The 72,089-nt window shown below is 36.6% G+C and overlaps 1 protein-coding gene across 4 annotated transcripts; it reads right to left on the reverse strand.

Annotated features, from left to right (window-relative positions):
• Positions 1 to 37,258: 37,258 nt before the first annotated feature.
• Positions 37,259 to 40,786, reverse strand: LOC131627436 (AT-rich interactive domain-containing protein 1-like). Of its 4 annotated transcripts, none has more exons than XM_058898294.1 (4): positions 40,608 to 40,786; positions 40,090 to 40,128; positions 39,216 to 39,962; positions 37,259 to 38,464 (listed from the first exon to the last, which is right to left on the reverse strand). In XM_058898294.1, exons 3-4 carry the CDS (start codon positions 39,747 to 39,749, stop codon positions 37,655 to 37,657), a joined length of 1,344 nt encoding a protein of 447 aa, XP_058754277.1. In that variant the 5' UTR covers positions 39,750 to 39,962; positions 40,090 to 40,128; positions 40,608 to 40,786; the 3' UTR covers positions 37,259 to 37,654. The 4 variants fall into 4 exon arrangements, with proteins under 4 accessions (XP_058754277.1, XP_058754278.1, XP_058754275.1 ...); XM_058898295.1 differs by lacking the exon at positions 40,608 to 40,786 and adding an exon at positions 40,301 to 40,600; XM_058898292.1 differs by having other exon boundaries at positions 39,216 to 40,128.
• Between the last annotated feature and the right edge of the window lie 31,303 nt (positions 40,787 to 72,089).

A 72,089-nucleotide genomic window follows, 5' to 3' on the forward strand; every position in this document is an offset into this window, starting at 1 on the left:
TTTTCAAATTTTTTAGGAAATAATCTCTCACTTTTATGATCATCAAAGCATTGTTCTTTCCATCATTTCCCACTCTTCTCCTCTATATAAAGGCAACCTCATCACACACACAAGAAAAAGGAGAGAAAAAGAAAAACATACGATTTCACAGCCTCAAGAACACGTTCCAAAACTTTCAAAAAAAAACTTCAAAAACTAGGGCGTACGGATTTGTGCACTACAGCCACCTTCAATCCAAGTCAATCACCCCAAACTCTTCCTGAGACATCAAAGATGTCACATTTAATGGAACTGTGTGGTTTTGTTTTTTTTTGTTTGGTGTTATTTGTAGGTGCAACGAGGAAAGGGCCGTCGGAGAAGAAGAAGATGACCGCTGTGGGCGGTGGTTTGACAAATGCAGATGGTGGTCATTATTTGCGTGGCGCGTTAGAGCTTCCAAATGCAAATAGTTTGTTTGTTTTGTCTCCAAATTATCATTAACTAAAATTAAAATAACAAAATAGTTAACCAGTAAATCATTTCATAAGATAATAATGAATAATAGTGTTAGAGTTAGTTTTTATTTCACTTAATCTAAACTTTGTCTTAATTAAAAAAAAACTAATTTGGTTTGTATATAACCTTTGTTTATTTCTAATTGATAAAAATCTCACAAAATCAAATAAAAATCAATTTAGGATTAATTTAATTTTCTTTTTAAATTAATGTTTTTTTTATATAATTAATTTGCTATTAGTATCAAAATTGTAAATATTCTTGTATTTAATTTCTTTAATTTTTGTTTCGTTAAAATAATAACTCATAAAAAACAATTTTACATTAGTTATTTTAATTTAAATCTAATTTACTTTATTAATTTGTTGATAACTAAATTAATTTTGTAAAAAGTTTTAAATTAAAAGTATATAACTATTAGTTTATTTTTAGGATTTTATTTGTTTAAATATTGGGTTTAATTTTGTTCCTTTTAAATAACTTAGGATATAATTAGTTTAATTCTAAAATACATTCTAAAAAATATAAACATCAAAACTTTCTTCCAAATGTTATCTTCTGTCGTTATTTAATTTTCTTAGAACAATTGTATAGGCGCTCATATTTTGTAATAGTTTCAATTATGTTCTTTTATTTTTTAGCACTTCCCCCAATTTTTATTGTAAACCCCTAACCCCGAGGCCTTGTAATAGTTAGGATTTATTCTCTGCTTTTTACTTTCTGCACTATATACTTGTTAGATGTATGTTTAGGATTGTATGGTAAGATTTAAAAATAACCGATAGATCATTTTCAAATCAAAGATAAATAAAAAATAACTGAATTTAACACACGTGATTGCTGCACACACTCACCTCTAGGGTACGCCCCTCTTGGTTGCCTTATGGATAATTATAAAGGTCGTGTCCCTCGGAATGTAGAGGTACTCATTAGCAAAGGTCCCTTGATATAAAATCGTCACTAAGTCCCTCGATGACCCTCCATTGTTGCCTACGAAAAAGTGACGATCGTCCCTTCGAAATTGCTAAGGGTACCTCTACTTGTTGCCTTCAACGACCTCGATGACCCTTCGATGGCCCACACGTCCAATAAACAAGGATTTCCTACTTCTATATAGTATGGAAAATCCTAGGAATTTTAAAAGGTATAGAAAAAGACCAACTATTTAGGGTAGTGCTCTTAATATGCCTAGCTCAATAAAAAACATCTTTTCAAAACTCTTTCGAAATACTAAGGCTACACATTTACGCTAAAGTCCTTATGTCCCTTTTCAATTCAAAACAAACAAACAAACATGAGCTAAGCAAGTTAAGAGCCCGTAGATAACTACGGATGAAAAGGGTGCTTACACCTTCCCTTTTCATAACTTACCCCCCGAGCCCGTTTCTTTTTCAAAAGGTCTTTTTCTGTACTTTTTACCTTTCCTAAAATCAGACAAAATAAAAGTCGGTGGCGACTCATGCTCACCGCAACATTGTTGCTTATTAAAATAAAAGTCAGTTCACCGTGTTACAGAACTGGCGACTCTGCTGGGGAGTCTTTAAGAGGGGTTTACCTTAGGGCTTAGTTCATTATAAATGTTTTTAATTGTTTGTTTGTATGCTTTATTTTTAAGGGAATTGTTTGGGTTTGTTATTGTGTGAAAGGTCCTACACCCGGATCTAGTGTACCTTAAGTATGTGGCATGAGACCAGGGAAACTGTACGACATGTATCGTTATGGTTGAACTGGTGGCCACCGTTAGTGCGACGCTTTGGTTTGTCCTGATGGCCCTTGAATCTGATCGAGGAGACATTTGGCTACCGCGTGGTGTCATGAGCACTAATTCGCCCTTAGAACCTTAGTTGAACTTGACTTTGGCTTATAAGAAGTAGCGAGATGGCTGGCTTTGGATTCCTGACTGAAGCCGGTTGATACTCGATGCTACACTCATTGAGATTGGACTCAAGGGATGCTTTTGGCTGGCCGATTGAGTGCTATGTTGAGACAAAGCCCACGAGAAAGATCAGGGATATGAGCACCATAGAACCCGGTTACTTTTTTTAAGACAGGTTGAACCAACTAAACTCAAGAAGGGAGGGTATGCACCTATGGACTTCATGCTGGCCTTTAAACCTAAGGCTACTTGTGTGACTTGTTTGTATTTATTATCTAACCGTTTGGTTTCCTGGCAAGGTTTGTTTATACCCTAACCGTTTGGTTTCCTTGCAGGATTTGTGTGTACCCTAACAAATTAATCTCCTTGCAGGATTTGTTATACCCTAACAACTTGATCTTCTTGCAGGATTTTTTTCATACCCTAACGATTTGATTTCCTTGCAGGTTTTATGTGTAGGACTCCCTTGTCCATATTACCTTATGCTTTTACCAAACATGTTTACTAACCTTTTTCAAGGATCTTAGGAATTCATGGCGCATACTTTCCAGGTACTATGGAAAGACTATCAAGAGCCTAAACTTCTGACAAGGGGCAAGAGGATTTATTTTCCTCTAGCCAGATGCCTTCAAACTCAAGGGTACAATTCCTATCAAGGGGCAAGAGGATTTATTTTCCTCTAGCCAGATGCCTTCAAACTCCAGGGTACAGTTCCTATCAAGGGGCAAGAGGATTTATTTTCCTTTAGCCACATGCTTTTAAGCTCAAAAGTACCATACCCCGAATCAGAGGCTATGACCCACTGGATATGGTGAGCCTGATTCTTAAAGAAGGACGTTCAAAGATGGAAGTCGTAGTTCTTCAACAAAGCTGCAACTACATTTCAATGTTGCAAATTGGGTTCCAGAAAGATCTTTGAAAACATTGCATATGCATTTGCATACATATCATTGCATAACAGGTTTCCAGACAACGAGCTTATCATTTTCTGCCTCAAATCCCTAAAGCTTGATACTTACAACTCCTTTGTGGCTTCGTCAGAATCTTCTTCTTAGAAGTAATCTGTAGTTCAGATACGAACACTTGGTTTGATTTCCTCTCTGGGGCACTTGGTCAGTCGATCGATAATTGCCAACTAGTCCGAGATAAGGTACAAGACCTGATTGATGCAAAGGCTATCATATTCACACCTGCAGGCCAGATTTGAAGTTCTCCTTCGACTCAATGGACCTTCTGAAGCAATAAGTCCATACGGAGAAAATCTCCTCAATGTTGGCAATTCGTAATTTCTCATGCATTTTCACGCGTAATCTTTCTTGTTCTTGTTCAATACTGTCTATATGCAATACTTGTTTGTTTTTGAACTATAATAATGATGCATTGGATATGTTTGTCTTGAAAAAATTCATTCGTTCTCGCTCTAATATGTTTTTATTTGCTTGTGATACCAAACTCTCAGTGATAAAGCATGATGACTCTGAAGGGAGAATGACGAACGCATAATACCAATAATCTCAAATGGTGTGCTTTCGAGTAAAACCCTGTTGATGATGTACAGGCATTGTTTCAAATTCCCAAACACTGGAGATATAAGGAAGTTAATCCCTTGTCAACCCCTTTGAGCCTTTGTTGAAAGTATTTGTGGGTAAATATTTTCTGTAATATATCGTATCCACAGGGATTGGTTAATATCACTGCCGTTCTATAGTTGTTTATTTTGAGTTAGGAAATTTGGTTTGGTTTGTTTTATACTTCTAATAATATCAAAAGCAAATAATAAAATAAAAGTAAGTAAAGGACTTTGTGTTAACAAATAAAGAAAGATGTTGAGCCTTTAGGGTTCATCAACCTAATCCTATACAATTATCAATTAATTCCCAATAGAACAATCCTTTGAATCACTATCTTCACTTATCCTCAAATAAGATTCCATGTCTGCAAATCAAATTAGATAAACTTTTACCGGTATGAGATTCGATCTCTCCAAATATCAATATCGATAATAGTGATTAAGAACGATAATTATGAAAACCCAATTCCAATTCCATCTCTGCAAATTGCAATTGAATCAATATAGTAACCTAGGGCAAAGGTTAAATCCTTTCTTTCGATCAAAGATTCAACGATAATTTAAGAATAAAAACAAGGTTTCTTATTGATAATGAATTCAAACAATTGTTCACAGGAATTAATCAATGGTAATGTATATTCATAGGTTAACTACTACCTTAGACTCAACAAGAGGGATTTAGCTCTCCATAGACATGAAGAACACACAAGAATTAATAGAAGGATTCATCTTCATCAATGGAATGTCTTCGATTGGTAAAGAATTGGCCTTCAATTGTTATTCTTGGCTGCAATCTCAGAATGCTCTCCTAATTTCGCTCTTCACAAAGTTCTCTAACCACCCTTTCTCTCTTGGAAGCTAGGGCTTTTAAACAGAATATTTGGGCTTTTAACGCCGAGGCCGCGGCGCGGCAACGGGCTGGCGCGGCGCGCTTCAAAACAGAGATGTTTCCGCGGCGCGCTCTAGGACTCTCGCGGCGCGCTCTTTGCAATTTCCAACTTTTTCCTTTGCCTTTGAGACTTCAAGCTCTCTATCCTCCTCATGTTCTTCTTAAGTTCCAATTTAGCTCAAAACCTGCAACAATAACACCCACAAGTGATTCGATTTGCTTTATACATGAACTAAACTTATTCAGTTCAATTCTTCATAAAAACCTATGGATTCATCACATTTTGCATTGGTTTGGAGACTAAATCACTTCTATTAACACCTGAATTTACCATTAATTTACTCCTAACAAACTCTCCCCAACTTAGAGTTTTGTTTGTCCCTAAACAAAATTACTTACCTCCAGCAAAGTTTACCGACAATCAAGCAACAAGTTTTTCAAAAAGTTTTTCTCAAGTGGTTCAATCCAGTAACCAAGTCAAATACTCTTCTTCTACCTGCAAACTCAGAACATCCACATGAAACAAACGTTGAAAGCAAATTACCTCCAGAAGTTCAAAACACTACACAATTGTAATTGAATCAGCACTAATCACTCTCATCAAAAAGTATGATGAATAAAAGAGGGGTTAAACACTCATCCAAACAATTAAATCAACAAAGATCCATATCATACGTTCACCAAATTGCTCGCATCAAGTCTTGTGGAATCTGAGAATCAGAAGGTCTTTCTATGGTTGTAATGTGGTTTAGATTCAAAGAAAAGAAGATAATCAAGGGTTGTTCCTAATATAGGGAAGCATCCAATTCATAACTTATTTCTTTTTCTCTAAAACTCTACTTCCTTTACCTGTCCATCTTTTTTCATTCATTCGTAGCTTGATTCTTCTTTTTCACTTTTTTTTTTCAACAATCTTTATATTCAAACGTTGTTACTTCTCTTTTTTTTTCAAGCTACGACTTCTTTTATCTTTCACCGATTACCATAAGTACTTACTCTTCTTTTAAATGTGACTCTCCCCAACTTGGAGATCAACCTGTATTCAGATTATATGAATGCTCCCCTACTTTCTAAAATAGGTCAAAGAGAAAACACATCACCAAATTTTATGGTTGATGGTCCAAAACAAAACTTTTTATTGAGATCAAAACTCACCAGGTATTTTCCTTGGTGCATATTATGATACTTACCTTGACCTCAGGCTCAAAGAATGGTTAGCAAAGGATCACACTCTCACAGAAGAAAATAATTTTTACGGTGGAGTCGGCTCAAAGAACTCTCAAATTCAAACAATTGCCTAAATCACTTCCACAGATTTCCACAGACGATGCAACAACCGGTTTAGCATGATACGAACAAGTCAAAATAATTGATGGTCTCCTGCATATAGTAAACAATGGAAAGCTTTCCTCACAATGGTTAAGGCTAAGCTGATCCAATAAACAATGTACCATAAAGAACTTCTGACAGTATTTACTAACAACCTAAATTCCATGCACACATTAGGAGTTTGAGTTCAAAAATCCATACCTGCTTTGTTACTTTATTGAAAAAGTAGGCGAACTAAAAAAAAATTTCAAAAATTTTCACTTCACTCACTACCACTTTCATACATGTTGCTTCATTGTTGGTGCTTTGCTTGAGATTTTCATTATGCTGTGGGACTACTTATTCTAAACTGGGGATAAAACAAACAAATAATAAACAAAAAATTGAAAAATGCAAAAGAGTAAATCCACCCCCAAACTTGAACTAAACATTGACCTCAATGTTTCAGAACAAGCCCGGGAGGGTTGACTCACAAAGGGTATTGCCATATCAATTGCTTCTTCCTAGCTTTCACCAGAAAGGTCCCCTTATTATTTCCTGAAATAAAAATAAACAAAACAAAATAAAACATTAGAAGCGTGGTTTGCCTCCCACGAAGCGCTTCGTTTAACGTCGCATGGCTCGACGGTTCATGGTTGAATCATCAACCATTGTCTCGTTTTCTTGGCACCTTTCTTACCAATGTGAAGCCCCAAAAGTATTTCATGTTTGCTTGTTTGGTTTCTTCATCCTTAATTCGTACCACTTCAACTCGCGATCTCTCTTCCTTCATTCGTTTTGTCCTCTCCTCAAGATAGATAACCTCCTTATCTGTTAATTTCTTCGTCGGTGAGAACCTATCCTTGATAACTTTGACAAATTTTGGCTTTATCTCTAAACCTTCTAAAGATGGGATGGTGATTTGCAAACGGCTAAACATTTCCATTGGTCGAAAGCAATGACTCTCCTTCCCTTCTTTATTAGGAACTTGTGGAGGAAGTAATTCCAATGAGAGTTTATGCTTATTTGCATTACTACTCTTCTTCAACTCTAAGTCCACCATCTTCTCTTTTGAAAAAGTTTCAACTTTTGAAGTTTCTAACTCATTCACAACTTCTTTAATTATATCCTCCTTTTTTGGTCCTTCAACTAACATATCATCCACTTTTTTAGGAGGTCTTGGATAAGGTAGCTTCATTGAGAGTTCATACTCAACTTCTATATTTTTCTTTATGTTTACATACTCTATGTTATCCTTTTCAACAACATCTTCCTTGTCATCAACTTCCTCCTCCACTCTCTTCTTTCCAACATCCTTGTTTTCAACTTCCTCATCAATCACTTTTACACTCTTTATAGAAGTAGCATTGCAAGTTTCTACATAAGTCATAGGGTTTTGAAAAGTTGAAACTTGACTTACGTTTTGCTCAGTGAAGAATTTGGTAAGTTGAACATCTTGCGTTTCCCGGTTTTGTTGAATGGCTAAAGAGAATTGCATGAATTGATTCATGGTTTCCTCTAACTCAGAGGGTCCACTTTGATAACCTTGATTATAGTGTGAAGGCCCTTGTTGTTGATTTGTCATTGACATTTGTATGAACTGATTCATGGTCTCTTCCAACTTAGATTGTCCTCCTTGTTGTTGTGGCGACGGTTGAGTGTAAGGTTGAAAGGCTTGTTGTTGATATTCATGGTTAGCCATATGATACTCTATCGTATCTTCCGGTGTGCCCCATCTGCTATCATAAAACTCACTAACTTGAGGTGTGAACTGTGACACACTTTGAAGGAGATACTCCATTTGTTGAAATAGGATCTCGTTTTGAGCATGAATCGCAGCATTTATATTTGGGTCGAACATGTCGACAAAGAAAATTCTACAAAACTAGCAAACAAGTGAAATAACAGGATAAAAAATAATAATAATAAAAATAAAATTAAAAGAGATAAAAATTAAAATTAAAAGATTATTGAAATAACAAAATCTAAAATAAACTAACTAACTAAAATTCTAAAATAAAGGAACTAAACTAAAAATCTAAAATAAAGGAATTAAACTAAAATCCTAAAATAAAGGGACTAAACTAAAATTCTAAAATTAAGTAACTAAACAAACAAAATCTAAAATTAAGTAAATAAACAAAAAAATCTAAAATTAAGTAAATAACTCAAAATAATACGACTATTGCAATGCGTGCAATATTGACACCAATCCCCGGCAACGGCGCCAATTTGTTGAAAGTATTTGTGGGTAAATATTTTCTGTAATATATCGTATCCACAGGGATTGGTTAATATCACTGCCGTTCTATAGTTGTTTATTTTGAGTTAGGAAATTTGGTTTGGTTTGTTTTATACTTCTAATAATATCAAAAGCAAATAATAAAATAAAAGTAAGTAAAGGACTTTGTGTTAACAAATAAAGAAAGATGTTGAGCCTTTAGGGTTCATCAACCTAATCCTATACAATTATCAATTAATTCCCAATAGAACAATCCTTTGAATCACTATCTTCACTTATCCTCAAATAAGATTCCATGTCTGCAAATCAAATTAGATAAACTTTTACCGGTATGAGATTCGATCTCTCCAAATATCAATATCGATAATAGTGATTAAGAACGATAATTATGAAAACCCAATTCCAATTCCATCTCTGCAAATTGCAATTGAATCAATATAGTAACCTAGGGCAAAGGTTAAATCCTTTCTTTCGATCAAAGATTCAACGATAATTTAAGAATAAAAACAAGGTTTCTTATTGATAATGAATTCAAACAATTGTTCACAGGAATTAATCAATGGTAATGTATATTCATAGGTTAACTACTACCTTAGACTCAACAAGAGGGATTTAGCTCTCCATAGACATGAAGAACACACAAGAATTAATAGAAGGATTCATCTTCATCAATGGAATGTCTTCGATTGGTAAAGAATTGGCCTTCAATTGTTATTCTTGGCTGCAATCTCAGAATGCTCTCCTAATTTCGCTCTTCACAAAGTTCTCTAACCACCCTTTCTCTCTTGGAAGCTAGGGCTTTTAAACAGAATATTTGGGCTTTTAACGCCGAGGCCGCGGCGCGGCAACGGGCTGGCGCGGCGCGCTTCAAAACAGAGATGTTTCTGCGGCGCGCTCTAGGACTCTCGCGGCGCGCTCTTTGCAATTTCCAACTTTTTCCTTTGCCTTTGAGACTTCAAGCTCTCTATCCTCCTCATGTTCTTCTTAAGTTCCAATTTAGCTCAAAACCTGCAACAATAACACCCACAAGTGATTCGATTTGCTTTATACATGAACTAAACTTATTCAGTTCAATTCTTCATAAAAACCTATGGATTCATCACATTTTGCATTGGTTTGGAGACTAAATCACTTCTATTAACACCTGAATTTACCATTAATTTACTCCTAACAGCCTTGAAGTAGGAGTTTCTTTTCTATACGAAAAAACCCTCACATTTAACCTAGGGGCAGGGTAGTGTTCGGTTAAACTGATTGAGTATTCAACATTCATAAGGAGCACGCATCCAAGGATACAACAATGGCTATCTTTCAAAATATTGAGGAAAAGTAAATACCACAATGGTCATCCCTCGTCAATCAAAAAATGAGGCAGTCACAATATTTCCAATCAATCGAAGACGTCTCAGGGTCACACGATTTGTGCAAAAAAAAAAAAAGAGAAAAGAATGAAAAAAAAAGAAAAGAAAAGAAAGTTTGCTGAGTCAACAACTCGAAACAAGTGACTTAGGCAAAAGTTAGGGCATCCCGCTGGACTTCAAACCCGGAATTCAAAAGAATTTGTCCAGGCAAAAGTTAGGGAAACAAAAAAGATCCTCAACAAAAGGGAAAAGTCGTGTGACTATAAATTCAAGATCATGTGATCAGAAACCAAGAACAAGATGTAAAGTGATTTCCATGTCCAAACACCTCATTGATTCCTCAATCATCTCAAACTCCTCTTGAAGAATGAACGCTCACATCGAGTTAACTGAGCTTAGGTTGGAGAACATCACGAAGGGGGTGGGCACCAATAAATTTGAGCCTAAAAATCCTTTTTTCTAAAACCGTGAACCTGGTGTTGTACCCCAAAATTTGCCCACCTATTTATTGCTAACTGGCTTAAACCTTCATTTCATCTGCATACTTTCATTAGGTCATCTAACATAGATCATGCATTCATTAATCAATAAAAGGCATGGGATCGAGGCTCTTGATAATTAGGGTTTATTTCCCTACCCAAAACAAAAGGATTATAGTTTCTCATTCATCGTGATTGGGCTTGTTGACATTTATCTACTGAGGGTCTCATGTCATCTGAGACTTATGGGGTGAGTTGTAAACAAATGAGTCATGGTACCATATTATGAGCTCAAGGATAGCATTGTGTTCGAGGCACCGCTATATGTTCAATTGGCTGGTGGTTTGGTTTGAATTAAGGAATTGAACTCGGATTAAGGTTACAATGATTTGAGGATGAATTTGATTTGATGATCTAGGTACTCTTAGTATTCAAATTTCGTCCAAAAACATTTTGTTCATCAAGAATTTAATTCAAGTTAAGATCCAAGAGTGTTATTCAAAGTTCATCCAAGGTTGTCATCGGTTCAAAATGCCATGGTTCATTGTTAGTGCGATTTCAAGTTCAGATCTCATTCTTCATAGGATATGTCTGAAGGGTTATCAATTGAAGAAAATTATGTGAAAGCAAGGTGTGAGCCATAGCATGGGAAAGGAACTCGTGGGCACATTAGGATCAATGTAATTTGATTCCCATCCTTATCATCTATTATTTGTTATGGCAGATTGAGGTGGATTTAGAAAATTTAATGGGGTCAAGAGCGTGAAGTGTTCGTTCAAATATCGTCATCATCTTTTCATTCAAGTATACTCCATTCAAGATTCAGAAAAAACCAAAAGTCCATCAAATTTATACAAATCAATTCCAATCTACAAATATCATCACACCATGAAATATATTACAAAATTCATCATAAGTTACAGGAAAAACGAAACTAATTCGGGCTCTTGATCCATCTTTACCAAACCACTTCAAACAACTTGCAGCAAGAAGAGAGCTACACCTTGCCCATAAACAAAAAACCGACCCTGCAATTGAATCAAAGAAAAACCGAACCGCATCAAAATCGGTTCACAGTAGAACAAAAGAACATCTGAATATCTGTAATCAGCATAGCAAAGAAAAAAGGTTATAGCAGATTGATAACAGAAAATAGGGAGGAAAATTGATAACAGAAAATCGTAACAGAAAGTTCAGCAAAGTTCAAGCAAAATAAAGAAAACCGCAGCACAAAACCAATTTCGAATCAAGACCGAACCGCTGCTTGCATAACAAAACCGGTTCATAGAGAGGATTCATCAGTATGGAGTTGCAACATAAGAAAGAGAGGATAACACAAATTAGAAGAAAAAACACATAACAGAAGCTAACAGAATCGACCTCACCAATAACTGAAATTGCAACAGAAAATCAGAAGAAAAACTAACCTGAGAATTCCATAAATGAGAACACTGCTCCATTCTTCAGCTTCTTCACGATTTTTCCTTCTCTTCTTCACCATTTTCATCAACCCTCTGAATCTTCACTATTTCTCCACAAACCACAACCATTCTCACTCTCCCTTCAATCTTCTTCACTCTTCATCAACCAGAACCGAATTCAACTTCTTCTATCACCATCATCATCATTCATTCTTCAATCACACGTACACACTCCCTTCATTTCTCATCATTATCACCACTTCTAACCACTCTCCATTCTCTACTTCATCAAATCACCAACAGAAACTCAGAAAGATGGAAGAAAATTTCAGAAAAAGAAAAGGCATAACAGAAACGTAACAACCTGAAAAAAAAGGGCTTCTTCAAGATTCAGCAACTTCATCCTTTCTTCGCACAACCTTCATCTTCACATATTCAATCCTTCACATATCTGCATCGCATCTCCAAAAACCACGTCATCAATCTTCATCTTCCATTCTGCAGAGGAGCGACTCACGATTCTTAAGCAACTCCATTCTTCCATCAACGTTTGACTCAACGCATTGCAACAACAACAACAAACCTAAAGAAGAACACCACTGAATGGGATTCACGAAGAAGGAGAAATCAGTGAAGTAAAGAAAGAATCACAGCGAGAAAAGGAGAGAATGAAATACCTGGAAACCGAAGTCAACTCGTTCGTCCTTCATCTTCATCGAACTAGAACCGGATTTGTTTTCGGAGATTCGAGGACATTGAGAGTGAAACGCGAGAGGATCAAACGGTGAGGCAGAAGAGAAAGATGAGAGAGGTGGCTTCCGTTCGTCGTGCGGCCATTAGATATCGGCGCCACCATGTTTTCGTCGGAGAGGTTGAGTCTCGGCCGCCGTTCACGAGTGAGAGGAAGAAGACGCAAGATGAACGGTCATAATTTCTTAACCTAGCCCCTTTCTCAATTTCTTTTTTTGAGTTAATATGCTTTAATTGACATAAGATTTTTGTGTAGTATAAAGTCTGTATTAATCTAGGTTTAATGTTAATAATTAGTGTATAAAAGTCTCAGTATTAATTGTAATTAAGTAGTGATTAAGCCATTAATGAAATCTGATGGAAAAATCTGGATAAGTGTTTCAATTGATGTTGGGAAAAGATGTGGATTAATGCAGTTCCCTTGGGCCATCCCCGAAATTCGGTGTTCACATCCCTTGGCCCATGTTGATTCTTTTGGCTAGCTGAATACTATGATAAAAAAACTCTGCTGGGCCAGCATCTCTCTGGGCCCAGCGCGTTGCTAAAGCCAACCCAACATTCTACTTTAACACCCCCCTGATTCACACTTAATTGATAGATTTTAGGTCTTCTTACTTAGTTTTTTACTATACTTTTTAGATAACAATAAAACATGTAAAATCATAATTTTTTTTTATTAGATTTTTAGGTAATAACAATAGTTAGAATCATAATTTTTGTTTGATTTTTAGGTAATAAAAATGACATATAAAACAATAAAATTGTTAGTTTTAGGGTCAATAGATTTTTAACATAGTTAAGCTTGAATTAGATTTCCTTATAAAAAAACTAAATAGTAGTATTTTTTTAGTTTAATTTTGCACTAATGCTTGAATTGTTTTTGTATCATTTTCATGCTATTTTTGTATAATTGTTGTGTAATCTTGTTACTTAGCTTTTGGCCATATTTTGGGCCTATTTTGTTAATATCACTTGTTTGCTCCTTTTAGAATATATCTCATTAGTATGTTAACGTTAGATTTAGCTTTCCCTTAAGATTTTAGTTTAGATTTCAAATAGGAATTAGAATGACAATTAGATTAGAGAATAGGTTAGTCTCCTTTGTTCATTTCTTTTTCTTTTTCAACCCTAAAATACTTAATAAAAAAACCTGACAAAGATCATACTGTGACTTTTCTGATGTGTAGTGAGAAAGAAATGATTGGGGCGTAGGCCCCGATGTACGTTCTTTCTCACATAGTAAAAAAGAAATGATTGGGGTGTAGGCCCCGATGTACGTTCTTTTCTACTAAACGGAAAAGAAATGATTGGAATGTAGATTTCGATGTATTTCTTATCCGTTATTTAGAGAATCGATTGTGGTGTAGACCTCGATGTGCATTCTCTAAATAGTCAAAAACAAAACTCTTTTTCTTGGTGTGATCTAAGTCGCAAAGTAAATCTCCCTTAAAAAATACTCAACCAGAAAACATTCAAAATGATTAATAAAGGCTTTGACTTAAAACAGAGTAAGGAAGCGATGCGAAGCCCTGTAGAGGGTCTTCGTCATCGTGGAATTACAATAAAAGACACAAACCAAACTTTTGCTTTTCTTTTGCCTTGTTAGGCGCTTAAGAACAAGTTAAGTCCTTTCCAAAAGTAGGCGTATAAGTCTCCAAAGGTCGAGCATCGTGGATTGTGACCTTAACCGCTGTTCAACTAAAAAACACAAAACAAATGGAAACTATGGAGCCGAACTACGGTCGCTCTGATTCCTTGTAAGGGATACGTAGGCATTGGGTCGCGGGGCCTAAGCGAGCACACTTGTAAATAATTCCTTCTTTTCCCCGTGTTTCTTTTGCATGCATTCGCATTTAGGTTTAGACATAGATACACCCTTTAGATAGAAACAAACATAGGTGGATACCATCGAGTACGATGGGCGTGAGGGGTGCTAGCACCTTCCCCTTGCGTAACCGACTCCCGTACCCTGTTTCTCTGGTCGAAAGACCTTGTTCTTGTTCGAGTTAGGTTTCCTGATATTCCTGTCCCTTATGGGATAAATATATTAGTGGCGACTCTGATTCCATTTTTCGCGGGGGTAGCGACAGCTGGCGACTCTGCTGGGGATGTTGATAGACCTGTTGCTGGTCCATCCTTAGTGAGTCGATCCTAGCCTGCGCTTGTTTGTTTATTTACTGGGTGTTTATTTGTTTTTATGTCTATACCTTGTATATATGTTTACATGTTTACTTTTCTGCTTGCATATCATGTTTATTTCTGTTTGCACATCATGCATATGGATTATATTCTGTGTTCCTTGGGGTCTTCTGTTCTGTTTTGCAGGTTGGGTGGGTTGTTCTATGAGGTAAAAGGCCCAATACCCAGGCCAGAGTTAACACATAGGATACCTAGGATAGAGTGGATAGTCATGACGCCAACAGAATGTCAGGTTCTGTTGATTGCGATCATGAGACCCACGCCCAGTCGAGGTTCAAATAGATGCAACAATGGTGGTATCTCAGGAGAGCTGATAACGCTGGTTGCCTTTTGACCTACCCTGACCTAGATTCACCTGTGAGTGGGGAGGGATATACATGACAGGTACCGTTGGTGACTCAGGTTCCGTTGGTGACTATTGGTTCTCTTGGTATTCAAAAAGGTGTCGGACCTTTGATCTCATGACATCTGACCTATATCAGTTATTCAGAAGATCGTACGATGGTTATTCAGATTATGTGGACCCTTGATCCCATGCTTTTGCATTGCATAACATCATTGTTGTATCCACTTCATTTGTGGGGGATCCTAAAGTATATTTCCAAAAAAAAAGAGGAAACAGAAAAAGTAGAAAAAAACAAAAAAGATGGAAAAAGAAAAGAAAAGATACTATATAAAAAAAAGAGAGAAATAAAATTTGTGAAAAGACTTTAGGATTCTCCATAAATGAAACATGCATTCATATTATCATGCATTTCATAGTTCTCTCAGAAGCCTATGGGGGCCCTTTCCATTCAAATTCTGACTTCAATAACAAAATCTGACTTCTCACCGCTATGTGCTCGAAAGTTGGTATTGGAATAACTCTGTGAGGTTTTGAATGAGATGGGAACATAAATGGGGGCTAATGTGAATCAGTGTATAGAGGCTATTCATGAATTCTCTCTTAGACAAGAAGAGTTGAGGCAGGTTCTTCAGAGGCTCAATGCAAATGTTAATCTCACCCATGAGAAGGTCTTATGAATCAGAATGTTTGAAATAATGCTGAGATTCCTATTCTTGGTAAGGAGAATTCACATCATGGAAGCCTTCAGGTTCCTGATTATTGAATCTGACAAAAGGTTCCACCTCTTGGAGAAAAGTTTGGAAGCCATAAAAAGGGTTGTGACTCCGCTGATTTAGACATTGTTGGATCGTGCCTAAGGCTTGATGTCAAGAGCTTCAAAGTTCATTTATTCTCTCTGGATAGTTTGGACGTGTAAGTCAAAGTGATCTTTTGTACATATGTGGAAGTTGCTTGGGGCTCCCGACCGAGGGATAAGCAAGACGTATTCTTATCTTGAGCATCGCATCATGCATTGCTCGAATCCCTAAAGCAATACAAATTTTTGTGCAACTCAGTCAGAATCTTTTGTCATGCGATAATCAAGAGTATTCTACGAAGACATTTCTCATTCTCAGGCTGTTGCTTCATATCATGTGTCACCTCTTCCTGGAATTTTCTTCTCGATGACCTTTGCCCGTCAATAGAGAAAGAAAGATTATGAGAAATAAATTGATGTAATTCTAATGCCTTGTGCCCAATTACTTCCCTGTTGGTTAGAATCTCAGTTGGTTAAGATTTGTGATGTGGGTCTTCCTCACCAAATATAGCTCTCTCGAGTTCGATGATAATGCTATATTCTTTCAGTCATGGTGGTGATTACTGTTCTAGCATCTATATTTGGGGCTCCCGACCGAGGGATAAGCAAGACATTGTCTATCTTGAGTATTGCATCATTTGCATTGCTCGAATCCCTAAAGTAAGGCAAAAATGCACCACTCTTGCACGCCTTTGTTGGAATATTTTTCTGGGAAGTAGTCTAAAGTGCGTGGAAGGAACATATGATAATGCTAAGTGGCTACCATGCTAGGGCACCTAGCCATTCAACTGAAGGTGGTAGGACATTCAAAGGCAAAATTCAGGTCCTCGCTTACTTCAGAACAACCACATCCACTCCAAGAGGTTTTATGCACAAATCGAAGTCTCAATGGGGTATTAAAACTGCAAAAGGTATTCGAGAGCAATAAGTCCATACGGAGTCAAGTCTCCTCTACAAGGGTATTCATTTAGTTCTTTATTTCCTTTTCATTTGTAGCATTCCATTGTTTGTTTAAGCATTGCTAGCATGTAAAAAATTGTTAATTTCTGAATGAAAATCATAATACATTGTTTATGTTTGTCTTGAAGTAATCCATTTCGTTTTCACTAAAAAATAAAAAATAAAAGTTTTTGGCATTACGTTACCAACTTTACTAATCTCTTGCTTAGGCAACGAGCGGAGGGAGAATGATGATGATATAAAAATGCAAAATCCCTAATTGTATGTTTTTGAATAAAACCCTACTGATGATGTACAGGCATTGTTTCAAATCCCCAAACACCGGAGATATAAGGGAGATAGACCCTCGTTAACCCCTTTGAGCCTTGAAGTAGGAGTTTCTTTTCTGATCAGAAAAAAACCTTATTTTTAACCCCGGGGAAGGGTAGTGTTCATTTAACTTGATCAAGTGTTCAAAACTCACAAAATGATATACATTTAAGGATACAACAATGGTTATCCTTCAAAAGGTTGAGGAAAGTCAAAACCGTGATGGTTATCCTTCACCTACGAAGAGGACAAAAGATGACGATATCACAATGGTAATCCTTCATCAATCATGGGATGAGGCAGTCGCAATCACTTCCAACAAATCAACGACAATGCGAGGTCACACGACTTGTTAAAAAAAAAGAAGAATGGCAAAAAAAAATGAAAAGAAAAAAAGGATGATAGAAAAATATAGCAATAAAAAGAAAAAGGATGGTGAAAATAAAGCAAGAACAAAGTCGTGTGATAATGAATCGAAAGAATAAAAGGTGAGCGACTGCCATGTCCGAAAAAACCTCATTGATTCCTCAACCATCTTAAAATTCCTTGTGAGGGATGAGCACTTATGTTGAGTTAATTGAACTTAGGAGTGGAGAACATCATGAAGGGGGTGGGCACCAAATAATTTTGAGCCTAAAAATCCTTTGTTTCTGAAAACCTTGAACCATGCCAAGTTACAACCCTTAAAAGTCCTAATTGAAGTAGGGTTTATTTCGAAAATACACTTCCATGAAATAGCATTTAACTGACTCTCAATGAAGCGTAACACATATCTATGTTGGTATCGTATGCTCGCTTTATCTTTCATTCACAAGAGGTGGCCACCTCATTTTCATAAAAAAGTTTTTTTTTAAAACTTCAAGACAAGCATAGGCTTTGCATTAGAATTGTCATTCTTAGAATTAATATTCTTTTGCATACCAAACATTTTCTTAAACATCAAGGAAGTTTCTATGATGAGAATCCACGAAGAGCTTTATCATGTCAAAGTAAAAGAGACTTGAGAACTCCTTAGAGTAAAAAGAAATCATTCCAGAGACTAATATATCAAGGGGCATGTTGCCTGAAGACTCCATTGAGCATAATCAGTGGGTACTCTCTTTGATTGATTACCCTGAAGGTTTTGAATACTCTTTTGAGTGTGGTAAAGTTACTTCCACGATTTGTGGGATCTTAAGGGAAGTAAAACTTGAGGATTCTGATAAGATGTACATAATCAGGGGCAGTCACGACGAGGAATCTCTCTCGTGAGTTCAGCCTATCTGGGGCAAGCAAATCAAGGTTTGACATCTCAAATTCGACCAATCAGGGTTAATCAAGTCGAGGAAACTCTCTCTTGATTTCAATCAATTCGGAGTAGTGACGTCGAGGAATCTCTCAAGCTCACTCAATCTAGGGCAATTACGTCGAGATTCGACAAATCTCTTCAAGGATCCGTGGATCAAGAGAAAGAATATTTCAAATGTATGAATATGCTGGGGCAGATTTTCTCAAGTAATGGTGGTGTAAGGATCCTTTCGAGGCGAATGTCTTCGATAAATCAGATATCTTTGCAAGTCAGGCGGCCTGGGGCATACTCCTTTGGTTTGTATTGAAGAAACCGTCATTCACTTGTAAAGTGTAGTTGGCCATCATAGAGTGGAGAAGTATCACAATGATTTTCCCCAGCAAGTCACTCCCTCCCCAGGCATAGGAGTTTATTTCTCCTGAGAATTCATTCTCTCCCCAAGTATAGGAGTTTATTTCTCCTCGAAGTTGTTCCACTCATCCCATAAAGAGTTCCTCATCAAGGTTTCTCATCCCTAACATGGTAAATTGAGGGAATATCCTCAAGCTAAAAATTCTCCGAGCTATGGCACATGGTGAGAAGTCAGAAGTCATTCTTCAAGTCAACAATCAGAAGTATAGCCTGCAAGTTAAAGTCCAATGTCTATTGGCACCCCCACAGAGCTCTTAACACTAAGGGGAATCTCCCTGGTGTTTACCTCTCCCGAGGTCAGAAACGAAGCTCGATCAACAAGTCAGTGAAATATTCTCTAAAGGGCCCTCATTATCTCTACATATAGTAATCATTGCATTCACATTGCATCTACAAAAACGCGTAGCATTTCCATGAATATGGAACATTACGCCATGGAAAAATTCAAACATGCATCAATGCATAAGCCAAGTTTGTGCGTGCTCCAAAGGCACAAAGTAATATATCCCTAGAAGAAGTCTCATTTTCTCTCTCGAGTGTGGATTGAATACAAAGTCCTTCTTCGCCAAGATCATTTTATCTATGGTTTATTTCCCGTTTGCTGAGCTCAATCGTTTGTATAACCCATACTTTGTGTGTGGCAATTCGAATGGTTGTCACTCTTGTAGAATTACGCCCCGCCTTTTGGCCTGAGGGAACCATGTAGTTCTTATGTTCTGTAAGTAACAATATCTTCTTCAAAGTCCAGTGTTTACTGGCATCATCTAATAGAGTCTGGTCGTCACTAGTCCTTTCTTTGTATTCACTTTTTGTGAGTCCCCTTACTGCCTTTTGCATAAGGGATACCTCTTGCTTCTTGCAAGTCTTATTTTGGTTATTTTCCCATATGCTGCGTGCAGATTAGAGTGTGAATGAGGGTGGGCATTCAACCCATCTCATTTTTCAATCATTTGGGTAATCATACTTGGTGTGTGGCAACTCGAATGAATGCCACTCTTGAAGAGTACACCCCGCCTTTTGGCCTGAGGGACCCATGTAACTTTTATGCTTCGCAAGCATCAACATCTCCGTGAATGTTCAGTGGTTACCGTCATCCGCATGTCGAGTCTAGTCGTTACTAGTCTTGTTTTGGTTATTTTCCCGCATGCCGCGTGCATAATAGAGTGCGAATGAGGATGGGTATTCAACCCATCTCATTTTTCAATCATTTGAAATCCATACTATGTGTGTGGCAATTTGAATGATTGCCACTCTTGCAGAATTGCACCCCACCTTTGGCCTGAGGGATCCATGTAATTCTTATGCTTCGCAAGCATCAATACCGTCTTGGAAGCCCAGTATTTATTGACATCCCCTGATTGATTCTAGTTGTCACTAGCCTTTCTTTCAGTCAAGCCCAATGGTTATTGGCATCGCCTTCAAATTCAGTGTCCATAAACATCCCCAATAAGAGTCTAGTCATTGCTAGTCTTCTTCAGTCAAGTCCAATGATTATTGGCATCTCTTTCCTTAAAGACCCATGGTTATGGGCATCCTTCAAAGTCTGGTTGTTACCAGCAAAAGTCCTGTTGTTACAGGCACCTTTGGTCAGTTCTAGTTGTTACTAGTCTGTTCCTTTAAAATCCCATGGTTATGGGCATCCTTCAAAGTCTGGTTGTTACCAGTAAAAGTCCTGTTGTTACAGGCACCTTTGGTCAGTTCTAGTTGTTACTAGTCTGTTCCTTTAAAATCCCATGGTTATGGGCATCCTTCAAAGTCTGGTTGTTACCAGTAAAAGTCCTGTTGTTACAGGCACCTTTGGTCAGTTCTAGTTGTTACTAGTCTGTTCCTTTAAAATCCCATGGTTATGGGCATCCTTCAAAGTCTGGTTGTTACCAGCAAAAGTCCTGTTGTCACAGTCATCTTTGGTCAGTTCTAGTTGTTACTAGTCTGTTCCTTTAAAGTCCTGTTGTTACAGGCATCCCTTGGTCGAGTCTAGTGGTTACTAGCCTTTTCCTCAAAGTCCTGTGGTTACAGGCATCCTTCGGTTAGGTCTGATTGTTATTGGTCCTTTCCTTCAAATTCTGGTTGTTACTGGTAAAAGTCCTGTTGTTACAGGCATCCTCAGGTCAGTTCTAGTTGTTACTAGTCTGTTCCTTTAAAGTCCTGTTGTTACAGGCATCCTTTGGTCAGTTCTAGTTGTTACTAGTCTGTTCCTTTAAAGTCCTGTTGTTACAGGCATCTTTCGGTCAGGTCTGATTGTTATTGGTCCTTTCCCTCAAAGTCTGGTTGTTACCAGCAAAAGTCTAGTGGTTACTAGCCTTTTCCTTAAAGTCCTGTGGTTACAGGCATCCTTCGGTTAGGTCTGATTGTTATTGGTTCTTTCCTTCAAATTCTGGTTGTTACTGGTAAAAGTCCTGTTGTTACAGGCATCCTCAGGTCAGTTCTAGTTGTTACTAGTCTGTTCCTTTAAAGTCCTGTTGTTACAGGCATCCTTTGGTCAGTTCTAGTTGTTACTAGTCTGTTCCTTTAAAGTCCTGTTGTTACAGGCATCTTTCGGTCAGGTCTGATTGTTATTGGTCCTTTCCCTCAAAGTCTGGTTGTTACCAGCAAAAGTCTAGTGGTTACTAGCCTTTTCCTTAAAGTCCTGTGGTTACGGGCATCCTTCGGTCAGGTCTGATTGGTATTAGTCCTTTCCTTTCAAGTCTGATTGTCATCGGCAAGTCCAATGATTATTGGCATACCCTTTCAAATCCAGAGTCACCCTTCGGCTGTGTCTCTTTTTGAAGTCTAACTAAGGTTAGCAAAATAGGATCGGTTTCCCCTTCGGCTGGTTACATCCTTTATCGAGTCACCCTTCGGCTGTGTCTCTTTTTGGAGTCTAACTAAGGTTAGCAAAATCAGGATCGGTTTCCCCTTCGGCTGGTTACATCCTTTATCGAGTCACCCTTCGGCTGTGTCTCTTTTTGAAGTCTAACTGAGGTTAGCAAATTAGGATCGGATTCCCCTTCGGCTGGTTTCATCCTTTATCGAGTCACCCTTCGGCTGTGTCTCTTTTTGAAGTCTAACTGAGGTTAGCAAATTAGGATCGGATTCCCCTTCGGCTGGTCTCATCCTTTATCGAGTCACCCTTCGGCTGTGTCTCTTTTTGAAGTCTAACTGAGGTTAGCAAATTAGGATCGGATTCCCCTTCGGCTGGTTTCATCCTTTGTGGAGTCACGCTACGGTTGTGTCTTCTTCTTCAAAGTCTAACTAAGGTTAGCAATCTATTTAAGATCCACCTTCAGCTGGTATCTCTTGATAACATGCAACACTCTTTGCCATACCACATAATGCAAATTTTGATGGTACTTTTAGGTATTCAATCCACATACACCTCTCATGTCCAGAACTTGTGTCGTTCATACATTCAGGTTCAAGAAGATTGAATAGGGGCAGCTGTTGTACCCCAAAATTTGCCCACCTATTTATTGCTAACTGGCTTAAACCTTCATTTCATCTGCATACTTTCATTAGGTCATCTAACATAGATCATGCATTCATTAATCAATAAAAGGCATGGGATCGAGGCTCTTGATAATTAGGGTTTATTTCCCTACCCAAAACAAAAGGATTATAGTTTCTCATTCATCGTGATTGGGCTTGTTGACATTTATCTACTGAGGGTCTCATGTCATCTGAGACTTATGGGGTGAGTTGTAAACAAATGAGTCATGGTACCAGATTATGAGCTCAAGGATAGCATTGTGTTCGAGGCACCGCTATATGTTCAATTGGCTGGTGGTTTGGTTTGAATTAAGGAATTGAACTCGGATTAAGGTTACAATGATTTGAGGATGAATTTGATTTGATGATCTAGGTACTCTTAGTATTCAAATTTCGTCCAAAAACATTTTGTTCATCAAGAATTTAATTCAAGTTAAGATCCAAGAGTGTTATTCAAAGTTCATCCAAGGTTGTCATCGGTTCAAAATGCCATGGTTCATTGTTAGTGCGATTTCAAGTTCATATCTCATTCTTCATAGGATATGTCTGAAGGGTTATCAATTGAAGAAAATTATGTGAAAGCAAGGTGTGAGCCATAGCATGGGAAAGGAACTCGTGGGCACATTAGGATCAATGTAATTTGATTCCCATCCTTATCATCTATTATTTGTTATGGCAGATTGAGGTGGATTTAGAAAATTTAATGGGGTCAAGAGCGTGAAGTGTTCGTTCAAATATCGTCATCATCTTTTCATTCAAGTATACTCCATTCAAGATTCAGAAAAAACCAAAAGTCCATCAAATTTATACAAATCAATTCCAATCTACAAATATCATCACACCATGAAATATATTACAAAATTCATCATAAGTTACAGGAAAAACGAAACTAATTCGGGCTCTTGATCCATCTTTACCAAACCACTTCAAACAACTTGCAGCAAGAAGAGAGCTACACCTTGCCCATAAACAAAAAACCGACCCTGCAATTGAATCAAAGAAAAACCGAACCGCATCAAAATCGGTTCACAGTAGAACAAAAGAACATCTGAATATCTGTAATCAGCATAGCAAAGAAAAAAGGTTCTAGCAGATTGATAACAGAAAATAGGGAGGAAAATTGATAACAGAAAATCGTAACAGAAAGTTCAGCAAAGTTCAAGCAAAATAAAGAAAACCGCAGCACAAAACCAATTTCGAATCAAGACCGAACCGCTGCTTGCATAACAAAACCGGTTCACAGAGAGGATTCATCAGTATGGAGTTGCAGCATAAGAAAGAGAGGATAACACAAATTAGAAGAAAAAACACATAACAGAAGCTAACAGAATCGACCTCACCAATAACTGAAATTGCAACAGAAAATCAGAAGAAAAACTAACCTGAGAATTCCATAAATGAGAACACTGCTCCATTCTTCAGCTTCTTCACGATTTTTCCTTCTCTTCTTCACCATTTTCATCAACCCTCTGAATCTTCACTATTTCTCCACAAACCACAACCATTCTCACTCTCCCTTCAATCTTCTTCACTCTTCATCAACCAGAACCGAATTCAACTTCTTCTATCACCATCATCATCATTCATTCTTCAATCACACGTACACACTCCCTTCATTTCTCATCATTATCACCACTTCTAACCACTCTCCATTCTCAACTTCATCAAATCACCAACAGAAACTCAGAAAGATGGAAGAAAATTTCAGAAAAAGAAAAGGCATAACAGAAACGTAACAACCTGAAAAAAAAGGGCTTCTTCAAGATTCAGCAACTTCATCCTTTCTTCGCACAACCTTCATCTTCACATATTCAATCCTTCACATATCTGCATCACATCTCCAAAAACCACGTCATCAATCTTCATCTTCCATTCTGCAGAGGAGCGACTCACGATTCTTAAGCAACTCCATTCTTCCATCAACGTTTGACTCAACGCATTGCAACAACAACAACAAACCTAAAGAAGAACACCACTGAATGGGATTCACGAAGAAGGAGAAATCAGTGAAGTAAAGAAAGAATCACAGCGAGAAAAGGAGAGAATGAAATACCTGGAAACCGAAGTCAACTCGTTCGTCCTTCATCTTCATCGAACTAGAACCGGATTTGTTTTCGGAGATTCGAGGACATTGAGAGTGAAACGCGAGAGGATCAAACGGTGAGGCAGAAGAGAAAGATGAGAGAGGTGGCTTCCGTTCGTCGTGCGGCCATTAGATATCGGCGCCACCATGTTTTCGTCGGAGAGGTTGAGTCTCGGCCGCCGTTCACGAGTGAGAGGAAGAAGACGCAAGATGAACGGTCATAATTTCTTAACCTAGCCCCTTTCTCAATTTCTTTTTTTGAGTTAATATGCTTTAATTGACATAAGATTTTTGTGTAGTATAAAGTCTGTATTAATCTAGGTTTAATGTTAATAATTAGTGTATAAAAGTCTCAGTATTAATTGTAATTAAGTAGTGATTAAGCCATTAATGAAATCTGATGGAAAAATCTGGATAAGTGTTTCAATTGATGTTGGGAAAAGATGTGGATTAATGCAGTTCCCTTGGGCCATCCCCGAAATTCGGTGTTCACATCCCTTGGCCCATGTTGATTCTTTTGGCTAGCTGAATACTATGATAAAAAAAACTCTGCTGGGCCAGCATCTCTCTGGGCCCAGCGCGTTGCTAAAGCCAACCCAACATTCTACTTTAACACCCCCCTGATTCACACTTAATTGATAGATTTTAGGTCTTCTTACTTAGTTTTTTACTATACTTTTTAGATAACAATAAAACATGTAAAATCATAATTTTTTTTTATTAGATTTTTAGGTAATAACAATAGTTAGAATCATAATTTTTGTTTGATTTTTAGGTAATAAAAATGACATATAAAACAATAAAATTGTTAGTTTTAGGGTCAATAGATTTTTAACATAGTTAAGCTTGAATTATATTTCCTTATAAAAAAACTAAATAGTAGTATTTTTTAGTTTAATTTTGCACTAATGCTTGAATTGTTTTTGTATCATTTTCATGCTATTTTTGTATAATTGTTGTGTAATCTTGTTACTTAGCTTTTGGCCATATTTTGGGCCTATTTTGTTAATATCACTTGTTTGCTCCTTTTAGAATATATCTCATTAGTATGTTAACGTTAGATTTAGCTTTCCCTTAAGATTTTAGTTTAGATTTCAAATAGGAATTAGAATGACAATTATATTAGAGAATAGGTTAGTCTCCTTTGTTCATTTCTTTTTCTTTTTCAACCCTAAAATACTTAATAAAAAAACCTGACAAAGATCATACTGTGACTTTTCTGATGTGTAGTGAGAAAGAAATGATTGGGGTGTAGGCCCCGATGTACGTTCTTTCTCACATAGTAAAAAAGAAATGATTGGGGTGTAGGCCCCGATGTACGTTCTTTTCTACTAAACGGAAAAGAAATGATTGGAATGTAGATTTCGATGTATTTCTTATCCGTTATTTAGAGAATCGATTGTGGTGTAGACCTCGATGTGCATTCTCTAAATAGTCAAAAACAAAACTCTTTTTCTTGGTGTGATCTAAGTCGCAAAGTAAATCTCCCTTAAAAAATACTCAACCAGAAAACATTCAAAATGATTAATAAAGGCTTTGACTTAAAACAGAGTAAGGAAGCGATGCGAAGCCCTGTAGAGGGTCTTCGTCATCGTGGAATTACAATAAAAGACACAAACCAAACTTTTGCTTTTCTTTTGCCTTGTTAGGCGCTTAAGAACAAGTTAAGTCCTTTCCAAAAGTAGGCGTATAAGTCTCCAAAGGTCGAGCATCGTGGATTGTGACCTTAACCGCTGTTCAACTAAAAAACACAAAACAAATGGAAACTATGGAGCCGAACTACGGTCGCTCTGATTCCTTGTAAGGGATACGTAGGCATTGGGTCGCGGGGCCTAAGCGAGCACACTTGTAAATAATTCCTTCTTTTCCCCGTGTTTCTTTTGCATGCATTCGCATTTAGGTTTAGACATAGATACACCCTTTAGATAGAAACAAACATAGGTGGATACCATCGAGTACGATGGGCGTGAGGGGTGCTAGCACCTTCCCCTTGCGTAACCGACTCCCGTACCCTGTTTCTCTGGTCGAAAGACCTTGTTCTTGTTCGAGTTAGGTTTCCTGATATTCCTGTCCCTTATGGGATAAATATATTAGTGGCGACTCTGATTCCATTTTTCGCGGTAGCGACACCTGGCCACGTTACAACCCTCAAAAGTCCTAATTGAAGCAGGGTTAATTCGAAAGCATACTGTAACGAGAATACGGTAAACCGACTCCTAGGAGTTTTGCTAAAACGTTTGAGTTGGTATCACGCCATCTTTCACAAAAATCAATGTTTTGACATCCTCTCAAAAAAATTATTTTTTAAGACAAACATGAACTTTGCATTAGATTTATATTTCTCATACTAAACATTCTTTGCATATGAACAAGTACTTGACACCAGGAAAACTTCCATCATGAGCTGCAGATGAAAAGTTTAACCCTCTCAAGGGACAGGTTGTCTTCGGAACTCCGTTGAGTTCGAGCATGAACATCTCAAATTATAATCACCCTCAGGGTCACAAAAACGGTTGAAAAACCCCATGGACTAAGCGTTCAGATATTCGGGGCAATCAAGCCAAGATTCAAAGGATCTCTCAAAACTACTGAAATTACCCGGAGCCTTCACCCAAGCACAACTAGAATTACCTCCAACCCTGATCAACCAGAGGCATGATTCCTAAGTTCATGATACAGGGGCATGTTGCTTATGATAGCACGAATATCAGAAAGTCCCCCGATAGATAAAGCTGCAGAGACATCTCGTACGCCCGACTCAGTCAGTCAAAAGCTTGTATATACAAGGGTCTCATTCATCAGGGGCAATCAAGTCAAGATTCCGAGAATCTCTCAAAGATGCAAAAAACAATCAGGGGCATGTATCCAAGTAAATTTTAGTCTATTTCCAATCAACATGGGGCATTGTCCTGGGCCAATGATTGCGAGGGGCATGACGCCCATAATGCACATCTCATAAAGTCCTCGCGAGGCGAATCTTTCCGAAGTCCCTACTAACTGGGGCAAATCTATGCAAGTCCAGTTTGACAGCTTGATCAATACTCAGTAGGGTGTCCTAAATCGAATGGTAGTTACTACAATACTGGGGGCAATTTTCAAGACACCCATGTCTCCCCACAGAGCCGGGTTCACAAGATCATATCCCCACAGAGTAATCCTCAAAGAAGATATCTTTGAACATACTCGTCCCGACAAAGACATGGCTCCCCACTAGAGTTTACATCTTCAACACCACCGGTTCTCCGACACGTTGCTCTTCTCCAACATGGCCTACTAATATCTTTATCTCCAGTCAGGGTACATCAAGTTACTGGTTATCCCCAAGCAAGAATCATAAATTCCCAGCTGAGCATCTTCAAAACAAGATCAGACATCAAAACCACAAAGGCATAGAGATTTATTTTCTCAATAAAGACAACATAAATCATATTCACATATCATATGGCATAAACATATTCATACATTGCATACATTACCTTATAATGAATTCATCCATAACATACAAAGTTTCTCTTTTATTCTGAGGGACTCATTACATAATACATGCATCATGACATTGCATAACTATACCTATTGCAGGATGCAGGCACAGACAAATGAACGAAATCTCCAACTTTCCAAGATCTAATTCAGCTACTACGAATAGTACTGACACGGTCAACGCTCGATCTAATTCATTTACCACGAACGGTAATGACACGGTCATTTTTAAAGATCTAATTCGGTTACTACGAACGGTGCCGACACGGTCAACTCCCAGAGATCTAATTCTATCATCACGAACGGTGTAGACACGATCACTGACCTTCCCAGTCTAATTCAGTTACTACGAACGGTGCTGACACGACAGGAGAATCTAATTCTATCATCACGAACGACGTAGACACGATTATCTCCCCAAGATCTAATTCAGTTGTCACGAACGGTGCTGACACGATCGACCTTTAAAGAGATCTAATTCAGTTACTACAAACGGTACTGACACGGTCAACTCCCAGAGATCTAATTCTATCATCACGAACGGTGTAGACACGATCACTGACCTTCCCAGTCTAATTCAGTTACTACGAACGGTACTGACACGACAAGAGAATCTAATTCTATCATCACGAACGATGTAGACACGATTATCTCTCTAAGATCCAATTCAGTTACTACGAACGGTACTGACACGGTCAACGCTCGAAGATCTAATTCATTTACCACGAACGGTAATGACACGATCACTTTCAAAGATCTAATTCAGTTACTACAAACGGTACTGACACGGTCAACGCTCAAAGATCTAATTCATTTACCACGAACGGTAATGACACGACCAACTCTCAAAGATCTAATTCATCTACTACGAACGGTAATGACACGATCAACATTCAAATGCTCCTCAACACAGGGGATCAGTCTAACGCACGACTTATCCTCCAACCTAACGCACAACTCATTTCTTCAACCTAACGCACGGTTTTCCAGACATCTGCTGATGCAAGCTAGACCCAGTCTAACGTACGACTCAACCTAGGTCTTTTCCTCAGAAACAGTCTAACGTACGACACGTTCTGACTCTTAAGTACATCAAGTCAGATGGCATCTTCAAGCCCATCTCCATCATACATCTTCTCGACACACCTGGATGGCATCTTTAAGCCCATCTCAGACAATTTTCTGTCAACATCCGGATGGCATCTTTAAGCCCATCTCCTACAAAAAACCCTATCTCAGCAAGGGCAAATTTATGGGCATTCTAGTGTTCAATCCTCTTCCACCTTCAGATTCCGATAGGCGAACACGCCAATCTACATCTTCAGGTTTAAGAAGATTGAACAGGGGCAGCTGTCATACCCCAAAATCTGCCCACGCTTTTCAAAAAAAAAATTCAAAGTTATTTCAAAATTGAATTTTTATAAAATCTTGGATTCATTTACATTGACATCCTGGATTTTATAAATATTCGATTTAAAGTCTATTTTAAAATATAATAATTTACTCTTAAATTATTTATATTTTAATAAATAGCAAAATGTTGGCCGGTGCTTCATGCACTTTCAATTGGCTTTTTAATTCAAATAAATAATATAGCACAATTGGTAAGGAAGTAAGTTTGCAAGTATAAGTTCCTGGGTTTGAATCCCACTTCTAACACTTTTTCTTTTTATTTGTTTCTAACTATAGATTTAATTTAATTTTTCATTTATATTAAAATAATAAAATCACAAAAAAAAATAAGTTTTTCTTTTTAATCATTTAATTCTAGTTTTTTAATATTCATTTTTTTACTTATAAAAAAAAAAACCTTTTTTTAATATTTAAATATTATTTTCGTAATTATTATTTATTAAAAAAATAAAAAAATATTTTTTTTCTTTATTCATATTTTATTCACAAAAAATCCTAAAAAATCATAAAATATTTTAAAAATCCAAATCTCTTTTTATTTATTTTATTTTTACTCAGAGTATATTTTTGTTTTTTCTATTACTTTCTTTTATTTTTTTATTTAGTGTTAATATTATTATTACTACTATTATAATTATTAAAATCAAAACAAATAAAGAGTAGCGCCTATTTTTTAGGATTCTAGAAACAAAATCAAACTTATTCATTAGCCTTAAACCTCCTTCAAAGACCATGTCTCTCATGTTTTAGAAAGTTTTCAAATTTTTTAGGAAATAATCTCTCACTTTTATGATCATCAAAGCATTGTTCTTTCCATCATTTCCCACTCTTCTCCTCTATATAAAGGCAACCTCATCACACACACAAGAAAAAGGAGAGAAAAAGAAAAACATACGATTTCACAGCCTCAAGAACACGTTCCAAAACTTTCAAAAAAAAACTTCAAAAACTAGGGCGTACGGATTTGTGCACTACAGCCACCTTCAATCCAAGTCAATCACCCCAAACTCTTCCTGAGACATCAAAGATGTCACATTTAATGGAACTGTGTGGTTTTGTTTTTTTTGTTTGGTGTTATTTGTAGGTGCTACGAGGAAAGGGCCGTCGGAGAAGAAGAAGATGACCGCTGTGGGCGGTGGTTTGACAAATGCAGGTGGTGGTCATTATTTGCGTGGCGCGTTAGAGCTTCCAAATGCAAATAGTTTGTTTGTTTTGTCTCCAAATTATCATTAACTAAAATTAAAATAACAAAATAGTTAACCAGTAAATCATTTCATAAGATAATAATGAATAATAGTGTTAGAGTTAGTTTTTATTTCACTTAATCTAAACTTTGTCTTAATTAAAAAAAAAACTAATTTGGTTTGTATATAACCTTTGTTTATTTCTAATTGATAAAAATCTCACAAAATCAAATAAAAATCAATTTAGGATTAATTTAATTTTCTTTTTAAATTAATGTTTTTTTTTATATAATTAATTTGCTATTAGTATCAAAATTGTAAATATTCTTGTATTTAATTTCTTTAATTTTTGTTTCGTTAAAATAATAACTCATAAAAAACAATTTTACATTAGTTATTTTAATTTAAATCTAATTTACTTTATTAATTTGTTGATAACTAAATTAATTTTGTAAAAAGTTTTAAATTAAAAGTATATAATTATTAGTTTATTTTTAGGATTTTATTTGTTTAAATATTGGGTTTAATTTTGTTCCTTTTAAATAACTTAGGATATAATTAGTTTAATTCTAAAATACATTCTAAAAAATATAAACATCAAAACTTTCTTCCAAATGTTATCTTCTATCGTTATTTAATTTTCTTAGAACAATTGTATAGGCGCTCATATTTTGTAATAGTTTCAATTATGTTCTTTTATTTTTTAGCACTTCCCCCAATTTTTATTGTAAACCCCTAACCCCGAGGCCTTGTAATAGTTAGGATTTATTCTCTGCTTTTTACTTTCTGCACTATATACTTGTTAGATGTATGTTTAGGATTGTATGGTAAGATTTAAAAATAACCGATAGATCATTTTCAAATCAAAGATAAATAAAAAATAACTGAATTTAACACACGTGATTGCTGCACACACTCACCTCTAGGGTACGCCTCTCTTGGTTGCCTTATGGATAATTATAAAGGTCGTGTCCCTCGGAATGTAGAGGTACTCATTAGCAAAGGTCCCTCGATATAAAATCGTCACTAAGTCCCTCGATGACCCTCGATTGTTGCCTACGAAAAAGTGACGATCGTCCCTTCGAAATTGCTAAGGGTACCTCTACTTGTTGCCTTCAACGACCTCGATGACCCTTCGATGACCCACACGTCCAATAAACAAGGATTTCCTACTTCTATATAGTATGGAAAATCCTAGGAATTTTAAAAGGTATAGAAAAAGACCAACTATTTAGGGTAGTGCTCTTAATATGCCTAGCTCAATAAAAAACATCTTTTCAAAACTCTTTCGAAATACTAAGGCTACGCATTTACGCTAAAGTCCTTATGTCCCTTTTCAATTCAAAACAAACAAACAAACATGAGCTAAGCAAGTTAAGAGCCCGTAGATAACTACGGATGAAAAGGGTGCTTACACCTTCCCTTTTCATAACTTACCCCCCGAGCCCGTTTCTTTTTCAAAAGGTCTTTTTCTGTACTTTTTACCTTTCCTAAAATCGGACAAAATAAAAGTCGGTGGCGACTCATGCTCACCGCAACATTGTTGCTTATTAAAATAAAAGTCAGTTCACCGTGTTACAGAACTGGCGACTCTGCTGGGGAGTCTTTAAGAGGGGTTTATATTTTATCGATCATTATTTGATTTTTAGGCATCTGCTCGGGAGTCACAACAAGTGACACAGGTCGTTCGTAGCGTACCGCCTAAGGGTCCTCCGAAGCAAGCGGCAAAAAAGGGTGGTTCTTTTTTTCCTCGATATCGGACGACGCTCGGAACACTTGTTGATATGTCCGATTTGAAGGAAGGTGCTCTCCGTCAAATCAATATGGAGGAAGGTATCTTTGGTGTTAAATTCATTTCACATATTGCAATAGATGACTTGGAAGAGATTTTTACACAAGAACAACTAGGCGTCGCTAATATGCACTCGTACATCCGGTAATATTCACTCATCCGATATATTATTTAATTAGTCGAACAATTTATTTACACATTATGTTTATTATGTTTTTCACTCATCCGCTAATATGTTTATAATGTTTTTATTTAAGGTTGTTGCATGACAGAGTGTTGCGCGGGACTGCATTGTCAAACAGATTCCGTTTCGTGTCTTCCGCCCATTGCAGCGGAATGACAATTGATTCGGAACCGGAATCAGTTAGACAGCGCTTAGTCGATAGATTCATGTCATCCGGCAATACAGAAAGTCTGATTCTTTGGGCGTATAATACCCGACCAGTAGGGTTAGTTTCTCATTCTTGGTTCATTTAATCTTTGTTTCTTTTGCGTAGCAAATTTTTTATATAACCTATTATTTTAATTTATAGAGCACACTGGTTGTTGCTTGCTATCAACCCGATAAGAGAAGTTGTATATTTTCTGAATTCGGTAGATGGTGAGTGGAGCAATTATCCGGCTATGAAGGAAATTATTGATTTGTAAGTGGGATCGTTCTAAATATTCTTGTATATTTATATATTTAATTATTTGTGAGATTGATCTAAATATATGCTTTTATATTTTTGTTAGATCAATACAAGTGTTCCGAAGTCAACGAGACGCACAGGTATCCCGGACTAAATCAAACAACATTACTTGGATCAAAGTGCAGGTACATTATTTTTTACAATTTTGCTTATAATATTTATGCTACTTGATAAAACAAGACAACTATAATTTCTTATTTGTTTTTCTATGTAGTGTCCGATGCAGCGGAACAGTTTAGACTGCGGATACTTTGTTTTGAGGTTTATGAAAGAAATCCTTCAAATGAATCAATTAGAGATTCCAATCACGGCATGGATTTATAACTTAATTAGATAACTTATAATTTATTGCATTTAACTAAATCATTCATATTATGTTTTTATTCTGTAGTACTTTGACGAATTCCGTGCTGCTTCTTGCCCGAAACTTAAGTTGGAAGAAATCAAAGAGGAATTGTGTCAATTTTATATTCATCAGCTATTCATGTAGTAGGATTTGTGTCGATTTGAAGAGAATATTACAGTACTCCAGAATATATGGTTACTAACTTTGTTCATATTGTTGCCAATTAATATTTGAAGTATAATATTGTTGATGTTAGAGATTTAGTTTGATTGACATAATGATGTATATATATAATTTTGGATATTATAATGGTATTATATTAGTATATATATAGTCCTACCTATGGTTGAAAATATATCGTCGAAAATATATTACTGGTCGAAAATATTACAGGTTGAAAATATATTACAGGTTGAAAATATATTACAGGTCGAAAATATTACAGGTCGATCTGGGAGGCTGAAATTATAGGCTGCACTTTAAAATATCTCATTTAGCAACGACAGCGCTTTTAAAAAGCGCTCTTAAAGGTCCACATACGAAAGCGCTTTGTTACAAAAAGCGCTGCCAAAGATAAAAAAAAAAAGAAAAAAAAAAAACACAACCTACCAAAGCGCTTTTGGAAAAGCGCTCTAGTAGGGGGGGCTACCAGAGCGCTTTTTCCAGCAAAAGCGCTCTTATAGGGGGTCTACCAGAGCGCTTTTTCCAGAAAAAGCGCTCTTATAGGGGGGTCTACCAGAGCGCTTTTTCTGTAAAAAGCGCTCTTATAGGGGGGTCTACCAGAGCGCTTTTAAAAGCGCTTTCGTTACATACGCCTGCGCTGGCTATGAGAGCGCTTTAAAGCGCTGTTAAAGGCCAAAAAAAGCGCTTTAGAAGCCCTTCCGTGTTGATTTTAAAATACAATATGGCACATGTTATACAAAGGTGCGTATACAAAAAGACTAAGATCTATATCAATATCACATGATCCCAAAATGTATATCTACACAGCAGAAGATCTCAACAAAAGATCAAACTCTAAATGACATCATGCAAGCTTATCCCTGTCTTCCACCTGTAAAGAACCACCTAAAAACAACAACAATAATAATGGGTGAGATAATAATCTCAGTGTGTTCCCTATCTTATGGATCCATTTGGCTCTACATGGTTCCTAATCTATTCCGAACTTAAGTCATGTAAATAAAATGAATACTTAAGCATCTGGGGGGATTTTCGCATTGTACAGAAACATGTAACTTAAGTTCACATAACTCGATAAATCACTAATCGAAAGCACGAAGCATCGTTCCCCGACCGGACCTACGTCTAGGGCAAGGCTCGGTTTACGCATGTTCGTATGATTCGACTTTCTTGTAGATTCGGGTTCTCCATGGGACTCGAACCTACTTCAGGAACCATCACTCGTATGAGACTCAAACCCACTTAGGTGTCCACCTTTCCTCCATGGACTCAATCCATAGTTGGGACTCAAACCCATTGTGAGACACGAATCATTGGTGTCACATCCCCATTTCTAATTTACATAAGCATCTCAATTGGGATGTGCACAATCAATGATAATCTCTGAATACATGATTGGGTTCCAACATTCAACATGATTGTACCCATCAATCATTAGGTGTACAATAAGCAATCACATAACAATATCTCATGTTTCATACAAAGCATATTGAAGTACTTTCGCATTCAAGTATTACCATCAGTAAATTTTATGAATTCCTTAACCTAGTTATGCTCTTAAGGTTTCCTCACCCATCATCATAAGGTTTTAATCATATCATTACATACACACAAGCAAACAAGTTGTAGTATAATTCATAGCATACTTCTCATAAGATTATACATGAAGTACACCTAATGATTCATCTTAACCTAATCATGATTCTAGGGTAAAACACATTATTTCTTATGAAATATGGTTGATCAATGATAATTCCATGGCTGCATATCATATTATAGGTTACAAGACTCATAAGATGCATTAGAATCCTTAAACAAGTGGATTTTTGCAGGATTAGGATCCTCTGCTGCCAATTGCCTCTAGCTTCCATTCTGCCCCTAATCTCAGCCCTCCATTTATCCTTTTCTCTTGCTTCAAAACTACCTTCACTTGTTTATTTGTTTTTCATGATTTTTTTGACCATTAGATATCAACATGAGAGATGGCTGAATGAAAAAAGCAGGAGAAGATCCATTTTCATTTTCGCAAGTTAATGGTAAACCAATCGATTGTCGTGGACTCACGGTAAGATTCTTTTCAACAAAAGGGAGGAACCAACGATTGGTTGAGGGGAACAACCGATAGATGTGAGCTTTCTGTTTACAATTTTTCACAATATTGGCTGAACCAAACGATTGGTTGAAGATGTCAATTGATTGACATCTGGAAAATTTAGTTTTTCTTCACAAAATCTTGAACCAATCGATTGTTTATGCACTATACTTCCAACCAATAGATTGTTTACCGCAACTTCTTCAAAAATCCCTCTTCTAAATACATCTTATTCCAACTTCAATCATTCCAATTCATGTCAAGACTTATACCATCACAAGTTCATGTAATTAGCTAGTGACCATAACTTCAAGAATCAACAACATAACCCACATAACCATAGTATCAACAACATGAAATGTCACAAACAACATGTAACAACAATTAAAACATATATTACTATCAATTTTTCATGATCATGGCAACAACACAAAAACCCTAGCTTTCTATTTCATGGAAAAATCTTTCTCTAACAATGGAACTAACTAGAACCCACCTCTAGGAGATGATTGATGATGAGAAGGATTTGGTCTTTGGCTTTGGCTTAGTGCATAAGAGATTGACTCTTTCATTCTCTGCAGAGATTTGGATGACAACTTGCATGGAAGAATGACAAGCATGGAGCAGCTCATGGATGTAACATTGTTTTCATGCTTGTTGATCTTCATGCATGTGGCCATTTTTCCATTCTTCAAAGAGAACTTCATTAATAATAATAATAAGTGAGGTGTCAATGCAAAGGCTTCAAATGCATTGAATATGAGTTTCCCAATATTGAGGTTGTATTCTCCCATAAGGTGAGTTAAAATCTCTCCTCCTAGGTATCAGTTCTTTGTTGATTTTGTCCGAGATAGAAAGTTGTGTTTTGTTTCTCTTTCTCCTATGTGCCACCTTGGGAATATATTTCACTTCCTGATTATGAATTGGTGAGTTGAGTTGTTTAATCTCTTAGGCCTGTTGATCTACACCATTACAGTATCCATGTTGGATTACATAAATAGTTTTAAAATCAATAAATTTATATAATTGTAAAAAAAAAATCATTATAGCGTAATCAGAGGTCATAGGTTCGAACTGAACACTGAGCATGCACTAGTGTTAAATCTTTTGAGGGAGAATTTTGTCATTTATTGAGGTCCTTCCCGACTCAAGAGATTAGTCTCTGCAGTTGCGCGCAAAAGATACTCAATTTCTACCGAAAAAAAATATCATTGACTTTTTCTTAATAGAAGTTTCTTGTGGCTCACTAGAGTTGTCATGTATTTAAATAACACAAGACAAATTAACAAACTTCCAAGTAGAAAGAATTTAAGATTAATGATTGAAATTGTTTTATGTAACTGCAAAAATATTGTGTTAGGTGCAAATTAATACTATATCTTCTGTATTTGGTGTCAGTGAATTTTGCACTGCACTAATTTAAAACTCAAAAACTCTTAAATGCAACTAATGCAAAACATGTTCAACAAACCACAATTCCAAGCATAGATACTCACCCTATATATGAGATTCTCTAATGAACTGTCTTCAATAAATAGCCATTTAAATCTAAATACCCTTTATTAATTTAACTAATATTGAATTAAACTCTATCCTTCCTAGTCTACACTTCATGACATGTTCTACTATTTTGAATGAGAATATGACATAATTTTTGTTGCATAAATCAAATATCATCTGCACGCAACTGCAACCGGTGAGATTGATCCATCATACCTGTTATCATCTACACGAAACTTGAACCATTTCATCCAACAGCTAATAGAGACAATTTATATACCACATTCAAAGCAAGATAAGAAACATCAAAAATTGAACTCACATCAAATGAGAAATTTCAATTTGAATTGCATTGTGATGTATTTGTTCGTGACACTACAATAAAATGTCATTGTATTCCTAAAAGGCTTCTGTTAACCTTTTTGCAGTCAAAACCAAGTGATGAAAAAATGAAAGTAAATGGCAATCTATGGCCGCTATGTCTCAATGTAGACAGACAAAATTACACCTCAAAATCTGAGGCGTACTAGACTAAAAAAATCCAACACCAAAGCTGTTCACAGCACCAACTCTCCCGAATCGACCAATAAACAAATAAACCTTTCAAATGACGTATAGTGTAAAGAGAGCAAAATTCAATGATAAAATTGCATGTTCAGAAGCACGAATTAGCCGAAATTTGAATTCTCGACAAATTTCCTGTATGCTGACAAATACTCACTTTCTATCTTCTCTTTCTGTGCCGCTTCTTGGGGGTCAGAAAGACAGAGTCACGTGATTTCTGATGGCCGAAAACACTCTTCAACTTATTTGTTGATTCTTCATCATCGCTGTTAATGTCATCAGCTGTATGCCTGCTGTGGTATGCTCTGCGTTGCAAAAGATAGACATTGAAGTAGTAGCTGACTAAAGCCGCACTGCTCTTATTAGGAAATGAGCGGAAAATATGATCCCAGAAATGTCTTGCAGATGACGGAGGGTTTGACTGTATCACTTCCGTGAATTTTCTCTCATCTTCATCCGACCACAAGTGCCGAACATCTTCACCGATCTTATCAAATTGCCATTGGTAATAAGCCGCGCCTAACTCCAGCTTCATTTTAGCCTTTCTCTCAGAAACGTGAAATCTGACACAGTCAATAGAACCCGACACAGCACAGCCACACGATTCTTGTCTTCCTTTTCCTATAGGATCCCTTTCGATAAGGAACCGAGAATCAACTGCTTCCAACGATGGCCATACTTGGGTCCCAAACCACTTAGGATCACTTTCATAAGCCTTACTACCAGTACACTCTGGCAGCCGAGCTTGATAACTTTCCCCCACACAGATGCATGCATCAGCCCATATCTCATAACTCGAAGGGGTACTTGCGGAATCACGCAAACGTTCGTCAGAGGATGAATTTGATGAGCTTTGTGAAGCTGATCTTGGTTTTTCAACTAACAGTTTCTTGTCTTGTTTCAGCCTCTCCCTTAGATTGTAGGCGGTCGCAGCCGCATCATCGTACAAGCAAGGATGCATCTTCTGGTTCTGCAAAATTATACAATGATTTGGTGTTAATGCAATATCACAAGGAAATTTAAAATTTTGCTTAAACCTTTATTACCAAAAAACATGCAATTATTTCTATCATGCAATTCAATGTAGATTCTTACTAGATCATAAATGCATAAGTTAACAATGCTTTGAATAAAAAGGGCCCATAATGGTGACAAATGACAATGTTTTAATATAAATCTAATAATAATAACAATATAACATACTTTAATAGTAAAGAAACTGAAAAATTCACACAAAACATTAACTAACTAAAAACAAAATATTAATAGCTTCAGATACTGTTCATTAACTGATAAAGAAGAATCACAAAATCAAATCATAAATAACAGTTTGAAGTAGCTAACTGCCAAAAAGAAAGATTCTACAACATGATTGCTTCAGAAGAAAACAAATGATAAGTGGCCCCACACCAAATTTGTTTTCCCCTCAGCAAACCAAATGAAACAGTAACAGTTGGCATGAAAACTTGTGAATAAAAATGAAACAGAAGTCCACAGTAACGCATTAAAGCACAAAAATACCTTAAGAAACTGAATAATTACATGTAATGTAAGTGAACAAAAAATATTAATTGCACAGAACAAAAACAGAATGAAATGTATCGTATAAATCTTATACTTTTGAATCGACTAAATTTCAAGCATGCATCAACAGCCAGTGCATTTATTAAAGGAATTTATGTTCGGCGAACTCGGCTTAATAGTATTGTTTATAAGATTACCTGCCAATTCAGCTTTTCAATGCTTGCCGGTTTCTTGTGAAACACAGCCTCCCGAAACAACAAAACCTGCTTCCAAGCCTCCTGATTATCGTAAGAATTCCACTTCGACTTTTCAGGCATGTAATCAATTTCAGGATCACACGGGTTATTCGCGACACGAGTAATCCAACTCATCATATCAGACAAAGAGTCTCTCTTCCTCTTTAACCCAGAACGTTTTCCAGTATCGCCAGATAAATCTGAATCAATGATAATAGTATCATTGAGACCACCATCACGACCCCCGCCATTCAACAATCCAGTCTCATCACTATTCACCACATTAGTCGCGTCCACTGCTGCTTTCCCTCCATCAACCTCTTCCATTACTTCCTTCGCATCACCATTACCCTCGCTCATCTTTCCAACATCAGTTTCATTAATCATTCCACCGTCCGTCATTTCAGATTCAACTCCACCCTTAACCTCGTCTCCAGCCCCCACATTCTCTGTCTGATCAGACAACAACGCTTTCACCTCAGCCAACGATTCCATCAATACACTCTCATACGATACCTTACCCGAACAAAGTTTCTCAAGACACCCCTCCAAAACACTCTTGTACTCAGTATAAACCCTCTTCACAGACAAACCATCATTCACACCCAACCCACATTCTTCCCCAACCAAATCCCACAACTCTCGATCGCAAACAACCTCGTACCCACCGTTACCCTTCACCGCATTAAACAGCTTGAATAAATCAACCTTCCGTCCGTCGTCAAGCATTGGTAAAAAAAACAAAAACAACAATCAAAGCAATCTTTAGCAAAAAATCTCCTTCAAAAAACACAACAATGAAAACCTCCAAACACCAAACACCAAACACCACTACCTTCAACAAGAACAGCACCTTCGTAAAACAGCCACCACCCTGTCAAGAAAACCGAATTCACTTCAAATCAAACCCTAGAACAAATAACCAAGTTCAAAATCATCCATATCTTTAAACAAAACGAATTAAAAATTATTATTAATCCCTTTTTACGAACTTTTCTTTTACAAATTAATCGACGAAAATGAGTTTACGGATGAGAAATTAGCACCGATTGAGAATCTGGGTTCAGCTCAAAATTGAACTTTGGCGGGAAAATTCAGATAGGTAAGATCTGATACTAGTTAGGGCTTTTTTTTGAATGAAGCTTTCTGTGTCACCTTTGTGTGTGGCCAAGAAAAAAAGAAAAGATTTCACATCTGGCGCTTTCTTTCTCTCTCTAGAATATAGATTTTAATTGCAGAGAGAGAAAGAAAAGGGGGTAAAAATTCAATTTTTCAACAGAAACAGACCCTAATCTGAAATAATTTCAATGGAAGTAAAAAAGAAAAGAAAAGAAAATGAAAAGAGAAACGTACCAGTTGTTTTTCTAGAGAGGAAAATAGATGGACCCCTTGGAAATGAAATGGAATTGAAAATGAAACTTGTGTGACTTCCTTGTGACTATGTGCTTTTAAAACTAAATTCTTATTTTTGGTGTATTTGATTTGGGGGAATTTAGAAGAGAATCATTTTGATAAAACTAAAAAGAAAATGGAGATTTAGAAGGGTTTGTGTGTTGAAGAGAGGTAGAACCACTCATATATAGTAGAAGGATTCATGATTAACTTACTATGGTTAATAATTAACTAGGGTTAAATTGGGGTTAATAATTAACTACATGTAGGCTTAAATTGGGATATTTTATTGGTGGATTTTACTGGTGAAATCTGTGATTCAGATAATCAGAAGTGTGAAATCTGTGATTTAGATAATCAGAGATGTGAAAGCTGTGTTTTAGATAATCAGAGGAAGGATTAAGGTTTAGATAATTAGACGTAGGGTTAAGTTGGGTATTTTTATTGGTCGATTTTGTATGTAAGATTAAGTTGAAAGTTTTTACTAATGCATTCTTTTTGGATAATCACATGAATAGTTAAGTTGGGGTTGGTTAAGTTAGGATTATTTTACTGGTGGATGATGTGTTTAGATCAAGATAATCAAAATCGAACTGGATATCGAACCAATGTATCTATGGATTCAGGATTTTAAGGTTTAATCGGGGTTAAATTGATTATAAAAAAAATATTTGTTATATATAAAAATAATAATGCACAAAAATAATTATATTTTTTAAATAGAAATTTTGTTTTCATAATATCTATATAATTAATACTTAAGAGTTTTTTTATTTTTTATAGTCTCTCATATTTTTAATAGGTTAGATAGATAAACTCAAAAAAAATTATTTTAATATAATAATAATAATAATAATTAATAATTAATAATTTTATCAATTAATTGTTGGTTATTTTATATGCGTTGAATTGTATTTTGTCGTATTTATGTATTATATATTATTATACAAAATCTACTTGCATTCACCAAATGATAAAGAATAACAAAAGAATTTAAAGTAATTTGTACTTTGATTTTTTTTTCGATAATATGTACTAGAGTGATTGGAGAAGGAAAAAGAAAATTAAATCATGTATTATTTTGATTCAAAATAAAATTCTTTATCATATTTTTATAAATCAAAAGCAAAATTTGGCTTGACCCTAAAAATCGCCTAAACCGTTGATTTTTTGAATTTTTATCAATTTTCTGGTTTAAATTTTAGTTCTTCTGCATGCCAATTTTTTGATTTTTAACTAATTTTCTGGTTAAATTATGATTCTTCTTTATGTCGATTTTCAGGTCCAAACACATCAATTAAGGTTTTCGATCCAACCGATTGAACTGACCGGTCCAACTTAATTTAATTACCCTGGTTTAGATAATTATATATGGTTAAACTGAAATATTTTTACTGTTGCATTATGTGTTTAGATACTTAGATGTATAATTATGTTGAGTTTTTTTTAATGTATATTTCTTTTAATAATCAAATATATAGTTAAGTTTGAGTTTTTTACAATGGATTTTTTTTTTTTGAATAATTAAGATGTATAGTTAAGTTTGAATTTTTTTTACTAGTAGATTCTTTTTATATAATTAGATGTAGAGTTAAGTTGAATATTTTTTATTGGTGAATTCTTTTTAGATAATCACTAATCCAAATAACAAATCAAATCTTATTTATGAATGGTAGAGAAAACGACTCTATTTGGTAAAATTATATGGTAGTTGATAGCTGATAGTTTATAGTTAGTAGCTAGTAGTTTATAGCTGATGACTGATAGTTGATAAGCTAACATGAGTGTTTGGTAAATTAGCTGTTTCATTGGCTGATATATACAAAATAACATAAAATATCACTCTAATTAATAAGGATAATAATATTTTTTTAAAATAATAAAGGTATAAATGAAAAAAAAATCATAAGGTAAAAGCTACAAACTCAAAAGCTACTTCAAATAGCTTTTAAAAAAAAAACTAAAAACTAGTAAAAAAAACTATAAGCTAAAAGCTAAAATAATGTTATCAAATAGAACTTTTTCATTAATATAAGCTGAAAAGCTAAAAGTTTTTTTTTTTTGGTCTTATCAACCAGACTCGTGTATCCAAAGATATTTAATTAAAATCAATTTAAATTATATCAAAGATTAATTTATAAAATTAAATATTATTGAATATATTTACATTTCTTTTGGGTAGAAAATCGCTATAACCCATTATATTTTAGATTAAATATTCAAACCTAAATCAGATCATTTACATATATTTTAATATTTTTATTAATATAATATATTATTTTTATTTATTTTTCGTTAACTTTTTTATTTTCTAATATTACTTATTAGTTTAGTTTAATATTTTTATTATGCTTTCTTATGTTTTAAATATAATAGACTATTATCAATCTATTATATGAATATTAATTTATTAAATTTCATATTTGTATCAAATATATTATTTTATAAAAGTTAAAATTGATAAGAGAAAGGCTTAAAATTTATAGTATGAATGTTAAAAAATTGATTCAAAATCATAGTAATAAATTGTATTTGACTGGATCTGTTTTTTAATTACTCAATCTAAAAATAAATTAAATTGCATATAGTTTTATCTTTAGAAAAATAATTTTTTTAATTGATTTAAACTCCACCGCTAATATTCTAACCTCAATCAATTAATTACTTTTACAGTTGTAATTGAATTGTATTTGCCAAATATTTTTCTATCATTTGGATTTGATTTATTTTTGTTTAATAAGATGTAGAGGAAAATAAAATTTAAAAAAAGCATTTTATGAAAAAGAAAAATAAAATTTAAAAAAAGCATTTTATGAAAAAGGAAAAATGAAAGGGCACGATCAACACATGATAGCTCTTTGAACGATTATAGAAAATAACAAGATTATTATTTTTACCTTTTTTAGCCAATGAAAATATCATTTTAACATTGCGCATTAGGGTCCGTTTGGTTCAACGGAAGGGAGAGGAGAGAATTTTAATCTAGGGGAGGGAAATGGAGGGGGAAGGGAGGGGAGGGAATTTAACTAAATATATGTTTGGTTCAAAGAAGGGGAGGGGAGGGGAGAGATTTTTAACAACAAGTATGTTTAGTTCATAAGGGGAGGGGAGGGATTTTAAAATCAATTTATCTTTTTATTCTTATAAATATTATTATTTGTACTTACTAAAAAATAATTCTAAATAACAATAGTTTTGAGTAAATTTCACCAAATAATAACTTGTTCATTCATAAACCATAATATAATTGTAAACAACAACACACATTAGTTGAATTATATATCTTCAACACAAATCAAATCATTATCTAATCATCTGATTCATCTAACCCAATAAAACAATTTCTATAATTAAAAATAAATAAAATAATGTCAGAATATTAAAAAGATTGAACAAATAATATTAGAGTTAAATTTTTATTTATTACATAAATATATTATATTTGCATATTTTGTATATTGTTATTATTATTATTATTATTATTATTTTTATTATTAATATAATAAAAAGAACCTTATTACTATCTTATATTATAAATAAGAGCCGATATAAGTAAAAGTATGTTATTATTATAAAAAAAAATTAATATCAAAAAGTGAACTTCAACAAAATAAAAAGGAAAAAAAATTCACCTAAGAAAAATAATCGTGAAATAATACAAAGAAAAAATCTAGTCGTGAAATAATACAGAGAAAAAATCTAGTCTTTAATAATTCAATAAAAACAATCTTGAAATTAAAAAAAATAATTGAGGTTAAAATAGAGAAAATAATAAAATTATGATTATTGAATCTTCCCTCTCCTCCAAATCTCTCCAAATCCTTATAAAAAAATGAATCAAACACGTATTTTTATAATTATCCCCACTCCTTCCCTCCCCTCCATCTACTCCCAATCAAACGGACCCTTAGGATGTCTTTGGTTCGAGGTAAAGCGAGGGGAGGGGAAGGAAGAGAATATTTAAAATGAAATGTGTTTGGTTCAATTTTTAGGAGGGGAGAGGAGGGGAGGGGAGGGGAGCAAAATCCCTCCAAATAACACTTTTTGCGTTCCTCCGAATCGGGGATTCGGAAGGGAGGGGAGGGGATGTGAGTTTTAATATTAATTAAATTAATATATTTACTAAAATATCCTCAATTTTATTTTATTATTTTAAAAATAATATTTTCTTTCATGTTCATACTTTTCTTTTTGTAATTTTTTCTCTATTGCTTCCAAACCTTCCATCAACTTATTATAATTATTCTTCACCTTCAAATTATTTTTTTATTTTTTTATTTAATAAAAATTATAACTACTATAGTTTTTTGTTTTTTATTATAATTTATTTTATGTATTCAGGAGTTGTTATCAACGCATAGTTTATTGTGTCGAGAGTTATAATACGAATCAAGTGCACTCAATTTTTTTAATATTATGCTATAAGTTATGACTTTTTAATCACTCAGTTATACAAATATTATTTTCAAGAAAATATTTATGAAATTTTTACAATTGAATATCATATCACTTATATAAAATTACAAGGATAAAATTGTAAATTATTATTAAAATCTCTCTCCTCCCCTCGTGAACCAAACATATTTTTAAACGAAATCCCTTCCCTCCCCTCCCCTCGTTTGAACCAAACATATATATAATTACAAAAAATCCCTCCCCTCCCCTTCCCTTCCCTCCATTAAAATCTCTCCTCTCCCCTCTCCCTCATTTGAACCAAACAGACCCTTAATAAACTGTATATTATAAATTTTAATATTTTATAATTTTATAATTTTCTCAAACATAAATTTTATGTAAAAATACACAATTTTTTTTTATTCACAACAATGAGAAAAAGATTTTAAAAAAAAGTTTTTAAAGAAAATTTATTTAAACAAAACAAACAAATGAAAAAAAATACCTATTAAATCATTATTTTATATAAAGTATATATTTTTTCAAAATTATAACATAATGTGATATTAATAAAACTACATGTATAAAGTAATATTTACAAAATTTTAATAAATTATTTTAAAATTTTATAGAGTAAACTAGTAAATAAGATTTATTGTCTCAAATAATAATAATAATATATACGGCTATTTAGTTTCTTAATTTTAATTTTACGTTATTTTTGTAAATTTCTTCCTATGGTTCTTATTATAAGAGAAAGTTTATTTTTTTAGATTCATTCAATGATTAATGTATCTAGTCCATATATAGACCAAATACATTAATTATTCTAAGAATCTAAAAAGCAAACTTCCTCTTATAATAGGGATTAATTTTTATTAAAAAATTTAATTTTAAAAAAAAAATATCTTTGAGAATTTATTGGTCAATTTTGTGGTCGATTTTGCATCAGTTTCAGATTTATGGTTAAGTTGAGAGTTTTTTACTAGTTGATTTTGTGTTTAAATAAACAAATATATGGTTGAGCTTGAGTTTTTTACGGGTGAATTCTTTTTAGATAATCAGATGGACATTTAAGTTGTGTTTATTTACTTATGAACTCTTTTTATAAAAACATATGTATATTTAAGTTGGGGTTTTTTCATTGGCGGATTATGTGTTTAGATAGTTATACGTACGGTTAAGTTGGAATATTTTTACCGGTGGATTCTATGCTTAGATAATCAGTGGAATATTTTTACGGGTGGATTATGTGTTTAGATAATCAAAGTAGGGGTGACAAACCGATATGCTCGCCCCGTTCAAGCCCACTCTACAAAAGTCCAAAAAGAAAAACGGGGCGGCGCGAGTCGGGCATAATAAAGGGTTCGGGTTTTAAACCTGAGTTTTTTCATTGGTGGATTTTATGTTTAGATAATTATATATATGGTTAAGTTGGGATATTTTTATAGGTGGATTATGTGTTTAGATAATCAATTGGGATATTTTTATGGGTGGATTCTGTGTTTAGATAATGAGATGTAGGGTGACAAACCGGCATGTCCTCCTTGTTCAGTCCCGCTTTGCAAGAGTCCAGAAAAAAACAGTGTTTAGATAATCAGTTGAGATATTTTTACGGGTGGATTGTGTGTTTAGATAATCAGATGTAGGGGTAGAAAATCAACATGCCCGCCCTATATAGGCTCGCTCTGCAAATGTCCAAAAAATGGGGCGGCGCGAGTCGGGTATAGTTGAGGATTCGGGTCAAAAACCTTGACGGTATATTTAAGTTGGGGTTTTGTAATTGGTGGATTATGTGTTGAGATAATTATATTTATAGTTAAACTGGGATAATTTTATTGGTGGATTCGGTGTTTAGATAATCAGTTGGGATATTTTTACGGATGGAATCTATGTTTAGATAATAAAATGTAGGGGTGGCAAACCAGCATGCCCTCCACATTCAGGCCCGCTCTGCAAATTTCCAAAAAAAAAAGCAGTATTTAAATAATCAGTTGGGATATTTTTAAAGACGAATTCTGTGTTTTGATAACCAGATGCAGGGGCGGCAAACCGACTGTCTTCCCCGTTCAGGCCCGCTCTGCAAAATTCCAAAAAAAAAGGGTTGCGCGAGTTGGGCATAGTTGAGGGTCCGGGTTTTAAACCTTAGTTGGATTTTTTCATTGGTGTTGATAAGACGGTTATCTTTCTTGAAACTGGTGTTGAGAGAGATTTGTTAATATCTGCCAAGCAAGTGAATGAGTCTATGTAGGATGGAGTTGTGTTTGTCGCGGGCGAAAAATCGTTTTGTTCCTCTTTTTTTGTGGATGAGACACCTGATGCCTTCTTTGGGCTCGAGTGCTCAAAAAAATGATTTTTCTTTTGTACCGACCAAACTTTTTATTGTTTCCAAAGTAGGAAAAGGAAAAAAGCTGCAATAACCTAAAAAGTGGGGGAGAGATTCCGGGTAAGAGGGTTGGTTATACGAAGGGAAGGTATTAGCACCCAACGTATCTATAGTACTCTATAGGTTTCTTTGTTTTGTTTATTCCATTCTTGTTGTGGTGGAGGTTCTTGTGAGAAAGAGGTGGGACCTAAGGTGTTTGTTTGATTATGCTCGCAAAGATCATCGCGATCCTCTGCATACATATCCCTTAGAGGGAATCAGAGCATCTGTAGCTCGGGTCTACGGGTGCTAAGGTTTGAATGGTTTTTTTTGTTTTGTTTTGCTCGCCAAGGATCGACCTTGTGCCTACGTATTCTCAAAGGGATGTTGAGAAAGTCAGAGCAATCGTAGTTCCCACTTATGCTAGTGGAAGCAAAGGAAAATAGACAAATGTCGTCTAAATGCTAGATGTATCTAATCTATATCATCACATACATCTGTTTGTTTTTTTTGTTTTGTTTGTTTAACCAGCCTTGTGGCAAAAACTTTCAATGAAGTCAGCCTTGTGACAAAAAGTTTTGATTAATCAGCCAGCCTCGTGGCAAAAGTTTCAATGAAGTCAGCCTTGTGACAAAAACTTTGATTAATCATCCAGTACGGTGGTAAAACGGTTTGATTGATTAGCCAGCCTTGTGGCAAAAGAAGATTGATTGATTAGCCAGACTTGTGGCAAAAAAGTTTGATTGATTGATTGTTTGTGATGATATATAAGAGATACTCCTAGCATAGAGATGAAAAATGTCTAATCTCCTAGGGTATTTGTTTTGGATATTGGGGATGCTTATAAGAAGCCCGTGGGTCCTTGTACGAAGCCCAAGAGGAGGCTATCCGAGGGTCCTTGCATTGTAAGCCCAAGAGGAGGCTATGGGAGGGACTATCCAGGGTCCTTGCATTGTAAGCCCAAGAGGAGGCTATGGGAGGGACACTCGTTTGTACAAAGCCCAAGGGGAGGCATGGTATAGTTGGTTTGAGCTCTTAGAGCGATTTCACCGGGAAACCATACTCTATGTCCTAACCTAAACTAGGGAGATTCTTTGCACGAAGCCCAATAGGAGGCTATGGGGAACCTAGTGTTGTACTAAGTTGAACAAGTATAATAACACAATCACACATATAAACAAGTACAAATAAATATGCACAAGTACATGAACAGATATGAACAGTTATACATATATGACAAAGTGTGTGTATATAATGGAGTTTATGAAGGAAATATACCTGTAAGCATGATCCATTTGTATACACAGGGTTCGGGACTCACACTCGGGGAGAAGTCCACTTGAGTTTATTCAAAGCTATGTAAACAGGTATTTACAAAAGGGCTTGGGACTTATACCTACATGGAGGCCCATGGTATTTTTTTGGGAAGATTTAAAGAAAACCTTCATTTTCGGTTTGTTATTCAAAGTTAAAAAAACAGATTGAGATATGTACAAAAGGCGTACAATGAAATACCTAATTTCATGTACTGGAGTGGGTATGTACAAAAGGGGCTTGGGACTTATACCTACGTGGAGGCCCGCGTTTTATTTTTATAAAACATGGTTGATTATTTATTTACAGACGCGTCGTTTGAAAAACTGTTTGAAAGTTATTGTTTTGAAAGAGTTTTCTGTATAAAGAAAAACTGTATAAAAGAAAAAAAAGAGTGGGTCTTATACTCTCTAATATTCGAGAGGCCCCACATTGTTTTGAAAACCAATTGATCAATTAAAAGATTTAATCAAAAGTTTCAAAAAGAAATGGTTTATTGTTTTTGAAAAGAATCGCGAGCGCTCGTTTTAAAACGATTTGAATTTTGAAAGAAGTCAATTTAATCAAAAGATCATCCTCAATTAACACTTAGATAATTAGGATTTGCTTCAAAAAATATTTACAAGTTACTAAGTTTGAAAATCAAATGAAAAATAGTATTTAAAAGTATTAAAATTACTTAAAAACAAGTCATTTTAAAACTATTTAAAAATGTATCAAATAAATATTTTTTGATGATTTTTTTTGATATTCTTAAAATATATATATTAAATGAGAGGTGTGTAAAAAATGAATGAAAAATGAATTGATTTGGTTAGTTAAATAATTAATTGAAGTTTGTTAAAAAATGAAAGAAAAATAGTTGTAAAAAAAATGGTTTTGGTCCCTAGAGGTGTTGAACCCACGCCCTTGTGTTTACCAGCCAAAACACTTGCCAACCCAGCTGCGCGCGCAGCTTGTCATTATAACAACTTCGTTTAATTATATTTGAAAACTGATATTTGAAATTTATGAACAGAAAATGGCGCCAAGAACACCATCCCCATTTGATTTTGAAAATTCTTGAAACTGAACCAAATTGATCAAGTGAAGGGTCTATCTTGCTCGGTTTTGGACGAGGAACATGATGATAGCATTTAATTTCATTTATTTTCACTCTAAGACTATCAATTTTCTGATGAACACGAAGAACCCTAGAACTGAAATTCAATGTGAAATCGTGTATGATCATGTTATGATGCAATTGATTGAGGGTTAATGATCCTCATAGGTGCAGAAACAAGATGGTATGCTCATATTTCATTTATGATGCGTGCAAGTATGAGTTTGAAGTTCAAGTGCACTTACCTCAAAAACGGCCAAACTGAGAATTGGATTTTGATCTGGAGATGTTACAGATGCTTTGTATCAATCTGAATAGCTTCAATGATGATTATGGAAGGTGTCTGGATGCTTGGAACCATATGAATTCATCTGTGCTAAGCTGTGGTACCCGATCTGCATAACCTTGGAGTGTGAATCGAATCTGAAGATTATGAGGTTACAGATCATATGTGAGTGTTTGGATAGTTCATATGTGATATATGTGAGGTGTTAGAAGTGTTATTTTGGACAGAAATGATCTTGAATGGATTTTGGCATGATAAGGCTTAGATTATGCATATTTGAGAAGTGAGGTAGTGATTTTGAGTTTGAGATGTTTTTGGAGTGTGTGAGTGGATCAAACACATCCCATATGATGTTTGTGGTTTGTGGGAAGCATCACTTTGGTCAGAAATTCAAAGGTTTAGAGGTTGAGCATTTTACCTCTTTGAAACTTAAGAAACTTGCATTCTAAGAAAGAAAGAGAAAGCCTATAATTTGTGTGACTTTGGTGTGAATTGAAGAGTGGAAATGACCTCTATTTATAGGCCATGAGTTCTGAATGCAGATCTTTGCAACTTGCTCAAGAATTGGTGATTTGACATTTGGAGATAAAGTGGAATCTTTACATTTAATGCAAATGGTTAAAGTAACTAAACCATGGTTATTTTGGCCAAGCTTCTTATCCTCTTCCATTCTGATCTCAAATCAGAAAATATCTCCCAATTATTGCTTCTATGCATCATTGCTTGGATTATAGGTCATGTAGTATAGAAACTTAGTGAAAAATGGTGCAAATCCAAGTGAAAATGATCACTAATGTCAAAATTCAAAACCATGGCTACACTCCATATTTTTTCATGCTCTTGGACATTTTGGAAAGCTCATATTACACACTTCAAAACCCTAGTTGAAAGTTTCTTCAAGACCTTTAAGGAAATGGGTGAAAAAGATCCATGAACTTTGAAGAAAATGAAGTTTTAAGTGAAATTTTCAAAAGATACCAACTTTGAAGCTTCATATCTCTTAAATGGTTGATCTTATGGAAAAAAATTATATGTGTCAAAGTTGTTTATTGGATCAAAATCTACAACTTTCATGTTGGAAGTTTTTTTCAGTTTGTAGGTGAAATTTTGAGTTATTCCCTTTCAAAGTTTGGAAAAAACCATGAAAAACACTTAGAAAAATTTTCTAAGTATGAAAGTCAAACTTTTGACTTTTTGATTCTTGATTGATTTTCTTGATTTTTCTTGATCAAATGACTTCATATATCATATATTGATGATTCAAAACTTCAAAAGTCATGGTTGACCAAAATTCCCCAAAAGTCAATGGCAATCTTGTACAGTTGACTTTTTCAGACGAATCGCGTTTCTGGAGATTTCAAATGAAACAGGCTATCCTCACCATATGAATGGTATGAATGGATCATATTGAAGCATTAGAGGATATTGATCCATGGTTTGAGTTGTGGCACCATGTCCTGATTAAAAAGTCAATGGTTTAGTGAATTAGGTCAAAAAACCCTAATTGTCGACCTGATGAAATTGATGACTGTGGATCTTGAATTGAGATGTAATTTCCATTGGATATTGTCATAGGGATTATTTGAGGATGATTGAAACCTTTGATTGACTTCCTGGGGGTTTTTAGGGTTCCCCAAATGTGATCCCTGATTTTCAGTCCCTGATAGTTCAAAACCCTGATCTGAGGATTTGTCTGATCAATCTTTGTGTAGGAGATGTTATGAGCCAATGGATTAGGTCAAAATGATGTACTTGGGGTCTTGAGGTCATGTCCCAAGGCATTAGGTCAAATTCTGAGCAAAAGTCAGGAGTGTGATGTCTTCAGTCAAAACCCTAATTCAGTCGATTCAAAGCTGTTGAGCTTGTTGAAATGAATCTCTGAGGACCAAATGTTGATTATTGATGAAGATGATTCATTTGAGATGAAGGGAGAACAAAACCCTAGTTGATTGTTGCTTGTACTGATGAGTGATTTCCAGATTAAATCCTGCTGAGTCACAAGTAGCAAACACAAACTATGCAATTTGTTAGAGATGCAAATGATGCATATGCAATGATATGAGGTGGTATCTTAGGTCAAAAATTGGGGTATGACAGATGCCCCTATTTAAGTTTCTTCAACCTGAGACATGAAGATTGAAAATCTTCGTTTTGATAGGGTGGAAGAGACTTAAATATCAGAAGACGCAAATTTTGGACCTAAGATACCAAAATTGCGAATGATGCAAGGATATCTTTACCGCGGGAATATCAAGAACTGACTCTGCTGGGGAAAAGAGATCGGGAAGGATATCTCAATCCGTTTTAGGAAGAGAATCCGTTTTTTTGCTTTTTTCGGGAAAGCAAGTGTATGCTTCACCGGGGAATGATAGCTTTGTGAGAAAAGCTTACCTATCGACATTATCGACTATCAACACGGGGATAGACTTGTTTAATAATGCGAAGGTGAAAGGTACGAAACTATATTACCGACTATCAGCATGGTGATAGACTTGACATGGTAAAAAGAGTTTCAAAGGTTCGGTTAATATTATCGACTATCAGCCTTGTGATAGACATGTTAAATAATATAACCAGAACAAAAGGTTACCGACTACCAGCCTCGTGATAGCGGTTTTGAAGACTTGATCAATTATCAGCCGAGTGATAAAATGATCTTGGAGACTTTGATAGGGGAATTACTGGATATTCAGCCTTGTGAACAGTAATAAGGCCCTGATCGTCAAATGATCTTCATGATTGATTTCCTTGAGAGGAAATTTTTTGAAAGAAACATAAACTGCTCAGATGACGAGGCGATTGTTTATGGTTCAATTTTTCCTTGACTCTATTTGGAGAATCGGAATTTGAATTTTTTGGTAAAGACAAAGTTCTTGAAATTCTGGTATGACAGTCTCAGATGTCAAGCACGATGTTAAGACATCTAGCTGTGCAGATATATTATGCAGGGTATTACAACTGATCTCTTAAATTATCTTCTGACCATGATTAATCTGAGATCATACAAACTACAGAACCATTATAAACATTGCATCGCTGAATTATGCAGAGTCACCTCTGAACTGGTTCTGTAACAGACTGCTTAACAATTGAATACCGGATGTCATCCCTGATGTTGTGACATCGTATAATTAACACAGCAGAAAGTAAATAACACACAGAATTGTTCACCCAGTTCGGTTCAAACAACCTACATCTGGGGGCATACCAAGCCAGGAGAGAAGTCCACTATCAGTAGTATTATTTTCTTACAAACAACCTCAGGTTTGCAGGCAACTGCCACAGTATACCTAATAACTACCCAATGATCCTTCTATCTAAGATACCACACTTAGATACGAGATATCACCATCTCTCTTCCTAGATCAATACTGTACCAGTTATTCTTCAAATAGAAGTTACACTTCCAACACAATTATCCTAAGATTAAGAGCCGTAGTACTCCCACCTTAGAACTATCTTGAAGTTGCTTCAAAGCTTCCTTCAAGAACAATACTCAACTCATACCTAATGGCTTAGAGTGAGAACAATAATTCTCTTACTTAACAGTTTTGAGAATAACAACACATCTCTTGCCTACAGGCTTTGAGATGAACAACAGTGACCTTCCCACAATCCGGGAGGTTCACTTACACAACAAACCCTAATGTCTACATTATGATCGTTAGGTTTTTCAACTCGAGATGCACATATATATATATATAACCTAATTCTGGTTGGACTTGGGCTTGAAAACACAGCACTCCTTGCTGTTACAAATCAGCAGATTTCTTCTGCTACAAGCAAGGTCTTCAATCATAAGTTTCCTAATTTATCTTCATAATTAGAAACTGCATAATTCTCGAATATTCTAATCTTGATTCTCTTGACCTTTAAACCTGCGCCACATAGGATTGCATAATATTCCATAGAATATTCTGCATCTTTTGAGTACTTACTGAATCTTTATATTCCAGCTCAGCAGGCGCGTGACAGCTAAATATAACAGTAACTGCTGTCAAATACTGATGTCACAGAGCATGCCGTGACATTCCATGGAACATCTTGATGTTGTACCTGTTCTGCATAAATCACAGCAAACAGTATTCTTCACTTCAATTCTCTGCTTCTCACATATCAGGATGCCAAAAAGACAGCCCATGATTTGTTCTATTACTGATGTACAATCAACATAATCTTTAGTTTCCCAAAATAAAGACTAAGATAAATAAGGAAACATAATAGAAACAGAATAGAAACTGTAGCAGCTACTGCTGTCAAACACTGATGTCATGACGTCGAGCATGACATCCAACTCACAGCATGTATTAGCTTACACAACCAGAACCTGCATAACCTTTAACACTACACACCACATGTCATGACCTTAGTCAAGACAACAGAATACACATGAATGTTTTACCACAAAATGCAGCCAATCAAAACATCTACAATCTCCCCCTTTGGCAAATTTTTGGCTAAAACATTCTGTCACCACAGCAGCACAAAAACAACTAGCAAACTACCAGTTATGCAGAATTGCTAAAGCACATCAAAACATCAGACCTGCTGAATAAGTTCCACAAGCTACACTATCACATACCATGAATAGAAATAACTTGTTCAATATGATCTGGGGTGACAATCTCTTCTCCCCCTGTTTGGCCATAAATGTTGCCAAAGCAACGTACAGCTCCCCCTTAAAAGTTACTCTGCATGACATGACCACGACACAAAAAAAAAGCACCATCTGATAATCCTTAGATACCACTTCGCCACCAGCTTGATTAGGATACAATAAGTCACCCACAATAGGAGATCTATATTACAAGATGCACTCTTTCATAGATAGCTCATAACTTCTACCACAAGCTCCAAGAGGTGAGTAGAAAACACCTCCTTTTTGTCTTCAACTTATTACTCTTCTGCCCAAAAGTAATTTGTCTAAGACTATCCTCAAGAATAATCAGTTGCCATATGTTGATTATCTTGATCCTTCGAACCCACTTCTGAGATGAACCAAATGTCAACACATTGTGTTTTAACATCTAGCTGTTGAATTCAGCTCCTTCTTCTGCCACTTGAAAGAACTTCCTCCCTTTACAGAACCAGAGTTCAATGCTCTCATAGACCTGATTGTGAAACCAAGTTTGAGTACGCAACCTCCATCCTGCAGTTATGCAGTTATGTCATCCAAGCTCACACTTTTATGAATCCCTGCTTCTTTTCCAACAACATCAGACACTCTGATGCATGAGTCATCAGAAGGACTAGTTAGAGACTAATCCTCTAGCTGTACCAAGGATGCCACTTCCTTGAGCAAAGCTATTTCCATGATGTCAAGAATACTGCCACTTGTTCTTGACTTCACAGTGTGCATTAGCCAATGCACTTCCTTACCTAGATCAGAAATAAACTGATCCAAGTAACCACCATCAAGATTATGATGTCTTCTTCTTCTTGTGCACTCCAAAACCGAACATGTTTCTTGCCAGGAAACCTTTTTCAGTGATCATATGCTTCTGCTGCCATCAAAGAGATAGATCTTAAAACAATTGCACTATCCTTCCTGTACATGGTCTTGAAGAAGAGATGTTCCAACATCTTTAAGAACATCAGTTATCTTGAACTTCCAAGGATAATCAATTAAATACTTGTACTTTGCACAAATAACAATTGATCTTAAATCCTTTCCCAGTTAGATTCGCCCTTAGGAAAGAGAGAGATGAATCTTTCCTTACAAATGTGTCACACAACAACCAGAACCCATGTGACACCGTTCAGTAGCCAACTAAACACAAGGCTGAATCAGACGTGGGGAGGTTAACCAAATCTCCCCCTCAAACAAACAATCATGGAAACTCCACACCGCTTATCCATGCATTGTACATAAAAGTCTCATTATACAACATCCCTACTAGAGGCAACTAACTCCATGAGTTATACCTATACATACTTCATACACCAGTTGAGGATACTATACTTACATAAACCATGGTTAACAGAGATACCATACAGCGGAAACCAACTAAAATTTATCCTCAATAAACCTCAGGCCTAAAACAATAACCTTTGCATCAGTCAGCTACACATCATTCATGATTAAGGGATAATATATGCCATATCTCAACAAGGTTTCTGGAACAGATTCACTTATGACATAACTCCTGAAAATACCTCAGATTCCACACAGTAATCTGACTCCCTTGAATCATCACACAATATTCAAAACCATATTTCACTATGCACGATACACAGTATTCAGTTTTCAACACTAACTGTTCTATGGTTAAGAAAACAATTCACACATCTGGTTCCTTTGATAAAAAGAACATACCAGATATAAGCTCATCTTGAATTTTCATAGAGGTCTTGAAAAGAAAACCTGAATGAATCCTTTCACTTGCACTGAGCTCTACTTCCAACTCCCATAAGCTTATGCCTGAAATAAACTGACATTTGGGATTGAAGGTTCAGTTGATTGTATTCTGACCAATCAACACAAAAAGCAGATGTCTCCTCTTCCAGATCAGGAGTAGGTTCCAAACAAATGTACTCACACTACATAAGTTTAGCACCAGAACATCTGTTCTTCAACTGGTAGCTGCATACCAGTATGCCATCAGTTCCTTCTTCTTGGAACACACAATTCTTGACAATCTTGAGGATTATCAAACAACTTTGCAGATGAACATGAGGAACACTGATCATATGAACCTCTTCAACCTCAATAACCATGCCTTTATGAGTGGGCTTGAGAAAAAATCTCAAGTATCTTTGACACTTGTACTAAAGTTGAAAACAATCTGCTACAAATTCTGTTGAAAACCATATAACCCTAGAGATCTTCTTTCAAAGATAGGATTATGCATCAGATGCTATGCAGCAGAAAATAGCCATATATCAACAGAGATTACACAATGCTTACTCCCAGTACCAGTTGTAAGCATGACATCCAAGAATTGCAGCTGAACAATCCAACAATATGCTTGCTTCTTCTTCAAGCAACACAACAAGACCTAACCAATATTCTGACCAGAAAGAAACAGATAAGCACAAAGAATACCTTATCATTAACTTCACTCCTGCATGAAGGTTTTGACAATCTTCTTCTCTGTACCTTGCTATATGCTGAATAAAACACCCCAAATTCTTCACTCCCGCATGAATCATTTGGATATCCTTGAAACCAGTAACACCATCTTCCCTTGCCAAGAGAATACACCTGTTTTGGTCAGTTTGGTCCAGTCTTCCACACATAGGTCCATCCTCCACTTCTAGGGACCATTCAATATGAACATGAATGTTCAAACAATCAACTACCTCCAACAACCAGAAAGTATCTCCCATGGATCTCATCCAGAAACAGACAGGATGCCTGCTCTGATACCAATTGAAATTCTGGTATGACAGTCTCAGATGTCAAGCACGATGTTAAGACATCTAGCTGTGCAGATATATTATGCAGGGTATTACAACTGATCTCTTAAATTATCTTCTGACCATGATTAATCTGAGATCATACAAACTACAGAACCATTATAAACATTGCATCGCTGAATTATGCAGAGTCACCTCTGAACTGGTTCTGTAACAGACTGCTTAACAATTGAATACCGGATGTCATCCCTGATGTTGTGACATCGTATAATTAACACAGCAGAAAGTAAATAACACACAGAATTGTTCACCCAGTTCGGTTCAAACAACCTACATCTGGGGGCATACCAAGCCAGGAGAGAAGTCCACTATCAGTAGTATTATTTTCTTACAAACAACCTCAGGTTTGCAGGCAACTGCCACAGTATACCTAATAACTACCCAATGATCCTTCTATCTAAGATACCACACTTAGATACGAGATATCACCATCTCTCTTCCTAGATCAATACTGTACCAGTTATTCTTCAAATAGAAGTTACACTTCCAACACAATTATCCTAAGATTAAGAGCCGTAGTACTCCCACCTTAGAACTATCTTGAAGTTGCTTCAAAGCTTCCTTCAAGAACAATACTCAACTCATACCTAATGGCTTAGAGTGAGAACAATAATTCTCTTACTTAACAGTTTTGAGAATAACAACACATCTCTTGCCTACAGGCTTTGAGATGAACAACAGTGACCTTCCCACAATCCGGGAGGTTCACTTACACAACAAACCCTAATGTCTACATTATGATCGTTAGGTTTTTCAACTCGAGATGCACATATATATATATATAACCTAATTCTGGTTGGACTTGGGCTTGAAAACACAGCACTCCTTGCTGTTACAAATCAGCAGATTTCTTCTGCTACAAGCAAGGTCTTCAATCATAAGTTTCCTAATTTATCTTCATAATTAGAAACTGCATAATTCTCGAATATTCTAATCTTGATTCTCTTGACCTTTAAACCTGCGCCACATAGGATTGCATAATATTCCATAGAATATTCTGCATCTTTTGAGTACTTACTGAATCTTTATATTCCAGCTCAGCAGGCGCGTGACAGCTAAATATAACAGTAACTGCTGTCAAATACTGATGTCACAGAGCATGCCGTGACATTCCATGGAACATCTTGATGTTGTACCTGTTCTGCATAAATCACAGCAAACAGTATTCTTCACTTCAATTCTCTGCTTCTCACATATCAGGATGCCAAAAAGACAGCCCATGATTTGTTCTATTACTGATGTACAATCAACATAATCTTTAGTTTCCCAAAATAAAGACTAAGATAAATAAGGAAACATAATAGAAACAGAATAGAAACTGTAGCAGCTACTGCTGTCAAACACTGATGTCATGACGTCGAGCATGACATCCAACTCACAGCATGTATTAGCTTACACAACCAGAACCTGCATAACCTTTAACACTACACACCACATGTCATGACCTTAGTCAAGACAACAGAATACACATGAATGTTTTACCACAAAATGCAGCCAATCAAAACATCTACAGTTCTAACCATGAATGAATTGGAAAGAAACAGTCAAACAAGACTTTGTTCCCATGAGGAATGAACTCGACTGGGATTTTCTCCTTCGTTTTGAGAGGAGAAAACTAAAGCAACCTTCTTCCACGAGGAATGATCTCAGTGGGGAACTGGAGAAAGAAGATTTTATTTCTGCTTATGGGTGACAACCTACTGGAGAGATGACACGCCCATATCTGCTTTGTTTTTTTTCTTTTTCTTTTTTCTTTTTTTCTTTTTGGGATAGATATATCCTAAACAAGCGATTATTGAAAAATGCAAGAATGCATAAATGATGCAAATATGTATGAATGATGAATGTCATGAATGTAGCATGCATGCTGACGAGACTGACAGACAATGAAGTATATACTGGAGAAGGACCGACGTCGCAATACAACCAGATACTTGGCAAATGTTCTTCAACACGGTGTAGATAAACACGAGTGATGAATGATGTTGTGTGCTTTAAACTTCTCTGGGGAAGATAAGCATCTTTTCTTATTGAGATGGAAGAACTTCTTCACTGGAGATGGAAAATCTTCTTCATTGGGGATAAAAAATCCTCTTCACTGGGGATAGAAGAGCTTCTTCACTGGGGATAGAAGAGCTTCTTTACCTCGAGGGATAATTACTTCAGGAATTCTTTTCTGGGACCAGAATACCGTTGTTTCAACAATTTTCAGGGAGAATCCTTTTGTTCATCCTATGGAGACAACTGCTGATGTTCCTTCCGTTGTTCACAACTCAAAGGAAAATTTCGCTTTTATTTTGAAAAAGAAAAGTGAAGTAAATTTATTTAAAACTTTTTTTTTTTTTTTTTTTTTTTTTTTTTCAAAAGTGAATAACACAATTAAAGCGTCATTTTGCAAGCTAAAAGAAATTTAGAGATTGCAAACAAATGGGCACAAGGCTCAAATTTATTTAATAGGATGGTAATCAGCTAAAGGCGTGATTCCATGGAGTATTTACAAAAGTTGGAAATGGTAATTATGCGGAAAAGGCTACATTGAAAGCAATAACCACTATTCCCCCTAACAACTTTGAGTTCCAACTGTGTTGGTCGCTTCAGATTGGTGATGATTTGATTGTAGATTCTTCGATGAAAAAGACTCTTCAGATGACGAAGCATGGACTGATGCAGTTACTTTGTCATAAATCCCTAATTTTTGCCTAGATTGCCCTTTCAGGTTTTCAATCTACCAGGATGAATTTTTCTGTTTATTGTCTCTAATTTTTGCCTGGACCGCCCTTTCAGGTTTTCAGTCCACCGAGACGCTCATTTTTGCCTAAGTCGCCCTTTGCGGGTTTTCGACTTACCGAGCTGTTCTTTTGTATTTTTTAGACAAAGTATTTCTTGACTGCATCAGCATTCACAGGATGTGGGAGTTCATCACCATCCATGGTTGCAAGAATCATGGCGCCACCAGAAAATGTTCTTTTGACAACATACGGGCCTTCGTAATTAGGAGACCATTTGCCCCTAGAATCTGGTTGAAAAGACAAGATCTTTTTAAGCACGAGGTCACCTTCTCGAAATTCACGAGGTCGAACCTTTTTGTTGAAGGCTTGTTTCATCCTTGCTTGGTATAACTGTCCATGGCATAGAGCAGTCATACGTTTTTCTTCTATTAAGTTCAACTGATCGTATCTGTTTTGACACCATTCAGCCTCTGATAACTTAGTCTCCATGAGGACTCTCATTGATGGGATTTCAACTTCTACGGGGAGCACAGCTTCCATGCCGTATACTAGAGAAAAGGGAGTTGCCCCTGTTGAAGTACGCACTGAAGTACGGTACCCATGTAAAGCAAATGGCAGCATTTCATGCCAGTCTTTGTAAGTGACGACCATTTTCTGGATGATCTTCTTGATGTTCTTGTTGGCAGCTTCAACGGCGCCGTTCATTTTTGGTCTGTAAGGAGAAGAGTTATGATGCTCAATCTTGAATTCCTCACATAATTCTTTCATCATCTTGTTGTTCAAGTTCGAACCATTGTCAGTAATGATCTTGCTGGGAATACCATATCGGCAAATGATGTTATTCTTGATAAACCTCACAACCACTTGTCTTGTAACATTGGCATAAGATGCTGCTTCGACCCATTTGGTGAAGTAATCAATGGCTACCAAGATGAAACGATGACCGTTTGAAGCTTTCGGCTCGATCATTCCAATCATGTCAATACCCCACATGGAGAAAGGCCATGGAGATGAGAGAACGTTGAGTAGAGTCGGTGGCACATGGATCTTATCTGCATAGATCTGGCACTTGTGACATCTCTTCACGTGTTTGTAACAGTCAGATTCCATTGTCAACCAATAGTATCCTGCCCTTAAGATCTTTTTGGACATTGCATGCCCGTTTGAATGAGTTCCAAAGGACCCTTCATGCACTTCATGCATTAACATGTCTGCTTCGTGTCTGTCCACGCATCTGAGCAAAACCATGTCGAAGTTTCTTTTGTATAGCACATTTCCATTCAGGAAGAAACTACCAGAAAGTCTCCTTAGAGTTTTCTTATCTTTGTTTGATGCCCCAAGTGGGTACTCTTGAGTTTGAAGGAAGCGTTTGATGTCGTGGAACCACGGTTTATCATCGATGACTGCTTCAGTTGCAAACACATAGGCGGGCCTTTCAAGGCGCGTGATTCTTACTTTAGGCACATCATTCCAGTGACTGACTTTGAACATGGAAGATAGAGTAGCCAAGGCGTCTGCCATTCGATTCTGATCTCGAGGTATATGATGCAATTCAACTTTGTTGAAGAAAGTCAACAGACGTCTTGCATAATCTCTGTAAGGAATCAAGCCAGGGTGGTAAGTTTCCCATTTGTCTTTGATTTGGTTGATCACGAGGGCTGAATCTCCATATATGTCTAGGATCTTGATCCTTAAGTCAATGGCTTCTTCGAGACCCATGATACAAGCTTCATATTCTGCGATGTTGTTGGTACAATCAAATAGTAGTCTGGCGGAGAATGGGATATGAGTACCCTTGGGAGTGATGATGATTGCCCCAATTCCATTGCCAAAAGCGTTTACTGCTCCATCGAAAATTAAGCCCCATCTTGATCCAGGCTCAGGACCTTCTTCAGGTAACGGTTCGTCACAATCTTTCATCTTCAAGTACAAGACATCTTCATCAGGAAAGTCAAACTTGAGAGATTGATATTCATTAATTGGTTGATGCGCCAAATGATCGGCGAGAATGCTTCCTTTGACTGCTTTTTGAGCACGGTACTCGATATCATATTCAGATAACAACATTTGCCATCGGGCAATCCTTCCTGTTAATGCAGGCTTTTCAAAGACATACTTGATCGGATCCATTTTGGAGATTAACCAAGTAGTATTGTTGATCATGTATTGGCGGAGACGTTTTGAAGCCCAGGCCAAAGCACAACATGTTTTTTCGAGCATGGAGTAACGAGACTCACAGTCTGTGAATTTCTTACTCAGGTAATAGATGGCATGCTCCTTCTTACCGGTTTCATCTTGTTGTCCAAGCATACAGCCCATGGATTCTTCTAACACGGTAAGATACATGATTAATGGTCTTCCTTCAACTGGAGGAATCAATATTGGTGGTTCTAACAGGTATTCTTTGATACTGTCGAACGCTTTCTGGCAATCTTCAGTCCATACAACCCCTTGATCTTTGCGGAGAAGCTTGAAAATTGGTCCACAAGTAGCAGTCATTTGAGAGATAAATCTGGAGATATAGTTCAATCGTCCAAGAAATCCTCTTACTTGCTTTTCAGTTTTTGGTGCAGGCATCTCTTGAATAGCTCTGACTTTGTCGGGATCTACTTCAATACCTCTTTGGCTGACAATGAAACCCAAGAGTTTTCCAGATCTAACCCCAAAAGTACATTTGTTAGGATTCAAACGAAGCTGATATTTCCTTAGTCGTTGAAACAGCTTCAAAAGGTATTCAATATGTTCTTCTTCTGTGCTGGACTTGGCTATCATGTCGTCCACATAAACTTCAATTTCTTTATGCATCATGTCATGAAAGAGAGTAGTCATTGCCCTTTGGTAAGTTGCGCCGGCATTCTTTAATCCAAACGGCATCACTTTGTAGCAAAAAGTACCCCATGGGGTGATGAAAGATGTCTTCTCCATGTCTTCAGGAGCCATCTTGATCTGATTATAACCGGAGAACCCGTCCATGAAGGAAAAGACGTTGAACTTAGCAGTGTTATCAACCAGCATGTCGATATGTGGTAATGGAAAATCATCTTTTGGACTGGCCTTGTTCAAATCACGGTAGTCAACACACATTCTGACTTTGCCATCTTTCTTCGGAACTGGCACTATGTTGGCCAACCATTGAGGATACTCGGAGGTGACAAGAAAACCTGCGTCGAGCTGCTTTTGAACTTCCACTTTGATCTTGTTAGCCATGTCAGGGTGAGTCCTTCGCAATTTTTGCTTAACTGGCGGACATTCTGGCTTCAATGGCAAGTAATGCTGAACAATATTGGTATCCAACCCAGGCATGTCTTGGTAGGACCAGGCAAACACGTCAACATATTCTTTGAGAAGGTCTGTCAACTTACTCTTGATATCAGCATCAAGCAGCGATCCAATGGTCACTTCTTTTTTGTCTTCTTCAGAACCCAAGTTGATCTTTTCTAAAGGCTCTTTGTGAGGCAGAATGGCTCTTTCCTCGTGCTTAAGTAATCGAGAGATCTCGTCCGGGATCTCCTCTTCTTCCTCTTCTTCGGCTTCGAACACAGGAAACTCAAAGTTGGGAGAGGGCATAGGGTTATTGCATTCAATGGGTTTATCAATAGTAAATCTGCACATGTGATTTATATTTATTTCAGAAAATTTATGAATGCAGGAGTGTATGCAGATTTTTTTTGAAAAAGTTTTTTTTTTTTATTATTTTGGTTTTTTAGGACTACCATTTCCAGAAAAAAGCAAAAATAAAACATATAATGTAGGAAATTCAAAATGACACTTTATTTATGATTCATTTTTGAAACAAAGCCCTAAACACAAACTCATTTGTCTTGGGCAGGACAAAGAGGGAAACTTTTAAAACAAAGCCCTATACACAAAGTTATTTGGGCGGAACATTTAAAAGCAAAGCCCTATAAAACATCTCTCTGCTTTGGGCAAGGCAGGAGGTCAAAATAACAGCGAGGTGATTACTTTGAGCGGCGAATAACATTCGGAACGTCGACAGCCTTCCAGTAGCAACGAACTCCTCTGTGTATTATGTATTCAGGAAAATTCTCCCCAGAATTATCTTCAGTATTGACATTGACCGCTGGTCGAGCAGGATTTGAAGGTCCTGGTTTGTCAACCTTGTTCTTTGTAGAGTTGAAACGGTCTTCTTCCACTTCTTGAAGAGCATAAGATGAGTCACAATCCTCAGAATTCTCAGGATGTATTTCCCAGTCTTCAGGATGAAGAGACTCATTGTCAGCGACACTTTCTGAGTCAACTGCGGGACCATCTTCCCCTTCATCTTCAAAAATGGCATTTATGTGATAGTAACCATCTTCAGGATTATGAACCTTGGTAGATGCATTAAATCCGAAATCTTCAGTAATTTCAGGCTGCTGAGAAAATTGACATGGCTGATAGGCCTCTTCTGGTTGACTATTATATTCAAAGGAATCTCCCCATCCAGTTGGTTGGATATCCTCAATCGCAACCTTGTAACTCTCAGGTGCAGTGTATTTCACCATATAATCAAATTTTCCACTTGGTTGTCCCAAGGTGTCCCAAACCTCTGCAGGAATAGGCGGAATTTCTTTAGCACTTGTTTTCTCTGAAAGAGGATATGGTTCTTCCTGAGATATGTATCCCGAGTCATTGAGATAACATTTCCATTCTTCTTCAGGATCAGGTAGACCCTCTTCGATGCATTCTTCGATAAGGACATTAACCTCTTGAGGAATTGGGTTAAGGAATCCTCCACTAATGAAAGTTTCTTTGATCAGACGAAGGGTTTCATCCTTCTTGGTGCAGTTTGAGAATGTTGGTGAACATCCGAGTCCTGCTCTGGTTTCATTCTTGGTAGGGATCACAACTTGCCCCCAGCCAGTGGTAGTTCCATCTTTCACTACTTTCACTGCCTCTTTGTAAGAAGAGATTGATGCTTTCTTCTTGGAAGATTCATCTTCTAAAGAGAGACCTTGGAACGGGGTTCCTTCCACATCATCAGCACTAATGAAAGAGAAATTGGATAAATGGCTCACCATCAAGGCTTGTTCCCCACTTATTGTTACCAATTTTCCATTTGTTACAAACTTTAACTTTTGATGGAGCGTAGAAGTTACTGCCCCTGCTTCGTGGATCCATGGTCGTCCTAACAGACAGCTATAAGCAGCTTGAATGTCCATGACCTGGAAAGTGATTTGAAATGTATGTGGACCAATTGTCATGGGAAGGTTGACTTCGCCGATAACAGACTTTCGCGATCCATCAAATGCTTTGACAACTACACCACTGAACTTCATAGGCATTCCTTGGTAAGACAAGCGAGCAAGAGTCGTCTTTGGCATCACATTCAAGGAAGATCCGGTGTCTACCAACACATTGGACAAAGAGTCTGACTGACAGTTCATAGAAATGTGCAAAGCAAGATTGTGATTTTTACCCTCCTCGGGGAGTTCTTCATCACAGAAGCTTAAATTGTTGCAAGCTGTTATGTTGGCTATTATCCCATCAAAGTGATCAACAGTCACATCATGATCCACAAAAGCTTGATCCAAGACCTTCATCAGGGCTTCCCTGTGGGCTTCTGAGTTTAACAGTAATGAAAGTATTGAGATTTTTGAAGGAGTCTGCATAAGCTGATCCACAATCTTGTATTCACTTCTTTTGATAAGCTTCAAAATTTCATCAAAATCTGGATTGACATTGGTTCCACTGGATTGACCAACATCAGTGTTTGTATTACTGACAGGAGTTTCCTCAGGATTCCCCACTGGTGTATTGACAGGATTTTGTCCGGTTGTAGGAGCAACAGGCTGCTTTGAAGGTAGTGGAGTATACACACGTCCACTTCTTGTTACTCGACTTACATCGGCGATGTTCACGACAGATGAAAGAGTTGGTAAAGGAACTTCTTGTCCATCCTTTATCATTGTTGCATTGTAGTTGTATGGAACTGCCTTGTCAGAGTCATAAGGAACAGGTCCAGGTAGACAAATGATCAAAGGAGCAACAGGAACCCTTGGCTTGTTATAAGTAACTTCTATGCGCTCAGGCATGTTGAAATGAGGAACGATGACGTTAACTGTAGGCATTTCCGAGTTGATATCTGAGACTAAAAGCTCATGCGGATAACATCCTATCATGTTAACTTCATTTTCATCCCTATTTCGGTAGATCTGAAGAGTACCATTATCCAACAGAACTTGGAGATCTCTTCTCACAATCGAACATCCGTGAGGATCTACACAACATATGCTACAGGAACCGTATTGATGCTGGCGAAAACTCTGCCCTCGACAGAGAGTGGCATGCATTTGTACCAAATCAGCTCTTGAGAAATTGATATTATAGACTCGGTATTGGCCAGGACATCCATATACCATGTTTACAACATGCCCTCCATGATTGGGCAGCGGATTTGCTTGCACATTAGGATTCAAATTTCTGAAAGAGAGAAGATTAGATCAAACCAACCTCTGAACTTCATATTTCAAAGCTATGCAATGCTCAAGATCATGGCCAGGTGCTCCTTGATGATAAGGGCATGAGACCTCAGCTTTGTACCACCATGGGAGTTTCTCAGGTATTGGTGGTGGTGCTCTAGTTTGAACGAGACCTTTTTCAATCAAAGCGGGGTACAATTCTGTATAGGTCATTGGAATCGGATCAAACTGTGGAGCTCTTTGCACACGATTCTGATTGTTGTTAAGTTGTTGAGCCTGTTGTCGAGGCTGTTGTTGCTGAAACTGCGGGGTAAATCCCGGATTTGGTGCTGTGTTAACGACTGGTGCAATAGCAGAAACCTGTTGTTGACGACTGACATTTCCTCTTGGCCTCCCTTGGGATACCATGTCAACACTTTGTTCTTTCTTCTTTGGGAAACCACTTCCGAACTTTTTGGTTCCACTCGAAGATCCACCTTCTTTAGTCAGACGTCCGGTTCGGACTCCTTCTTCTAGACGCATCCCCATGTTTACCATTTCGGTGAAATCACTTGGAGCACTAGCAATCATGCGTTCATAATAAAACGGACTGAGAGTATTCAAGAAGATCTTTGTCATCTCTTTCTCTTTTAATGGTGGATTAATCTGAGCAGCAGTTTCTCTCCATCGTTGGGCATACTCTTTGAAAGCTTCATGGTCTTTCTGAGCCATGGATCGAAGCTGATCTCTGTCTGGAGCCATATCCGAGTTATACTTGTATTGTCGGACAAAGGCCTCGCCTAGGTCATTGAAAGTCCGAATATTAGTGCTATCCAAGCCTGTGTACCACTTCAGTGCGGCACCAGTCAAACTGTCTTGAAAGTAATGGATAAGCAACTGATGATTATCTGCATAAGTAGACATTTTTCTGGCATACATCACAAGATGACTTTGTGGATAAGAACTACCTTTGTATTTCTCAAAGTCAGGGACCTTGAACTTAGCCGGTATTTGTACACTGGGAACCAAACATAGCTCCTGGGCATTCTTTCCAAACAAATCTTTGCCACGAATAGCTTTGACTTCCAGCTGAATCTTGTTAAACTGTTCTTGGAGATCTTCCACAAGATTACGCTGATTTGTGCTATCACCTTGATCATGATAAATCTCATTGCCATCATAAGGAACAGTGTGAACCGTAGGGGTCGGAACTGTCATAGTGGGTTGAGAAAGTGCCATAGTGATTTGGGAAAAAGTTACCCCTGAGTGTGGAATAAATGCTGAACCTTGTGCAGCAGGTGCTTCAGTTGTAGCTGTTTGAACCCCAGAGAAATTATGGCGGAAACCTGTACCAAAACTGAAAGGCGGGCCCCAACCTTCTGGCATAGAGAAAGATGGAATACCGAATGCAACTGTAGAAACTGGAGTAGTGACTTCAGATGTTACCGTTGCTTGACTGTTAGGTGGCGGCGGCTGATTCTGTGCGGCCATTAAAGAGTCAACCAGAGTAGTGAGACTTTCCAACTTTTCCTGAAGGGTGGTCACTGTACCACGGAGCTCAATATTCTCTTGTTCAGAGTGTTCCATTACTCTTCTTCTGCTTGAACGAGTATTGTATCTGTGATCTGATTGCAAGCGCGGTCGAGAAACTTTGAGACGCGACAGCTTGACGATCTAATGGAGAAAGATCCAAAAGATGAGACTCTATACAACAGACTCAATATGCAGAATGATGTATGCAAAAAGAAATTTATGATTTTTCCATTTTAAAGATTATTTCCTTGCAAACATTGGAACACAAACAAATCTTTTATTTATTATTTTTTTTTGCAATAACTGGAAATGTTACAACATTGGAGCGTAGCTCCTCACAAAAGCAAATAATAAATAAAAAAGCTAAACAAATCCTAAACATCTTCATCAGACGAAGAACCAAATGCATTGTGTAGCTTGAGCTTCATGATTTCTTTCCCATAGTAAGCTTTCAACTCGGCCTTTTCAGCCCTCAGCTTGTCAACAACATTCTTCCAATTGTCAGGCATCGGAGCGTTGCTTGTCGAGGCTTCAGGATTCTTCTTGCTTTCTTTGATGTATCTTCTGATTGCAGCATCTTTCTGACGGATCTTCTCATCTTTACTCATGAGCCAACCATCTTGATAATAGAGAGTTTCTTCGTGATCTTTCACCCTTTTCTTCAACTTTCTATTTTCCTCATCAGTTTTACGAAACTTTTCTTCCCAAGCGTCTTTTTCTAACCTCATCTTGGCTAAAATCTCTTGGTATTCTTCCGTAGTGTCAATGGGAATGTTGGGTAGTCGAGACACCACAGGGAACATGGGTTTTTCATAATCATAAGGCATTTGAAACTCCTTTGCTCTTTTCTTCACCCAGCAGGTATAGGCGTTTGTAGCAATGCAGTTTCTTTCCCCACCTTTTTCTTTTCTTCGAACGTCGTACCAAGCTCTCACCATTCTTGTCTTCAACCTTTGAGGATCCTCCCCTTCTCGGTAAAAGTAGCATTCCACTGCGAGACCCATTGGTTTAACTGAATTTGCATACCCGAGTTGTCGTCGGGCTAGGACCGGATTATAGTTAATTCCTCCTTGTGTGCCAATGAGAGGTACGTTGGCGAACTCTCCACAACTATCAATGGTTTATGTACCACAGCGAGCCAAGGTATACCAATGAATATCATTATTAGTAAGTGACATAAGTCTTCGAGGCCAACGTAAGCCTTCTCGGTTTTCCGTGAAAGTAGGAGACTTAGGTAAGTGTGAAACAATCCATTTGTACAAAAGAGGTGCACAACATACAATGATTCCACCGCCTTGGCGATTCCTATGATGGATAGAGAAATACGTGTCACCAAGCAAAGTCGGAACAGGATTTCCAATCAGAAAGATCTTTATGGCGTTGATATCAACAAAGTCGTTGACATTGGGAAACAGAATCAACCCATAAATGAGCAAGGCTAATACAGCTTCAAAAGCTATCATGCTACCAGTGTCAATGAAATCAAAGGCTTTCTTTATTAGAAACTGCGAAGTTAAACCCGGAAAGTTTCCTTTAGTAGTCCAATTACTTTCTATTTCAGATTTCTTCAAGTGGATACTTGCTGCAATGGCTGGTGACTTAGGAATGGCTTCCAAACCATTGAAAGGTATTTTGTCAGACACAGGAATACCCAAAAGATCGGCATATTCTTCCAAGGTTGGTACCAACTGATAGTCTGGAAAGGTAAAACACCGGTAGACGGGATCATAAAACTGAACCAGAGTTTCGAGAAGTCCTTCATCAACATGAGTGTTCAAGATAGGCAAAAGCTTTCCATGGCTTTTCCTAAAATCCGAAGGATCTTGTACAGAAGATGCTAACTCTTTCAGCCTTTCCACATTAGGCATTTTGAAATCGTACTTTTTGGTATGCCTTTTTACCCACTCCATAACTTAATCCTATAATGTTTGCAAAGAAAATTCTCTAAATTTTTTTTGGAAAAATCATGCTTTTATAGGAAAAGATGGATTTTTTTTTTTGAATGTATGAATGCATGGATGCGTGGATGCCACATATTCAAACATGGTAAAGCAAACATGGTAGTTCAAACATGGTAACGCAAACATGGTACATGGTAATTCAAACATAGTACACATAGGTTCAAAGGTCCAGCGTCACGAGCATGAGGTCAGAGAACCAAACATGGGATAGTACTAGGGTTTATCACCTGCAAAACATGTTCTACTGATACGTCAGAGTCTACATTTTTCTTTCGGATATTACCGGCTTGCACAACTGAACTTGTGAGCTAGAAATATTCTCAAGAAAAACTCGTCTGAGTGTGGTTCTCCGCATGACAACTATCCAAGTCTTCACCTGGATCGTTTCTGCACCACGTCCTAATAAGGCCAGGATGGGTTGGGGTTCTACAGCCAACTCAGCTTCTACAGTTCAATGAAAGCAATAATGTCTTCGCAACTGAACTTGCTAAACATATACTACAAACAAGGAACCTCCACTGAGCGGAAGGATTCTCATGCTGACTTTTTAAGGACTGACTCCTTGTATGCCATACATGACTATACCCTCCACCTAATTCTTATGTGTACTTAATCCGGGTTAGGATTTGTCCATAATGTATCACTTGTAACAGAATCACCCAAGTAACAGAACCAAGGAACCACACATGTAACAAGAATAAAATAAAAACATAACAAATAGAAATAACCCTTTCTTTGGAAACAATAAAAAGTTTTGTCCCCAGTGAAGTCGCCATTTTTCTGTCGCGGGCGAAAAATCGTTTTGTTCCTCTTTTTTTGTGGATGAGACACCTGATGCCTTCTTTGGGCTCGAGTGCTCAAAAAAATGATTTTTCTTTTGTACCGACCAAACTTTTTATTATTTCCAAAGTAGGAAAAGGAAAAAAGCTGCAATAACCTAAAAAGTGGGGGAGAGATTCCGGGTAAGAGGGTTGGTTATACGAAGGGAAGGTATTAGCACCCAACGTATCTATAGTACTCTATAGGTTTCTTTGTTTTGTTTATTCCATTCTTGTTGTGGTGGAGGTTCTTGTGAGAAAGAGGTGGGACCTAAGGTGTTTGTTTGATTATGCTCGCAAAGATCATCGCGATCCTCTGCATACATATCCCTTAGAGGGAATCAGAGCATCTGTAGCTCGGGTCTACGGGTGCTAAGGTTTGAATGGTTTTTTTTGTTTTGTTTTGCTCGCCAAGGATCGACCTTGTGCCTACGTATTCTCAAAGGGATGTTGAGAAAGTCAGAGCAATCGTAGTTCCCACTTATGCTAGTGGAAGCAAAGGAAAATAGACAAATGTCGTCTAAATGCTAGATGTATCTAATCTATATCATCACATACATCTGTTTGTTTTTTTTGTTTTGTTTGTTTAACCAGCCTTGTGGCAAAAACTTTCAATGAAGTCAGCCTTGTGACAAAAAGTTTTGATTAATCAGCCAGCCTCGTGGCAAAAGTTTCAATGAAGTCAGCCTTGTGACAAAAACTTTGATTAATCATCCAGTACGGTGGTAAAACGGTTTGATTGATTAGCCAGCCTTGTGGCAAAAGAAGATTGATTGATTAGCCAGACTTGTGGCAAAAAAGTTTGATTGATTGATTGTTTGTGATGATATATAAGAGATACTCCTAGCATAGAGATGAAAAATGTCTAATCTCCTAGGGTATTTGTTTTGGATATTGGGGATGCTTATAAGAAGCCCGTGGGTCCTTGTACGAAGCCCAAGAGGAGGCTATCCGAGGGTCCTTGCATTGTAAGCCCAAGAGGAGGCTATGGGAGGGACTATCCAGGGTCCTTGCATTGTAAGCCCAAGAGGAGGCTATGGGAGGGACACTCGTTTGTACAAAGCCCAAGGGGAGGCATGGTATAGTTGGTTTGAGCTCTTAGAGCGATTTCACCGGGAAA

This window comes from Vicia villosa, unplaced genomic scaffold, assembly GCF_029867415.1.
Source record: "Vicia villosa cultivar HV-30 ecotype Madison, WI unplaced genomic scaffold, Vvil1.0 ctg.000364F_1_1, whole genome shotgun sequence".
In the NCBI taxonomy this organism is placed as follows: Eukaryota; Viridiplantae; Streptophyta; class Magnoliopsida; order Fabales; family Fabaceae; genus Vicia; species Vicia villosa.

Excerpts from the sequence above, each read along its gene's own strand:
- LOC131627436 (XM_058898292.1), bottom strand. The coding sequence starts at position 39,983 with ATGCTTGACGACGGACGGAAGGTTGATTTATTCAAGCTGTTTAATGCG. Across the intron at positions 38,465-39,215 it reads TTGAAAAGCTGAATTGGCAG|AACCAGAAGATGCATCCTTG; the intron begins GTAATCTTATAA and ends ATAATTTTGCAG.